This window comes from Elaeis guineensis, chromosome 10, assembly GCF_000442705.2.
Source record: "Elaeis guineensis isolate ETL-2024a chromosome 10, EG11, whole genome shotgun sequence".
NCBI lineage: Eukaryota > Viridiplantae > Streptophyta > Magnoliopsida > Arecales > Arecaceae > Elaeis > Elaeis guineensis.
In genome coordinates this window covers 34,503,431-34,571,499 of record NC_026002.2, presented here as the reverse complement: position 1 = coordinate 34,571,499, position 68,069 = coordinate 34,503,431, and the positions used below count along the sequence as shown (strand labels likewise).

The 68,069-nt window shown below is 37.5% G+C and overlaps 3 protein-coding genes across 7 annotated transcripts in view; all 3 read left to right on the top strand.

Annotated features, from left to right (window-relative positions):
* Window positions 1-30,734: 30,734 nt before the first annotated feature.
* LOC105052456 (calcium-binding protein CBP) lies at window positions 30,735-36,632 on the top strand. 2 transcript variants are annotated; one of them, XM_019853484.3, is made up of 5 exons: window positions 30,735-31,328; window positions 35,667-35,713; window positions 35,791-35,966; window positions 36,116-36,134; window positions 36,212-36,632. In XM_019853484.3, the coding sequence occupies exons 1-5, from the start codon at window positions 30,851-30,853 to the stop codon at window positions 36,368-36,370; spliced, it is 879 nt and encodes a 292-aa protein (XP_019709043.1). In that variant the 5' UTR covers window positions 30,735-30,850; the 3' UTR covers window positions 36,371-36,632. The 2 variants fall into 2 exon arrangements, with proteins under 2 accessions (XP_019709043.1, XP_073100968.1); XM_073244867.1 differs by having other exon boundaries at window positions 30,739-31,328; window positions 36,266-36,632.
* Window positions 36,633-37,779: 1,147 nt separating this feature from the next.
* Window positions 37,780-46,208, top strand: LOC105052457 (eukaryotic translation initiation factor 3 subunit E). The gene is made up of 8 exons (XM_010933274.4): window positions 37,780-38,067; window positions 38,183-38,337; window positions 38,564-38,791; window positions 38,932-39,053; window positions 41,401-41,620; window positions 43,817-43,959; window positions 45,401-45,538; window positions 45,845-46,208. The coding sequence occupies exons 1-8, from the start codon at window positions 37,860-37,862 to the stop codon at window positions 45,939-45,941; spliced, it is 1,311 nt and encodes a 436-aa protein (XP_010931576.1). The 5' UTR covers window positions 37,780-37,859; the 3' UTR covers window positions 45,942-46,208.
* Window positions 46,209-63,927: 17,719 nt separating this feature from the next.
* LOC105052458 (uncharacterized) overlaps window positions 63,928-68,069 on the top strand; it is a 10,240-nt gene continuing 6,098 nt past the window's right edge. For 3 of the 4 annotated variants that reach the window (XR_003801919.2, XR_003801918.2, XR_003801917.2), the window contains exons 1-2: window positions 63,928-64,281; window positions 67,289-68,069. The exon at window positions 67,289-68,069 is cut by the window's right edge and continues 131 nt beyond it. Coding sequence is in view for 1 of the 4 variants with exons in the window: in XM_010933276.2 (XP_010931578.1) it covers window positions 64,176-64,281; window positions 67,289-68,069 (887 nt within the window). In the remaining 3 variants the exon portion in view is untranslated. The remainder of the gene's footprint in view (window positions 64,282-67,288) is intronic. The other variant, XM_010933276.2, reaches the window with a different exon arrangement.

Below are 68,069 nucleotides of genomic sequence, written 5' to 3'. Positions count from 1 at the left end.
CAATAGCCAGTATTAGAAGTTAAGTATAGTTTTTGGACAAATTGATCAAGAAGTCTCAGGCTAACCCAAACAGGCTTAAAAGAGAAATCAATAAATGGTTGCTGGTCAAGATAGTTGTATAATAACTCTTTGAAGTTTTTCTATTGGTAATCCTACTATTAGGATATAGAATACCGACAGTTTAAGTCATATTTGCAAATAGTTATAAAAGATTTCAGGATAGTAAAAGATTTGAAAACAGTAAGAGAGTCTTGAATGCAAGACATGAAAGTCTGTTCCAGTCTTAACATTAGGAATCATCGAGCTTGTTCTCAATCCTGAAGATGTCATTTTAAGTGATTGTCACTATTATCCAATCTTATTGATAGTGTTAATAAGTATGATTGTTGTAATATCATTGTGAATGATACTATAATAATGAGTGGATAATTGAAAATAACATAAACTCAGTATCATAGTCTGTTAGTGTAGTGTACATATCTGACTAGCATCCTAAATTAGAAATATCACTAAAGCCTGCTTTTGGTATAGTTGACTTAGTCACTTTTTATTAGAAAGGGTGAATGAGCCAGCGATGTTCTGAGTTTAGTACATTATTGATGCATTTACACTCATGAATATTAGTGCCAAAAGAGGGCTTTGCTACTTCATTAAATCTCTGACGATCTATCTTGACATAGGTGCATCTTGCTTATGAAACATAAATCCGAGTCGATTGAAATATTCAAATAATTTCGTAATGAGGTAGGAAAACAAACTACAAAAAGTATTAGAATTCATCGGTTTGACTGATGAAGTGAATACCTTTATAGTAAATTTTGACATATTTTGGAGAAAAATAGATTCTCTCTTAATGGACCTCTCTTGGGACATCACTCTTTTTAAAAGGATGTCTGAAAGGAGGAATTGAACCTTATTAGATACGGTTCGATCTACTATGGGATTTGCTGATCTGATTGAGATTATGTTTTAGAGATTACTTGATATGTGCTCGAGAATATTCTGAGCAGATCGGTCACCAAACTCTATATGGGATATGGACTTGGATAATTTGATACTCTCTTACTTTGACGTTTGAGGTGTCAAGCTTATATAAAATATTCACAAACCGACTAGCTTAGATCTTGGTCTGATAAATATTATATTAGAGATATTTCTTCTACCTTCCTGATGAACATGAGATGTTCATGAATCTTAAGGCATTCTTTTTGAAAAAAAAGTTTCTTGATGAAAGAATTGATGTCGTTAAGAGCAAGCTTGGTGAAGTTTGATAGATAGAGGAACTGACTCTGACACAAACCAACAGAATCAGAGTTGATTAGATCAATTTCAGAGTCCGATGTAAAGGCATCTTTAAGTAGAGATGGTAGAGCACCGTATCAGCTGAATAGATACTTCGATTTCTAGATTCAGGATGAAGATTTGATCTCCCATACGGATGTAATATAGAGATCTTACATTGAGAAGTGGCTTGGAGCTATTAAATCTGAAATAAAGTCCATAATGAAGTCCATGAAGATCAACGATGTATGGATATTTATTGATTCACCTGAAAGGGTAAGACCCATAAGGTGTGAGTGGATTTTAGATGGATAAGAGATGTAGACGAAAAGGTAGAGACCTATTAATTTTGTCTGATTACAAAAGAATTCCATCAAAGTTATAGTGTTGACTATGATGAGAAGTTTTTCTTGTGGCAATCCTCAAGTCTATTCAGATTGAATCAAACTTCTTGAAGTTGGAATATATGTTTTGAATGTATGGTTTTGTTGAGAATGAAGTAGAATCCTGTATGTACAAATGGACTATTAATTCTATAAAAATATCCTTTATGTTGTTTGGATGAAATTCTCTTAATCAAAAATGACGTCCCTACATTATAGAGAGTAAAAGCTTGATTGTCATCTCCATTCTCCATAAAAGTTTGGAAGATTATAAGAATCATTCTTAAGTATTTATAAAATTTAAAGACCAATGGCTCATTTATGGAGAGTCTGACTAAAAATTTATAGAATATTGATTTCAGTTTTTAGTCGAATCGAAATGATAAAGTTATGTCAGATTGTATTTTTATCCTAAAAAGATGAGTGACATACTGAAAAGTTCTATGCAGTATTTAGTAGCCAATTTTATTTACGATACGAAATTCTTTATGGCATTTGATGCTGATAAAGAAGTTGTTTGGTTATGAAAGTTCATTAGCGAGCTTGGAGAGGCATCCTCCATTAATAGTCCAGTACTTCTGTATTGACAGCACTACTGGAGCCATAGCTCAAGCAAAAGAATTGATGTTCCATCTAGGAACCAAATACTTTCTGTATTGCAATCACGTTATTCGATAGGATCGAAATAAAGTCAACCTTAGGAAGATTGATCAAAAGGAGAACTTGATCGAAATATTGACTAGATCAATCAGATCTAAAGAGTTCAATGATTTAAAATAGAAGATGGATATTTGATACCGATCTGATTGGCTTTAGTCGAAGTGGGAGTTGTTGGAAAATATGTCATAAAGCCAATCATCTAGGTTGTAGATAATTGTGCTCTATACAAGTATATGAATTATAAAATGATAAATATTATCTAACAGATTCATCATAAGAATTATATCTTCCAAAATAGAACTCCCATCCTTCAGAGAACGACAACGGAAATGAAGGTCCAATATAGGCTCAAGATCATATGTTATGATGAAGTTTTAGAACGACTACTACCAAAATGATAAAGGAGGATTTATCGTGTGGTTCTTAAATTCTGCTCGTGACCAAATGATATAATTATTACAAAGACGATAATTATATCAAGTATACATTGTTGTATGCTATCTTAGTTTGTTGTCCTATTAACCAAGACGTGTGGTGATATGGATATGACATACAGGTGATATGTAGGAGTATATTTCATTGAGCGTGACCACTTTCAGGGCACTCTACTGTCAAGGACTGATCTGATGGGATATGGGTATATATGTCTCTTTGATCTGAGATTGCTTTGGTGACTTGCAAGCAACTCACTGTGCTTTGGTGCCGGCTATCTGAATTTTTAATTTGATGACGGAAGATTTTTGGATATAGTCAAGTACTTGTGAAGTCTGAGTGCGAGTCAAGATGGGATTGACCGCTCGAAGTAAAATTGAAGATGATGCATCATTATGTTTCAATTTAGCAAAATTTTGATTAAAGTAATCCTCGTAAGGAGTCACAGAATTTTTAAGATTGAGACACAATGTGGATCACTTTTTCTGGATTGACAGTTTAACCCTTAGTCATCCTTGAGCATCAAGTATCAAAGAAATGAATTATACGGTAACTATATCCACATGGGTTCTAGAGTGTTGTTGGACATACATTCGGCCTATTCGAATGTCGGATTTTATTGCTAGATGGTTATATCGATTATGATAGAAATTATTCTTATGCTACCGACTTAGGTTCGAACCTATGGGGTCACACACATAGAAGTACCTATCTGATCAAATGGCTGATCGACGATTATGAATCATTGAAGGGTTTAATTATCAATTTGATTGATAATAAATTTTATGCAAAGATTGTAATAAATTATTTACTAATGATTGATAAATTAAAAAAATAATTAATTAATAATATAATTATTAATTGGTTCAATTTGATTGAGCAATGGGGATTGGATTAAATCCAATTTGATTTTGGATTGATTGGATGCATCCCTATTAAATAACAGGACTTGTTTCAATTGATCTCAGGGATGCATGAATATGATTCAATTATTTTTATATAGACTTGGATTGGATCTAACCCTATTGGATAATAGGTTTGATTGGATCAAGCCCTATTATCAAATAGCTTTCCTAATATCCATCAAGAATCAATCTCTGGATCTATGGGGTTTTAATCTAATTAATTACAAATTCAATTGGAGCCTAATAATTAGACTAGGACCCAATTAGTTAGTTTGTTATAACTAATTCTTAAGTTAGTTAGGATTGGATCCAAAAATTAGTTAGAATTTGACTAAGATCTTGAATCCTATTTGGAATAGGACTAAACCCAAAACACCCCATGTGATATAAATCCTCCATGCCACACCTTCACCGTAAAAAATCTCTCCACACCCCAAAGGATGCTGCACCCTCTTCTCCTCTCTTCTATGTGTGAAGCATCCCTTCTTCTCTTTATTGTCGCCCAAAAGAAATAAAGGAAGAAGGGGGCATCCAAGAGTTGGACGCCCCATATCTCACGCACCTTGTCTCTCCTCTTCTCCTCCCTTCTTGAAAAGATTTTTGTAAGAGTTTGTTACTAATTTTTGGGCATCAAAGAGAGACTTCTCTGCTAGTTTTACAACAAAAAATTGGAGAAAAAAAGTTTTTTCCAAAGAGAAAAAGATCAAGGAAGAAGAAGGGTCTTTTTTCTTGTGCGCAGCCTTGAAGAAGAAAGAGTTTTTTTTTAATTTTTTTTAATTTTTTTAGAATAAAAATCAAATTAGATCTAATTTTTAATATAAAAATTTGAAAAAAAAATATTAAAAAAATTTGGTTGGGCATTTGGGGCTTCCTAAAGTTCTAGATCAAGGAAGAAGAAGGGTCTTCTTTCTAGTGTGCAGCCTTAAAGAAGAAGGAGTTCTTCTTTCAGATTTTTTTTTATTTTTTTTAAAATAAAAATTAGATTAGATCTAATTTTTAATATAAATATTTAAAAAAAAAATATTAAAAAAATCTAGTTGGACGTAAGGGACTTCCTGCAGTTTTAGATCAAGGAGAAAAAGGAAGAAGAAGAGAGAAGAACGGTTCTTCTCTTAGATCTCTCCTTTGGATTCTTCTAAGACTCAAGATCTCCTATGATTTTTAATATGAAAAATTAGATTAGATCTGATTTTCATCATAAAAAATTAGAGAAGAAAAGTTTTTCTTAAGGGCATGAAAAGAAGAGAGAAATATTCTCTTTTATGCGTAAAAAAATTGAGAAAAAAGGGTTCTTCTCTTGATCTCTATTATAGAGATCAGATGCATGGATCCAGAAAAAACAGAAAAGAATCTCCTTATTCTTCATCTTCATCATGTTCCTCTTAAATTAGTCAAAGGATGGTGTCTTCGCAAGCTAGCACTTTCGAGAAGATCGATCAGCATAAGAGCTTCGTGTGGATATCTGTAGAGATCGGATGCATGTGCAACTATCAAGCATCATGAAGAACTAAGTACCACAGACTTCGGATGTGGTGATCTGCTATCCACACTCAGATATGCAGTTTTAAATTTAATTAATATTTAGATATGATCTAAATATAAATTAGATATATTCTATACTTGTTGAATTTTAGTTTTTACATGTGTATACATGCATATTAGTTTATGTCACAGATTCTGTATGGTGATTTAGATTTGATCTATGCATACATTATAGATTAAATTATTTAATCTATGTATGTTCTGCTGTAAAATTTTTAAAAATGCATGCACATCACCCACCACGCTCCCCTTCAAAAGATCCATTCCTCTATCCTTGAGTAACATGCGCATCAGAAGACGGTTCTAAGCAATCTTCCAAAGAAAAAGCCACATCCTAGGATGAGCAGCAACCCTCCATATCCAAGCAGCCTCGATCCACCTATGAGGTGCCACCCTGTATATCTCGGAGAGGTCCCTTATAGGGGCCTTAAGGCAGCAAGAACAGCCCCACCACTTAAATATTAGGTTTGATGGATGGGTATCGGAATGGCGAGGATCAGATCAACTAGTGGACCACTAAATAGACAAATAACATTCTGTGCTCTCCAACTCCTATCATCAACATCAAGCAAGTTACTAATGCATAGGTGGGTCGTCTACCTCCATGTTAACATAGATCGGCTAGTGAGTGAGAGGCAAGCTGGAAATCCGAGCATCCAGGCTTACATCAACTGAAATCTCATCCCCAATTAGCCATCTGACCTGGGCTAGTGCTGCAGGAGCATGGGTACAGATCTCTTTTCAGATAAAAGAGTAGCAACGAACAATTCGAATCTAGGATCCCTAGCTCCAAACCCCATATTGAGTCTCGCATCATCCTACTCTATAAACAATCAGGTTGGAGAAGAAATGTAGCCACATGATTGGCAATCATAACCTCCCTCCTGACTAGAAAGGATTCAATCCCAAGATTTCCATCCTTCATAGGTTGGCAAACAATCTCCCAGGATGCCAAATGGATCCCTCGACTATCGTAACATAAGCCCGATAGAAAGTTTCAAAAAAGTTGCTCCAACCTTTTGAGATAAGAGTTCGACACAATCGTATTTCCAAGAGATAGATCGAAACGTATCTTTTTGTTAGATGTATGCCCTAGAAGCTAAGCTGGTCGATACTTATACCCTTTCTAATGGCATAGTTTTGTAATTGAATAAATAAATAGGATTATTTTCTCATTCATGTAGAGTCATGTGTCAATGAATCATCTATGGAATTAATAAGATGATGACATATATTCTCAAAAATTGAGAATTTGAGATTTGTGTCATTGGTGATTAATTTTTAAATATTTTTAATCGATGGATCATTATAAGGATGGTGATTGATCCGATTAGATTGATGCATAGATCATTTTTTTTGGATAGACGAGTCTCGAGTGTATAGTATGGAGATACTGGAGCTAGAGTATAGATGATTGTTAAAGAATAATGGTATCAAACGTGACCAACACGAGTAATCATATAGATGTCTATTCACTCGTCAGTGATATACTCGATGCTGCAGTGGTATGAGTAGTCTTCAGACCTGTAGTACCTCAACTGCTCACAGTGGAGTTACTATAGTTTGACGATATATAAATATAGTCCCTAGCCATATGGATCCTTATAGTGAATGTTGGCTACAGTAAGTTCACTGTAGGAGTAGGATGTGCACCTAGATGTGATCTATCGATTTTGATAGATAAGAAGTAGTCCTATGTTATTCACAAGACTAAGTTCATAAGATCACGATCATGACGGAGTGAATGATGGAAAAAAAATTTTATGAAATTTTACTTATGAACTCGAGTCAATTGAATATTATATATGACAAGCAATGATGTTTGATGAGTTATCCATGATCTCTATTTTATCGAAACTCATGATAGAATGATCGAATCATATGATAACTACACCTAGAGGTTCAATATTTCATTCTGCTGGATTGCCACTACATACTGCTAGGTGTTATTGGTGGATCGTAAGACTTATCAAGCATCATCTTGATGATCGATGATCTTTGATGGATAGAGTTGGAATCATTCCAATCCATCGAAAGAAGTTTTGATGATATTGTGATAGGGATCACGTATATCTCACTAGTAGACAGAAATGAACCTATGAGGTCATACACAAAAGAGATTTTTGTTTGATTAGATGGTTGATCTGTGATTATGAATCACAGAGGGATCTAATTATCAATATGATTGATGATTAATCTAATGTAATTATTGCAATTGTCAAACTTACTAAGTATTGGTGAGTTGTAAGAGTATTAATTAGCAATTGGATTGCTAATTGACTCAATTTGATGGAGCAATGGAGTTGAAATCAAGTCTAATTGAATTTAATTCTATTTAGATAAATTTGAATTTGATTAGATCAAGTCTGATTGGATTATGAGATAACCCAATCACGAGAGAGACTGATTCCTTGTTTGATTAGAATTTGGGTTTGACCTAGTTTCTAATTAAATTGGGATCTAATTAAGAGAGATTGGGTTCCTAGTTGGATTAGAATTTCTCCTCTCTTTGGGTGCACTAACTCCTAATTAGATTAGAGATTAAATTGAGTTTGACTTAAGCACTAAGAGGAATCCCAAATCACTGGGATTCTCTTTCTCCCTTGGCCCAAAACTCCTCCATGCCACCCCTTACCTACATGCGCCACTTCTCTTATGTTTGCGTGAGATTTCTCATGCAAAAACCCCCTTCACACGTAGCCTCCTTGCACCCTTTCTCCTTTTCTCTTGGATTTGGATAAGATCAATTCAAAAGGTGTTTGAATTGATTTAAATCCTTATGTGATAAGGATTGATCCTTATCTTTTTTGCACGCCTCCTTTGAGAAACAATTGGGCATGGAATTGATCAGATTTTTAGCTTGAAAAATTTGATGAGAGGGCATAGAACTTTAAAAAGGGCGTAGGGTCTTCTTCTTACACGCCAAGAAAATAGGGAGGCATCCAAGAGTTGGATGCCCCCCAAAACTTCTTAACCCTAATCCAACGCCACTTTAAAAGAGGGTCGTTTTGGGCATGGGTTAAGGAGGCTTTTCAATGTGAAAAATAAAGGAATGGTTCCTCTTGGACATGGGTTTTGGAGAGGGTTTTTGAGAGGCTTTCAACTTGAAAATTCAAAAGAGAAAGGGTTTCTCTTAGGCATTGAAAAACAAGAGGAAGAGTTTCTCTTAGGCATGGAAGAAAGAAAAGTTCTTTCTTGGGCTAACAGATCTCTAGCATAGAGATCTTATACTTGGATTCTAGGAAGAAAAGAAGAGAGTCTTCTTGTTCTTCATTATTCTATTCTTTTTCTTCTCCAAGAGAGTTTTAGAGAAAAGAAGAAAGATCTTCAACCATCAAGAGGCATCTTCTGCAAGAGAGCTAGCATCTCAATAAAAATGCAGGCCTCTGATCGGATTCGAGAGCCTCATGTGGATAGCCGTAGAGATCAGATGCGTGTGTGGCTAATTGAGGACCTCGGAGTATACCACGATCATCAGCTATGGAGATCATCAATCTGTGCAAAGGTATGAAGATCGGATCTCCTATTTATGTTTATGTTTCTTATAATCGGTATTTTCAGACTGAATGTTTCATATTCATAGATCCACGATAGATGGTTTACAGATTAAATCTGATGTATATCTAGATTGACATAGTTTTAATCTGAATTTTTATTTTACTATAATTAAATCTAAAAATTTTAAAATACATACATAAAATCATGCTAATCTAACACTTTCATTTAAAAAACAACAAGCATATTTTTTACCATCACCATTGTCAACACCACATCCATCGATATTGTTGCTATTGCCTTCACCACCATAATTATCCTAACATTGTCACTATCATTTCTACCATTATAATTGCTGTCATTGTTGCTACTATTATCTCCACCATAATCATTGCTGCCACTATTATTATAGCACTTTCGCTGCCACCTCTATCATCTCTACGATATTATTGCTGCTTCCATATCCTATGCCAATGTCTCCATCATGCCACCAGCACTATCATCGCCACCATTGCCCTACTGATAGTTTCTTTACTATACTACCACGGTCTCCCTTGTCAGCATGCTTATAGCTACATTAATGGCACTTTCATTGTCACAATTGCTACCATGATTACTATGTTTTTGTTGTCTCCAACACTATTACCACTAGATTTGCTATCATCAACGTGTTTATTTTTTTAAAATTAATTGAAGAACCAAACACTTATATTGTGAAAATTTAGAAATAAAATATAAAAGCCCAAATGTGCGAGCAAGAACTAGAAAGAAGCCCTATCTACCCCTAAAATTTTTTTTTTAATTTTTGAAAATAAAGTGAAAGTAGTGATAAACTAGCATGAGACCTGCACTGTGTTGCAAGCCTTAGCCAATAGAAAGCAAGACAAAAAAAAATTCAATCTTCAATGTGTTTGGAATGTTCGTCCGAACTGCATAAATATTATAGAAAATTATTGAAAGCATGATCAAATTATAAAAGTTTCATTATGAAAAAAATGAGAAATATAATGACAAAATATCTTGGATGTAATTTTTTCATCAGTAGTGTTGATGGCGACTCTCTGTATTGGTAATAAAATTTATTTATATTTTATTTTTTTAAAAAAAATTGAATAATTAAAATATATTTTCATTCTGTACTTGATGTTCTTCGTAAGGGAGTGATTTTCTAAAAAATTTATGCTGAACTTGTTTTTCAGGAATTGAAAAAGCAGCTTCCTCCAACATTTGGGACATAAAAGATCCAACTGCAGAACTTTCAAGCAAATTAATAGGTTCGGATTCATTCTTCAAAAAAATATTTGTCATCTTGAAAGTACAATCATTATCATCATAAGCCATATTGATTCCTCGATACTGATATCTATAATATTCTTTGTCCTCATAATTATGATCGTCAACTTCAAATCCAAAAATATCTTTTAAAAATTTTATTACTTTTTTCCATCGTATTTTCTTCGAATTTAATCCACACTATCCCTATTCATCCCCATATCATAGTAAGCTTCCTCGGATTATCCTTTCATTCTTCACCTGGTTCAAGAGCAATCTGAACATAAACTTTGAGCAAATCAGAATGCCGCAGTTTGAGACCATATTGCAGCAGCATAAACCCTAAATTAGCCATGATTTCTTGGCAATATGATTTTCAAAGAAATTTTAATTAAATTTATTTTTGTAATTATAATAAATTATTGAATTAGCATTAAAATAGCATATTACACATAATTTTATTAAAATAAAATTAAAATAAATTTTAAATATTGGTGTAAAAATCCACCGGTATCGGAGAAACTGGAGTCGAGGGAGTCGCGGTCGCCGCCGGGACCTGCGAAGAAAGTCTAAACCGGAGTTGAGGGTGCTCCGGCAAGACCCTCTGATGCTCAAATCAGTTTTCTGCTTCAACAAGAATGAAGTGCTCGAACAAAAATTTTAGCAGAGTTTTGAGATAGAAATTAGAGCTTAGAGAATAACGTATCTGGGATCTCCTTTTTATAGGCGGAGGGTGCAACAGACTGATAGCGATGTTTGTAACCACCTGGTAGTGGGCCGTTCGGGGCCAGGAGGAGTTTGTTATGAGGAATAGTGGAATGGAGTCGTGGCTATCACCGTGGCCTGTCACGTGGAGCCTGTTGCGGGGAGTGGAGCAGTGTCCGTTGTCGCGACTTGCCAGAGAGTGGTGGAGCTGTGCGGAATCCATCGCAGGAAGTGGAGCAGTGTCCATTGTCGTGACTTGCCAGAGAGTGGTGGAGCCGCACGGAATCCATCACGAAAAATGGGGCAGAGTCGTGGCCATTACTGTGGCCTGTCAGGGAGTCTAGGCATGTCGGTCAAAACTCGGTTGAGGTGTCTGACGGAGAGAGGTAGCTATCCATCTGAGAGGAGCTCGGATGTTGTTGGCGAGCCTTCTACCGTTGGGTGCCTTGGGCGTTAATACTGCAGGCGAGGGTCATTTACTGTAGGAGCTCGGTCAGAGGCTTTCCGTAGACGAAGTTCGATTTCATGCAGAATTCGACAGAGGGTCGACCGACAGTGGATGTCGGATGGCGCTGGAGAGGTTCATCCGCTGGAGGGGTCCGACTGCTGGAGTCTATGTGTCGTAAGAGTTCGTCCGAAATTTATCCGCTACAGAAGTTCGGTCGGAGTCCGATCTCCGTAGAAGCTCGGATGGGGATTATTTGTCGAGGAAGCTCGGCCGAAGCCTGCCTGCAATAGAAATTCGAAAGAAATTTATCCATAATGGAAGCTCGGGTGAAGGCTTACAGTGGAAGTCCGATGCGGACCGCTCGTAGTAGAGATTTAAAGTAGACCGCTTGTAGCAGAAGCTCGGAGTCCGACCCTTATAGGAGTTCGGATGAGGTCTACCTACAACAGGAGTTCAGGATGGAAGTCCGGCTCCCATTGGAGCTCGGACGGAGTCTACCTTTAGTCGGAGTTCGGGGATGAAGTTCGGCTCCCGTAGGAGCTCGGATGAAGTCTACCTGCAGTTAGAGTTCGGGGAAGAAGTCCGACTCCCGTAGGAGCCCGGACGAAGGTTACCTGCAGCCGAAGTTCGGGGAAGAAGTCCGGCTCTCGTAGGAGCCCGGATGAAGTCTACCTGCAGTTGGAGTTCGGGGAAGAAGTCTGACTCCCGTAGGAGCCCGGACAAAGGCTACCTGCAGTCGGAGTTCGGGGAAAAAGTCCAGCTTCCGTAGGAGCCCGGTCGGAGGCTACCTGCAGCCGGAGTTCGGAGAAGAAGTCCAGCTCCCGTAGGAGCCCGGACGGAGTCTAGAAGGTGGTCAACCACCGTAGAAACTTGGATGGAGTCCGTCCGTCGTGGAGAATCCGGTCGACACTGGTGGGGGTTTATCCGTCGACAGAACTCGAGAACGTTGTGGAGGCTCGACCGTCGGAGAGGTTTGAAAAGATATCGTCGAAGGTCGGACGTCGGTAGAATCCCTGGAGGGTCACTCCTGATACGAACTTCGACTGGGGGGTATTTTATATCCAACACCAGTCTCCCTACTTTCGAGTTCGAGTTTCGAATGAAGGAAGTACAGAGAAATTTTCATAGCCGAAGTTGCTCCCTTGAATCCTGCGCACGACCACCCTCGGAAATCCTGGCATTTAATGCGTGTGTGTTGGAGTCTTTTTCCAATTAGGGCGATCCGAAGAGTCCTTTCGGAGTTCCCGCTGGAGCGTAGTCCCAAGCACCACACCATAATGGTCCCGCCAGCAGTCAGCCCTACGCCATGGTGAGTGGGACACATGGCGGGCATTGGTTGACCTAGGGATATCCGCCACCATAACTGTGCCAGGCCCCGTCGTTTATTTAAATCCCCTCCTTCCCTCCAGGGACTTCATTTCGCTTGAGAGTCCAGACGACGCCTTTCTTCTGCCTGAAAGTTTAGCCACCCATCGGCGCCCTTTTCGACCCTAAGCCTTCTTCGCGCCAATCTTCGCCATCTCCGCCGGCTCCCCGCCGCCTTCAGTCTTCCGAGCCCTTTCGAGGAGTTCTCCCGCTGGGGCTTCTGCCCCGGAGGTCAATTTCGAGAGGATACTACGGATCGAGAGGAGTAGGAGGGGGGAACCAGTGGCCTGCAAGTTCAGCGGCTGCCGAACTGCCACCGAGGGTTCCCACAGCTTCGAAGGGGGCTTGAGGGAGAATTTCTTCAACAACAGGGATTTAATAACGGAACCAGCCGGTGAGCGCATCCTGCCTGAGAATTTCGAAGTAGTTGAACGGGGCAACACCGGTCAAGGGGGTAGAGTTGCCGTCATAAGCTGTGGCAGATTTTTTGACGTCGTCGGGGTCGAGGGATCAGAGGTGGTCTGTGCTGACGGCGGGACAGTAGAACTTATTGCGGAGACGGTGGAAGTAGAGCATGCCGACCTCGCAGAAGTACCTAGGATGGTGGTTGTCGGGGAGCACACGGTGGTGGTGCATGCCTCCGACGTCATCGCAGCCCCCGGGGTACTTCCGATTCTTTTCGATACAGGTCGTCGTTGCTGCCGCCCCTTGAATTCTATCCCCCCTTTCCCCCTAGGGTTGGGGTTTCGGCAATGGAGCGGAATGAGGCGGGGGGTGAGAGCCGATGGATTCATCACACGCACTGGAAAATACTACTGAGAAGGATGGAATCGGAAGGAGAAGTCGAAAGCTTGAAGCGGTCTCTAATGTATTTTTTTCAAGTCTTGTAGTAATATTCTTTTTTCCTCGGTCCTCAGGACTTTGTAACGTACACCTTGTTAATCGAGAATGAAAAGGAGATTTTTGTTACCTTGTCCGCACTTTGCGTCAAATTATCGCCTGCCGAACTTCTTTCATTCACTATTGTTATTATTGTATTCTCCCTTTTTTTTTGTTCGATGTCGATGTTGTCTGGAGGTTCCTGGTCGTCGCCACGTCGGCTTGCTTTTCTTGTCATCTTTCTTCTTCAGCCTCAAGGGCTCTGTAATGCATACTTAGTTAATGATATGAGAAGGAAATTTTTCGTTACCTCTTTTACTCACGTGTTGAATTGTCGTTTGCCGAGCTTCTTTCGACTTTTGCCTTGCTTGATATCGATGCCGTTCGAAGGTACCCGATCGCCGTCGCATTGACCCATCCTTTTGTTTATGGCCGTAGATTTGTCCGGGACCATTCGAGTTTGACGCCTCCTTTCAGAGTTCGAGCTCGGAGGTCTGAGCTTCTCATCGCCCCGAGGAAGCCATCTTATCCTAGGCCTGTGCTGAGAGCTCTCTTGGAGATCGGAGATTTTGATAAGAACCCCAATCCTCGCTGAGACGAGGTTCCCTGTATCTTTGATGTAATTTATTTTCCATTTGTCGCTGATGCAGTTCGTCGCTTTTCTTTTTAACCCCCCTCCCCTTTTTCTTTTTCTTTTCTCGAGTGACGGTTTTTCCTCTGCTCTTAGTGGGGTCGCGGGAGCGTGAAGGGGCCACTGAGAAGGTTTCTTTTTTCTTATCTGATCTTGAATGACCAGACCTTAATTGGTGTCAGGACGAGGTCCTTCCCCTATCTCTGATGTAATCGGTTTCAGCTCAGGTTAGGATGAGGTTCTCCTTCTGTTCCTAATTGGACTGCGGGGGCACATATGGGCATTGCAGGACCTCTCCCCCCATCCGGTCTAAAGGTAACCGGGCCTTCGCCTTTGCTCATGTTAGGGCGAGGTTCTCCTCCTGTCTCTAACAGGGCTGTGGGGGCACATATGGGCGTTGCAGGGCCTCTCCCCCCATCCGATCTAAGGATAACCGGGCCTTCGACTTTGCTCCTGTTAGGACGATGTTCTCCTCCTGTCCCTAACAGGGCTGTGGGGGCACATATGGGCGTTGCAGGGCCTCTCTCCCCATCCGATCTAAGGGTAACCGAGCCTTTGGCTTTGCTCATGTTAGGACGAGATTATCCGCCTGTCCCTAACAGGGCTGTGGGGGCACATATGGGCGTTGCAGGGCCTCTCCCCCCATCCGATCTAAGTGTAACCGGGCCTTCAACTTTGCTCCTGTTAGGGCGAGATTCTCCTCCTGTCCCTAACAGGGCTGTGGGGGCACATATGGGCGTTGCAGGGCCTCTCCCCCCATCCGATCTAAGTGTAACCGGGCCTTCGACTTTGCTCCTGTTAGGGCGAGGTTCTCCTCCTGTCCCTAACAGGGCTGTGGAGGCACATATGGGCGTTGCAGGACCTCTTCCCTCATCCGGTCTAAGGAGGACCGGGCCTTCGATTGTGTCGAGACGAGGTTCTCCTCCTGCTCCCGACATGGTTTGTTTCGATTGTCCTGTCGATATAGGCTCGTGCCAAGAGAGAAGACATGTGGATATAAAATTTTTATTTAAAGTAAAGTTATCGGTAATACATTCGTAAATTTTTCGAGCTCCATGGTCGTGGGAGGTCTGCTCCTCCGAGTTCCTTGAGGTAGTAAGTTCCGGGCCGGACTACCTCCTTGACTTCGTACGGGCCTTCCCAATTTGGGGCAAGCTTCCTTCGATCCTGAGGTTGCGAGACAGCGGCTCGTCGAAGCACCAGGTCTCCTGCTCTAAAGACTTTATTTTTGACCCGAGAGTTGTAATAGCGGACGACTTTCTGTCTGTAGGCTGCCATCCGAACTTGAGCTACCTCCCACTTTTCTTCTAACAAGTCGAGGTTGGCTTTAAGACCTTGCGAATTGTGATGTTCGTTGAATGCCACGACTCGTGCCGATGGGAGTTTGAGCTCAATTAGGATAACAGCCTCCGTTCCGAAGGCTAGAGCGAAGGGGGTTTCCCCCGTGGGCAATCTTTGGGTAGTTCGGTACGCCCACAATACATGATAAAGTTCGTCTGCCCAAGTTTTCTTCATTTTTTCGAGCCCTGTCTTGATTCCTTGCAGCAGAGTTCTGTTGGTCACTTCGGCTTCGTCGTTGGCTTGAGGATGGGCTACTGATGTGAAGTTGTGGGAGATGTTTAGGTCTTCACAAAATTCGACGAATCTTGCTCCCACAAATTGTCGTCCATTATCAGTAATTAGGGTTCTCGGCAGGCCGAACCTGCAAACGATGGACTTTCAGACGAAGTCTTGCACTTTAGCTTCTGTGATTTTCGCCAGCGGTTCGGCTTCAACCCACTTGGTGAAATAGTCAATTGCTACCAGGAGGAACTTCCTCTGCCCCGACGCCATGGGAAAGGGTCCAAGGATATCCATTCTCCATTGCGCAAATGGCCATGGGGCGCTCAAGGGTGTAAGCTCGGAGGTGGGCTGTCTCTGGATGTTGGCATATCTCTGACATCGGTCACACTTTCTGACGTATTCAATGGAGTCACGATACATTGTCGGCCAGTAATACCCTTGGCGGAGCAACTTGTGGGATAAGGATCTAGCCCCCAGATGGCTTCCGCAGATTCCTTCGTGCATCTCCCACAAGGCGTAATCAGCTTCCGAAGGCCGGAGATATTTTAAAAGGGGCAAAGAGTATGATCTCTTATACAACTTGTCCTCATAAAGGATGTATCGGGAGGCTTGATTTCTGAGCTTTCGAGCCTCTTTTGTATCATGAGGGAGAACCCTGTCTCTGAGATATGCCACCAGTGGGTTGATCCAACTGGGTTCATGGCCAATTTCCATCATGAAATCCGTCGCGGGAAGTGGAGCAGAGTCGTGGCCATTACTGTGGCCTGCCAGGGAGTCCAGGCCTGTTGGTCGAAGCTCGATTGAGGTGTCTGGCGGAGAGAGGTAGCTATCCATCTGAGAGGAGCTCGGATGTTGCTGGCGAGCCTTCTACCGTTGGGTGCCTTGGGCGTTAATACTGCAGGCGAGGGCCATTTGCTGTAGGAGCTCGGTCAGAGGCTTTCCATAGATGAAGTTCGGTTTCACGCAGAATTCGACAGAGAGTCGACCAGCAGTGGATGTCGGATGGCGCTGGAGAGGTTCATCTGCTGGAGGGGTTCGGCTGCTGGAGTCCATGTGTCGTAGGAGTTCGTCCGAAATCTGTCCGCTACAGAAGTTCGGTCGAAGTCCGATCTCCGTAGAAGCTCGGATGGGGATCATTTGTCGAGCAAGCTCGATCGAAGCCTGCTTGCAATAGAAATCCGGAAGGAATTCGTCCACAATGGAAGCTCAAGTGAAGGCTTACAGTGGAAGTCCGACGCGGACCGCTCGTAGTAGAGATTTAAATTAGACCGCTTGTAGCAGAAGCTCGGAGTCTGGCCCTTGTAGGAGTTCGGATGAGGTCTACCTGCAACAGGAGTTCAGGGCGGAAGTCCGGCTCCCGTAGGAGCTCGGACGGAGTCTACCTTCAGTCGGAGTTCGGGGATGAAGTCCGGCTCCCGTAGGAGCTCGGACGAAGTCTACCTGCAGTCAGAGTTCGGGGAAGAAGTCCGACTCCCGTAGGAGCCCGGACGAAGGCTACCTGCAGTCGGAGTTCGGGGAAGAAGTCCGGCTCCCGTAGGAGCCCGGATGAAGTCTACCTGCAGTTGGAGTTCGAGAAAGAAGTCCGACTCCCGTAGGAGCCCGGACAAAGGCTACCTGCAGCCGGAGTTCGGGGAAGAAGTCCGGTTTTCGTAGGAGCCCGGTCGGAGGCTACCTGCAGTCGGAGTTCAGGGAAGAAGTCCGGCTCCCGTAGGAGCCCGGACGGAGTCTAGAAGGTGGTCGACCACCGTAGAAACTTGGATGGAATCCGTCCGTCGCGGAGAATCCGATCGACACTGGTGAGGGTTTATCCGTCGGCAGAACTCGGGAACGTTGCCGAGGCTCGACCGCCGGAGAGGTTTGAAAAGATGTCGTCGAAAGTCGGACGTCGGTAGAATCCCTGGAGGGTCACTCCTGACATGAACTTTGGCTGGAGGTATTTTATACCCAACATTAAATAATAATAAAAAATATATAGACTATTAAATTCAATCAAATCCTATATATGTGTGTGTGCGCGCGTGCGCGCATATATATATATATACATGTATGTATGTATGTTTGTCTGTCTATGTATACATAAATATCTAACACAAAACCAAGCAAAAACCTCCCTCCTCCCAACCGCACCTCCAAGCACCCCTATCCTTCCAGCCGCACCTCCAAGTACCTCCATCCTCCCTTCTTCCAATTGCACCTCCAAACATCTTCTCCTTCTTCTCTCTCTTCCAAGGAAGCTCGATTTTTCTCCATCGATCTTCTCCAACCAAGATCCGACGAGGGTGCCCGATCTCTCTTCATCGGTCCTCTCCAACCAAAATCTACCGATGGCTTCTCCAACTTCCTGGATCCGAAGAGATCAATTTGAATCTAACCCTTTTCTCTTCAACCAAGATTCGGAGAGGGTACACAATCTCTCTTCACCGGTCCTCTTCAACTAAGATCCAGTGGGGGTGTTCGATCTATCTTCACTGGTCCTCTTCAACCAATATTCAACGATGGCTTCTCTATCTTTGTGGATCCGACAACTCCACTCGATGATCACCACCATCACGTCTGGCATCTATCGGTTCTCCGAGGTAAATTTCTTTCCTAACCATCCCGCTTTCCTTATCGACCATCATTGGACCTTCTCTTCATTGACAGTAATTGGTCCAACCCAAAGCCCACCATCCTCGGTTTGATTCTCGATCCATTCACACCTTTCAGGCCTAATCATGGGCCTCAGTTCAAGTTCGGCCCAAGCCACAGCCCAAGTCTTGAACTGAGGCCCAATTTTTATGGACAACCTATGCCAATCCCACTGGATTGGCTCTGGATGTTTTTGGGCTATTCCACTCCACAGATGCTTGGCGAAGACGAGTGATCTAGCGGACAACGGGCTTGGCTCAAGTCTTGAACGTTTGGCTCTGGTTGTTTTTGAGCTACTCCACTCCAAAGATGCTTGGCGAAGACGAGTGATCTAGCGGACAACGGGCTTGGCTCAAGTCTTGAGCGTTAATTTGCACATCAATTTGTTTGGGTTTGGGAAGGGGGGGGCGGGGGGAGGGGGGGCAAGTATTTACCAATGCATGCAGAGTCCAAGAACACTAATAAGTCAATCTGGCTTTTTTGACACGCTTCCCCATGATCACGGTTCATGATCTCCGTATTTGTCGATCATAGCAATTTCTTACCGTGGAATCGATGGCGTTGTCCGCTTTTCTACTACTCTCGAAATTGGAATCTTGTGTGTGGCTTCCATTTCTTTTCTTCAACTATACTCTCTAACTTCCTTCTTTGGTCGAGGTCGGTCCTCAAATAAAATGGGTGGAGCTTCTCCTACCCTTCGTACCCAAAAAAAAAAATAAAAATAAAAAAGGAAAAACCTCAGCTATTTTGCGAGCAGCTAGTTAAATTTGAACATGTTCGAGTTTGAATCTCGTGTCAAGTTTGAAGATGAGCAAATTGTCAAAAGCTAATTACGTACCGTGGGGATGAGCACCAAATCGTAGCTTACCGTTTAAGCTTCTCAGAGTCCTCGCCGCACGGGAACGCGTACTTGGCCGCTACCCGCACGCTTATTTTCCGCGTCACGACACGTGCGTATCAATCCCTACGGCTGTTTCGACGCGTCCCTTCCTCAATGGCTTTGACCCATGGCTCGTTCAGCGACTTCGAGGCGTTCAAAACTATTCGATATATCGCCTCAATAATATTTAAGCTACAGGTTTTGGTTCTCGGCTCCGAGCAGCGCATGCTGGCGCCCTATCCCAAGTTATTTTTACGGAGGGCTTGCTTCATGTATGGCATAATTCATGACCCGGTCTCAACGGGGGAAAGAATTGGAAACAATTTGAACACTGAATTATTTTATGATTTATATTTCAGAGTATACCTCATAATTTAGATTCTTTTATGCTCCTAAATTAAATATTAAATAGTAGAAGATTGGAAATGAATTTTTTTTTTTATGCATTTGTTCTCTATTGCATTGGCTTGAAAATAGAACAATATCCAATTCCTTGAAATCATGAAAAGATATCGAAAGATAAAAGTAACTTTTTTGAACTCATCTATAAAAAACTCTTAAAAAATAAAAAAGAAAAAAAAATCATTCTAAAAGGCTTTAAGCCAAAAAAAAGGGGTTATCAAACACATCATTCGAGTTATTTTTTGAGTTATCTTTTTTTTCTTTTTGCGGAAGAAAATATTATTTTTGAAGAATTAATAATGGGGTCGTCCCCCTCCAACTCTCATTTATTTTAATAATAATAATAATAATAATAATAATAATAATAATAATAATAATGGATGGAGATTTGAATAGTAAAAATAAAAAGTGATTGGGTTTCTTTCTCACGTTGCGTGGCTTTTGGTTTCATCGATCTCAAATAAAAATAAACAGTCGGCCTATTACTAACAAAGTTTCAATAGCAATATTATTCTACCATGAAGGGCTCTCGCTATTATCATCATAGAATGTGGCTGTTATTTATTTCATGATCTATAATGATTTTTTAATATTAAATAGTATGTTATATTATTTTGAAAATAATGGAAAAGACAGTATTGTGTTTTTTGATCAATTTTTATTTTAGTAAGATATTATTACTTTTTAGATGGACACGGACTTTTTAGAGAAAAATTGAAAAAAAATCTTTAAAAAAAATGATGTAAATGAAAATAGCATCCATGTGGCCATTATAGTTTTTTTTTTTTTTTGAGTAGAAGGCCGTTATAATATTAAAACATATGTTCATAATAGATATGCACCGTTTGTTAGATTTTAAGTAGAATCTAATTAGGTACAAGAAGGAATCTGACATCCGTGTTTAAAATCGTTAGATATGATACACTACTTTTAAATCAGTTGCCAACTAAAAATATATGATTTGAAGATTGTTAGTTTATTAAAAAAATATTATGTTGCATCATTTTAATTTATTTTTGAAAAATTTATTTCATTTTAAATTAAAAATATATTTTTTATAGTTAATTATTTAAAAATATAAACACTACGAAGATTATGATATTAATTTTGACAATAATGTTGATGATGAGAGATGATGGTGACATGTGAAGATGCTATTGCAAAGAAGATGGCAGGTATCCTAATGATAGAGTGATAGTGGTGATAATAACGATGGATATATGATAATAGTAACAACGATAATATGGTGAATATAATGAGAGCAGTGATAGTGGTAGTTGCGATGGCTATGGGTGCTGGTAGTATTGATAGTGGTAAAAATATGTATATTTTTTATTTTTGAACATGTTGAAAGTAAGGTTATTTTTTTATTTTTTTCAAAATAAATAAAATATTTTAAAATTAAAATTTTGAAAAATAGAATCAAAGAAAATTATTTTTTCATCTTTATTAAAAGATAATAAAATATCCAACAGTTAAATATTGGTTTTACTTGATTGAGCTTAAAATAAAACTAATGGGTTAAAATAAAATATCCAACCACTCCACTTATTCTCTCTTATATGATATAATTAATAATCTTCTTGTAACAAAGCTACCCCTTTTATCTCTCTTGACGCTAAAAGCCATTTTAGACTAAAAAATAGAGGAAAAAACTGACATGTATGGTTCCTTCAGTTGAATATGTATTTTATACCTAAGAAAAAAAAAATACCGTGAGGTAGAATTCTATTTATATATTCAAATTTAATTACAAATTCATATATTTATCATATTTTTTAAAATATTTTTCTAACAAAAATAAATTATCATATTTATCATAATACAAACCTTGATTAAAAAAGAATATTTTCTTAAAATTTAAAAGGAATGATGTTAGACACAAAATGTCAAAGTATTATATATCATAAATCTAAAATTTTAAAGAAAAAATAGGGACCAAATCACCATAATCCAAAACACTTTTTTTCATTTATTAGCACCACTTGTCGTAGCATGATTCTTATTAATGTTCTCTTTCTCTGAATACATAACAATATTATGACCAACACTCTTGCAAAATCTACAAGTTTTCACTTATTTTTCTAATTCTTTTTAATCTTTTAATTATTTTTGTTTAGTGTCATGCCCTCAATCTGAGATTGTGAGCCGGAGGACGTGGCGATCGTCGCATACTCATGAAAAACTCTCCCAATGAGTATATAAGATATTTAAAAAATAATATCAATATATCACATCAGAATTCATAATAAATTTTAGTTCAAAATTTAACTAACCAAAGTCAACTTTAGTCTCTTACAAAATTTTAATAATATTCGAAGATCTTATACCAATTACATCTCAAATAAAAATCCTATAAAAATATCATGATAAATCTATATTGTCGACTCTTACTTCTAAATCACTTTCAAAATAGTACTCTTATTTACAATTAAGAATCTAAATATGAAAAAAATAAAAAAAGAGATAATGAGCTTGACAGTCCAGTAAATAATGAATATCTCAACTAAATATTTTGGATATTATCATAAAATATAATGTTCAAAAATAAAATAAACATAGGAACATATTTTATGGTTACTTAAATAAGTCAAATAATTTTAATACTCATATGCATGCATAATCATAAATTCAATTCGAATCAAAACATATATAATTCAATAGCCTTTAATTATGATCAATATACAACCCCCATCAGCAGGATCCACTGAATACCAGCACACAACTCCTATTAACAGGATCCATTGAGCACCAATATATAATCATCATTGACAGGGCTTATTGATTACCAATATATAATCACTACTGGCAAGGTCCACTGATACATAGTTAGACTGAGAGCATAAATTCGATTCATTTCAAAGTACTTTTGTATCATAATATATCATAATTTTCACTGAACATATACATAATCAATAAACCATAGTATTTCAAAATCATTTTTTGTTCAAAATATAATTTCATAAATCATGTATAATTTCAAAGAATAATTAAATATTTTTAAAATAAATTATAAAATATCTTGAAAAAATAGTTCATTACTTACTTCTTGCAGAATACTGAACAAATAGATCGATTAATCTTGAGGTGATTCTTCAGAACCAATTATTCAAAATTATATTTTTATATTAATTTTAATTTAAAATTAAATTCAAAATAAATTTCAAATCAAAATCTCACTTAAGATCAAATCCTTCACTAAGCTCGATCAAAATCATCAAAAGGAAGTCCTTCACTAGGCTAATCTTAGAAGGATAACTTCAAGAGAGAGAAGTCCATTAAGAGAGAGTTTAAAGAGAGAAAATTTTAGAGAGAGAAAGTAGAGAGAAAAATTTAACTGTCTAGAGAGAAAAAGGCGGGATTCAGACCCAGAGCAGAAAAAGATGGAAGAGAGAGATACTCTCTCTTCTTTTTCTTTTTTTCTTTTTCTTCTCTTTTTCTTTCTTTTTCTTTTTCTCTTTTTTTTTTGCTTCATGGAACAGAGGACTTAGTGTCCTCTTTCTTTCTTTCCATTGAACAGAGAACTCCTTATTCCCTTGTTCTCGATGCTAAGGAGGTCCTCCTCTTGATCGACAATGCTTACGGCCAGAGGAGTAAAGGACGATGGCCACAGTTGGCCTAGTTCGATCATCGATGGTGGCAAATAGATAGCAAAAAATCAAGATTAAGCCACAAAAAAATAGGAGAATAAGAAACTCAAATTTTTCAAGAAGAAATCCGACGTGAGATTGGTCAGAAATCGAGCTTTAAAGGCTGAGGAAGATAACAAATTAAACCAACTCAAGATTGAAGAATTCTTACCTAGTCTTTAATGAACATTGCTCCAATCTTCATTGGCCAAATCAAGACTGAAAATACCAGCAATCAAGATGAAAAGAAGGGGAAGAATAGCATTAAGCCTTGGCTATTTTTCGATGAGGATGAATCAAAGGGTTGAGGCTTTTAAATAGAGCTTTATGGGCAAATTTCAATTCTATTAAAACATGAATTTCTAAGTGGTTTTGGATTTTCCAATTGGAAGAGAACTCCTTCGGGAGTTCTTTGTGTGTTCCAAGCTCTCCATGCAATCCAACTTTTCTAGCACGTGCAAACCACGTGCTAACCCATTTTTTTTGGAAAACTTACTTTAAGATGTGTGTGGGTGGGGTTAGGGTATCACATTCTTCCCTCCTAAAAAAAAAATTTCATCCTCAAAATTTTCTTATTCAAATTCTTAAAATTTCTTACTTAGGATTTATAATTTAAATCTCATTCTCGAACTTTTTCATATTCTAATTCTTGATGCAATTTTGTTATTAAATCATTTTATAAGGAAAAGATCAATACCTCAAAGATTGATCTGAATCAAAATCATTCATTTCTTATAATCAAAATTAACATCTTAATTCCAGGAAAAGATATCAACTTCTTCATCAAAACACATCTATACTTGCCTTAATTGATTTATCATAAGATCATAAAGAAACTTTACTGTCTCTCAATAGATAATCATTTAAGTATAAAATCTAAAATTAATAAACAATCTCATATTCTTTTTAACAGATAGAGAAGTATAAACTTTAATATTTCAAATTCAAGATCAATAATCAATAGTTCACTCATCCTAGACTTAAGATGCTAAACATTTCTTTAACATAATAGAGAGTAGACATACTTATGAAAATCACATAGTCACACTCAAAATAGTCCCGAATCAAAAATATTTAATCCTTTCCATATCAATGAAATTTTTTTATTAAGAAATATCAAATCATGACTTCTATTATAAACTTTTAACTCAAAGATTCAATATTGCTGACTATGTCAAAATAATTCAGATCATCATACTTCCACTATACACTCTAATTCATATCCATCAATATACTTATGTCAAATCTAGGATTTCTAAGTTATCGCAATCAATATCAATTATTATCCCAATGTCTCTAGTGTCTATCCATCTACACTCATGTCTGATTCTATGTATCATAATTTATCCATTTATGCTCTGATATCATATTAATTATCATACATTCAATCCAAAATTATAAATTGAAGGTCGTGGTAATTGCCACATACTCATGAAAAATTCTCTCCACAAGCATATAAGGCATTCTAAAAACGATATCAATGCATCACAGTAAAATTTATAATAAATTTATCCAAAATTTAACTAATCAATTTGTCTCCTACAAAATTTGTATAATATTCGAAGATCTTACATCAATGACACTTCAAATAAAAATTTTATAAAAACATCATGATAAACCTATTTATCAATTCTCACTTCTAGCTCACTTTCAAAATAGTATCCTTATCTATGATTAAGAATCTGAATCTAAAAAAAATAAAAGAGAGAGCTAATGAGCTTGATAGTCTAATAAATAATGAATATCTCAACTAGATATTTTAGATATTATCATAAAATATAATATTTAAAAATAAAATAAATATAAAAATATATTTCATATTTATTTAAATAAGTTAAATAATTTTAATACTCATATGCACACATAATCATAAATTCAATTCGAATCAAAACACATATAAATTAACAATCTTTAACTATAGCTAATATATAACCTCTATTGACAGGGTCCACCGAATACCAATGCACAACCCTCACTGATAGTGTCTATTGAGTACCAACATATAATTTTTATTGATGAGATCCATCGATTATCAATGTATAATCTTCGTTGATGGAGCTTATTGATACATAGTTAGGCTGAGAGTGCAAATTCGATCCATTTCAAAGTACTTTTGTATTATAGCATATCATAATTTTCAATGAACATATGCATAATTAATAAAATATAGTATTTCAGAATCACTTTTAATTCAAAATATAATTTCATAAATCATACATAATTTCAAAAGATAATTATTTACTTTCAAAATAAATTTTGAAATAGCTCGAAAAAATAGTTCATTACTTACTTCTTATAGAATATTGAATGAATAGATCGATTAATCTTGAAAAAAAAATTTAGAACCTATTATTTAAAATTATATTTTTATATTAATTTTAATTTAAAATTAGATTCAAAATAAATTTCAAATCAAAATTCTACTTAAGATCGGATCCTTCACTAAACTCGATCAAAATCATCAAAAAAAAGTCCTTCACTGGGCTAATCTTAGAAAGATAACTTTAAGAGAAAAAATTCCTTCAAGAGAGAGACGAGCTAGAAAGAGAAAATTCTAAAGAGAAAATTTGGCTGTCTAGAGAGAGAAAGATGGGATTCAGACTTAGAGTAGGGACAAATGGAAGAGAAAGAGACTCTCTCTTCTTTTTTTTTCTTTTTCTTCTCTTTTTTCTTTTTGTTTCTTTTTCTCTTCTTTTGCTTCATGGAATAGAGGACTTAGCGTCATTCTTCTTTCTTTTCACAGAACAGGGAACTCCTTGTTCCCTTATTCTCGATGCCAAGGAGGTCCTCCTCCTAGCTGACAATGCTCGCGATTGGAGGGGCAAATGACAACAGCCATAGTTGGCTTGGTTTGGTCACCAGCGGTGGCAAATCGACAGCGAAAAATCAAGGTTAAGCCCTGAAAAAATAGAGGAACCAGAAACTCAAATTTTTCAAGTAGAAATCTAACAAGAGATGTGCCGAAACTCAGGCTTTAAAAGCTGAGGAAGATAGCAAACTAAACCAACTCAAGATTGAAGGATTCTTACCTGTTATTTGATGAACATTGTTCCAATCTTCATTGGCCAAGTCAAGATCGAAACTACCGGCAATCAAGATGAAAAGAAGGGGAAGAATAGCAATGAGCCTTGACGATTTTTCAGAGAGGATGAATCAAAGGGTTGAGGCTTTTAAATAGAGTTTTATCGGTGAATTTCAATTCGATTAAAACTTGAATTTTCGAGTGATTTTGGATTTTCCAATCAGAAGAGAACTCCTTTGGGAGTTCTCCACGTATTCCAAGCTCTCCGCGCAATCCAACTTTTCCAGCACGTGCAGAGCACATGCTAGCCCTTTTTTTTTGAAAACCTACTTTCAAATGTGCGTGGGTGGGGTTGGGGTTTCACACTTAGGTTGTCTCTTTATTTTTGATGCCGGTGGATAGTGAATAAAGTTAGATATATCAATCATAGGATTACTATCATGTGATGCTTCAATGTCTATTAACACTTCATCATTAGGCACTAAAAATTCTTGTGTATTTGAAATTCTTCATGATACCAAGGTGATAGCAAGTGGTTAGAAAGGGCTTCAAAACAGTCTTTATGGAGGAAAAAACTTAGTATATAATGACAAAGAATCCCTTAGGATTTAAGCTCTATAACATGCATAATTTGCCAACCGAAAGACCTCCTTCTTTCTACAAGAGAATGCATTATTTATCTTCTTTACTAATATGAGGTAAGATGAAAGAAAATATATTTTTTTAAAAAATAATAAATTATGATTATGAGATGCAACAAACTCAGTGATATGCTATTCCTCAGAAAAAATATCAAATAAATTTTTTAATATGATTCGTAAATGTGCTTTGCATTCACATCTAGGTGATTCTCTATTTCGTTATTTCTTAGACAAATCAATAATTTTTAACTTCGACTTTCTTTCATGATGACACAAAAAATCATGTCTTTTCTTTTGTCCTTTCTTATTGACAAACGTACCACTTCGAATTGCAAAACCATTTCTTTTGGCATAATTTTCATAGAAAATAAAAGCTCCTTCTTCACTAAGAAAGCATTGATCATGAATAGCTCATATATATTTTCTATTGAATTTTTGTCTTTCAAATCAATTGGTATCTCCTTAAAATTTTTGCAATTGTCATCATTTAAAGGTTCATTCAAATCACAAAAAACTTCTCCCAACACTTTGAAAAAATTCTTCATCCATCTTGTATTGTTTGCATTTATAAACATATTAAAATAAACAAATAAATATATAACATAAAAAATTAAAAAAATGATAAAGAATAAAAATATTTTCAATATTAAGGTAATGAAAATAAAATACATGCAGTGTAAATTATTCATGAATTTGAGTCTAGAAATTATAATTTTGCATTGGAGAAGAATTATCCAACCTTTTGCAGTTGGTGTTGATCTAACTTTCATGAATGGAGAACTATAGCTATTTTGAAACTTTTCAAAATAATGGCCAAATCGTAGCAACCAAATCAATAAAGAAAGGATAAAATAAGAAGAAGGATTTAAGATGTGAAAAAGAACTAAGACTGAGGTTGAATAGAAAAATATGTCTCGATGAAAAGTCACATTCTCCCTCTATTTTTTTAGCCCAAAATGGCTTTTAACACCAAGGGAGATAAAAAGGATAGTTTTGTCATAAAAAAATTATTAATTATCTTTTTGTCATTTGGATAAAACTTATCTAGTTAGATAGATAATTAATGCTTTTTATCTTGTGTCTTTTGGGCATAGGTTACAATTTACAATAGTCATCGATTTCTCCATTATTATTTATATAATATTAGCTGAGAGGTGTGAAACCATATCATCAGTTGTATTAAAATGCTATAATTGTTATTCTTTTAAATCTGGAATAGCTCATAGATATTTTTTATTGAATTTTCTTCTCTCAAATCAATTGCCACTTCCTCAAAATTTTTACAACTATCATCATCGAGAAGTTCATTCAAATCAAAAAAACTTCTCCCATTACTTTGATTAAGATGACTTTGAAGAAATTTTTCATTCATCTTGTACTCTTTATATTATGTGCATATTAAAATAAATAAATAAATAAATAATGTAAAAATTAAAAAAATGAGAAAGAATAAAAATACTTCCAGTATTAAGGTAATGAAAATCAAATATATGCAATGCAGATTATTCATGAATTTTAATCTAGGAAATATGATTTTGCAAAGGAGAAGAATTATCCAATTTTTTGCAATTAGTGTTGATCAAGAACTATAGCTATTTTGAAACTTCTTCAAAATAATGGCCAAATTATAGCAACCAAATCAACAAAAAAATAATAAAATAAGAAAAAAATTTTAGGATAAATTATAGGAATATCCCTTCGACTTTAATCTAATTTCACTTGTATCCCTTTCGATTTAAAAACATATCAAATTAGTCCTTCAAATTTTTGAGATATTCTAATATGATCCAATTGTCTATCTTCGTTAATAGAATGATACTATTATTTTATAAAATAACTAAATTACTCTTATCCCCATCTCTTTTCTTCTTCTTTCTCTTCAATTGCTCTCCTTCTCCACCTCTAGCATCGACGTCTCTCTTTCCACCTTCCCCATCCTCCTCACATCGTTCTCCTCATTGTCCTCTTCTAAGCTCGTCTATGAGTCTTTTTCTTCTATAATGACTCCTATCTCTGTCCATTCCTCATCGATAATCTCTCATTTTTTATCCTCTTTCTCCTCACCTACTTCTCCTCCTTCTCTTTCTTCAAGTTCGCTTGTAAGCCCTCTCCCTCTATGCTGGCTCTCTCTACCTCCGCTCACCTCGCTGGCCAATCCTCTTTCTCCCTCTCCACTTCTTTCTTCTCTCCCACTTCTCCTCCACCTCCTCCAAGCTCAACCATGTCCCTCTCCATGGTGGCTCCCACCATCTCCACGCCTTCCTCACCTACGATTTCTCCTTCTTCTTTTTCTCCTTCCTCCTCTTCCACTTCTCCTCCTTTTCTAAGCTTGCCTATATCCCTCTCAATGGTAGCTCCCACCACCTTTGTCCCTTCCTCACAATGACCTCTCCTTTCCTTCTTGCCCTTCCTCCTCATCCATGTTTCTTCTTTTTCTCCTCCTCCTCCAAGCTCACCTATAACTACACCTTCCCTCTCCTCTCTTTCTTATCCCACTTCTCCTCATCTTCTTCCTTCAAACCCACCCATAATCTCTCTCCTCCATAGTAGCTCCCTCTACCTCCGCCCTTTTTTGCCGGAAGTCCCTCTTTCTCCTTTATCTTATTCCTCCTCATCCATTTTTTTTATCATCTTTCTCCTCCTATAAGCTCAACCATGAGTGTTTTTCCTCCTTCCCCCTTTGATCTCCCCCTCCTCTTCCAATCCTGCCTATGAGGCTTTTGACGTCACCCTCTCTTTCCACACTGACCTCTACAATCCCATCCTCCTCCATGATAACTCCCTCCATCTTCATCTCTTTTTTGCTGATGATCCATTTAATATGAGTAAAAGATATTTTTATCTATTGAAATAGAAAACTAATACCGTTTGTTGATAAGTAAATGGTAGGATTATATGAAATATTTTACAAACTTAAAGGACTAGTTTGACACATTTTAAAATCAAAAGGGTGTAAGTAAAATTGGATTAAAATTGAAAAGGTGTTCCTGTAATTTATCCAAAAATTTAAGATGTGAAGAAAAATTAAGACTAGACTGAATAGAAAAAGATATCCAGATGAAAAGTCACGATCTTCCTCTATTTTTTTAGCCCAAAATGACTTTTAGTACTAAGAGAGATAAAAAGGATATTTTTATCATAAAAATTATTAATTATTTTTTTGTCATTTAAATAAAGCTTATCTAGTTGGATAGTTAATTCTTCTTATCCTGTGCCTTTTGGATAGTTATAATTTATAATAATTATTGATTTTTCTATTATTGTTCATATAATATTAGCTCAAAGGTGTGAAACCGCTGTCGATTGTATTAAAACGCTACAACAGTCATTCTTTTAAATCTGGAATAGCTTATATATATTTTTTATTAAATTTTTATCTCTCAAATTAATCGATACCTCCTAAAAATAGGTAATGAAAATAAAATATATGTAATATAAATTATTCATAAATTTTAGTCTAGAAATTATAATTTTGTAATGGAAGAGAATTATCCAACCTTTTGCAATTGGTGTTGATCCAATCTTCAGAGATGAAGAACTATAGCTATTTTAAAACTTCTTCAAAATAATGACTAAACCGTATTAATCAAATTAATAAGAAAATGATAAAATAAGATGAAAATTTAAGATGTGGAGAAGAGCTAAGTCAAATTGAATAGAGAAAGATGATCAGAAGAAAAGTCACGTTCTTCTTTTATTTTTTAGTCCAAAATAATTTTTAGCATCGTGAGAGTAAAAAAATATAGTGTTACTATAAAAAAATATTAATTATTTTCTTGTTATTTAAATAAGATTTATCTAGTTAGATGAATAGTTAATGATTTATTTTTGAATACAGTGATAATTTATAATAATCACCAATTTTTTCATTATTATTTACATAATATTAGCAGGGGGTGTGAAGCCATTCCATCCGCTGCATTAGAACGCGACAACGGCCGTTCTTTTAAATCTGGGTCGACGCTGCTGTGTGACGAGGATAACTTAGTGTCTTCGTCTTTTTAAGCAACCGTGACACCGCTTACCCGGGCGCATCTATCCGCAATTCTCTCTCTCCCCATTCCCCAAGAAAAACTCGCGATTCGAGATGGCAGGCTATCCGCCTCCGGGCTCCGGCTACCCCTACGGCGCGCCGCCGGGGCACCCCTACGGCGCGCCGCCCTACGGTGCCCCGCCGAACCCCTACGGCGCCGGCGCTCCGCCGCCGCCCTACGGTGCTGGCCCTCCGCCGTCAGCGCCATACGCCCCGGCAGGGGAGAAGCCCCCCAAGGAAGGCAAGGCGCAGGGTGCCCACGGGAGCGGGGGCAGCTACTACCAGTATCAGACTCCGCCGCCACCGGCGGGGGCGTACGGGAGCCCGTTCGCGTCGCTAGTGCCGTCGGCGTTCCCGCCGGGGACGGACCCGAACGTGGTGGCGTGTTTCCAGGCGGCGGACCGGGACGGGAGCGGCTTCATCGACGATAAGGAGCTCCAGCAGGCGCTCTCCTCCTACAATCAGAGCTTCAGCATCCGGACCGTCCACCTTCTCATGTACCACTTCACCAACAGTAACGTCCGCAAAATCGGTGTGCCCTAATTTCCCCTTCCTCCCCTTTTCCCCGTTCCGGAACCGTAAAAATCTTGATCGAATTCTCTGGTATTGCCGAGTTGGAGCCCTAGGCGCACCGTAGCGTCGCTGGCTGGTTGGGCGCTATCGTGCGCGCGCCGTTGGTTTGCGTTTTTGTGTCTGGGTTCGTGACGATTTAAGGGTGGGTGATTTCGGGAGGACAGGTGACGCACGGTTTCGAAGGGGGGAAAAAAAAGCTCTAGACTTTTTATACTTAGGCAACAGAACCTTTACTTTTGATAAAGAAATCAATCTAACAGCACTAGTGCGAGAAAAACAACCAACGCAGAGATGGTGAGAAGGATAAGTTTTCGCATATCAGGTGGCTTTAACTTTCATGGGGCTGGTATAAGTCGCTGTCAAGTGGGTATCAATGGACCGGTTGAGGGCCAATGTTTTTTTTCCCTCCATTTATACTCAAGAGATATGTTTTTCTTTTAAAGGTGAACATGAATTGGATAATATCTGTTTGGATCTGTTTTTGTATCTAAATCTGTCCGGATATATAGAAATTTGAGCATCCAATTAATATCCATATCTATATCCGTCAAGCATCCAATTAATATCCATATCTATATCCGTCAAAGCAAAATAGATGTTGATATGGATAGACAACTATCCGATTTATATCCGAATATCTAATTCTATCTGTGACCCTAAATAATTTTATATAGCACTCATGAACTTTTGAGAAAAGTATATATCCACATTAACACAGATTTACCATCCACTTAGTAATATTTTTGATTTTGTGGTCATAAAGTTTAATTATCCAACTGGTATCCATACCTCCAGTATACGACTTGTATTTGTATCTGTCTAAAATAAATATGGATATGAATTTTTGCATCTGACTAATATCTATATCTTATTTGTATTTATTGAACTAAACAAATATGAATATGGATATACTGATGTCCTATTCGGTTTCGGCCCCACTTATTTTTCATTTGTGCTCTTGAACTTATGGCTTGCCGAAGTATACTTCTGTGAGTTAATCTTTTGTGTAGTCATGCCCCTTTGCTTGAATGTTGTTAATGAACTTAGAAAAAAATGACCTTAGGTGCAAAAGGACATACAATTATTTAATGCAACTAAAGCCCTTCTAAATTCACATGCATAGAGGTAATTTTGCTGGTTGGATTATATGTCTTTATCTAGCCAAATTATAGTTGATTGAATGTGTGTAGATTGGTGTAGAAGGTAGAGAGGTATACTAGCACAAAGATTGTGATAAACATGTCAGTTGCAAGTGTTCAAGGGTATGCAACAAAAAGGCATATTTTTTTTAGTGCTATGTGAATCGTAGCAGGACTAAATTATCTACTGAGACAAGTCCATAACTTTCTGAAGTACCACTGAACTTTATTTTGGATTATACTACCCCTTGCCACTTAAGACAAGGGGTGGAGGTTTGATTCCAGAGGGTGACTCCCTCCTTTTGGACCCCATTACTCAGTATCCCAATTTCGCAAGCATCAGACTCAATTTGCCTGGGGACCCAGCTTTCAGCTTAAGTGGAGGGGGGTGTGGATATAGGGTAGAGGTGGGGTTCGAACCCCTCCCCATTCATTAAAAGAAAAAGGAGAAAAAATGACCCTTGAAAATGGGCTCCACATTTTCTAATTGTGAAAATTGTGTTTCTACCATAATTACCATTTTAGTAGTGAGAGCGCACTCAGTAAGAATGAATATATGACACCCACTATAAAAACCAAGTGCTTTTCCTCTCACAGGAAGAAGCATTATATGTCTACGGTATTCTTATTCTTCAGATTATTGAGAAGTTGAGTGACTTTTTTCATAACTAATGATTCCCTAAAGGATTCTTGAATGATCAGGCTTTTAGGCTTATTTAGTGAAATATGCAACTCTTTTTTTTGGTGCTGGTGTCTATGTTTTATTTTGCATGAGGCATGCATAGATCTATCTGCAATTCTTCATATCTGCATCGGATCAATCATAATCTATTTCAAATTTCAATTATCATACACCTTTTTTAATGTATGGATACTTCTCTTTGTTTCTTTTGAAGAGTAGTCCCACAACCACATAAAATTTCAATGAATGGAATAATAAAATTGTATTTAGCACATACGTGATCCATAATTGGGATGTGCAGCTCAGCTCCCCCATTTGAAGAGCAAAAGACTTCTTTGGAATTACTTTATTTTTAGATGAGATTTGCTAAACTATAGCTTTAGTTGTTAACTTGCCATAGCATTCTCAGCTCTTTATTTGAACTTTTGATTCTGTCCCTAGATAGGAATTATTAGCAAATGATGATGCATAAAGCTGACTCGATACATACATACATATATGTATATGTATACACACACACAACACACACAACACACACACACATACATGTAGAGCCAGTCTAGAATCGGGTCGATCGGATTTGGACTCAGATCTGGTCAGATCAAAACTCTATAATAGGGATCCTACATCAATGATCCAAGCTGTTGAATATGATTTACTACCTCAAACTATTTGCATATAAAAAATCATATGATTTGGAAACCTCTAGCCTATGAATTAAGTAGTCAAAACTTGGACAGCTTAAATAAAATTAAATTAGATGTATTTTTTAATCACTTGATGCATAGGCTAGGGGTCTTCAAATCATATAATTTTTGGTGTGTAAGTAATTTTGAGGTAGTAGATTACATCCAACGGCTTGGATTATCGATATAGGACCTCCATTATTTAATTTTGACTTGATCAAATTTGAGCCCAAATCCGATCGACTTTATCTAAGTCTGCCTCTATATATATATATGTGTGCGCGCGCGCGCGCGCATGCGTGTGTATCTTGTCCCACTATGGATTATTTGTGGACATTGAACATGTTATTGTAGCGTTCCCATTGTCCCAAGCGGACTGTTGTTCTATGCCAACATAAAAAGTAGACTGGAGATCAAGCTGGTCAAGTTGCCAGTTCCTGGTTCAACTGTTAGCTCATTAGGTCGGACAAGAGACATATTAAATAGAATTATAAAATACATAGAAAAATTAGATATTTTGTAGGGAAATATGTAAAATTAAGCATAGGTCATATCAATGTCTGGTGAAATTGGTGAAAATATAACAGACTAAATGGGAATATAGCAGATTAGAATAGCCTAAAAACAGAGAATATCATGTACGTGCATGACTAAATGTTATTAATTAATTAGTAGCATAGCAGATATGAAATTCTCTCTTGGTGTTAGCACTGATTGTATGGGGTGTGTATGCTCCAGATCTGTGTAGCCTCTTCTGTTTACCAAAAAAAAGGAGGGGAAAAGAACTTTATCACCATTTTATTTAAGAGGGGTAAAAGCTCAATTTTTTTAATTCTTAAATGCTCAGTAGAGGACTTGTGGGAGGAGGAGAGCCTCAATGGCCCTGGCCAAGGCAGGGCTGAGTGCAGGGCTCCGGGGGATGTTGAGGGTTTGAGATTATTTTAGTGTTTTTGGTGGGCTGGGGAAGCTCATCTTAGATGGAGTAGGTAATTGCACGTGGTGGAGTGGCCTCAGGGCCAGATAAAAGGATGTTGTTTAATCTATCTTTTGCTTTCAAAGAGCACAAGATAAGAGAAAGGGATTCGATTCTGTCTCTTTATGGTTTTTCTCCTCCATTTTTGATATGAATGCACAAAAATGCCCTTGAATTTTAAGTTGATGGCAAACTAGTGACCTGCTGCTGGTTTAAGAACCTGCCTGTTGTTTCAGAACCAGAATTTGATAGTTCACAGAAAAGAGCACTGGATTACATGGTATTTTCTGGTTTGGTTTCATATCTGATCTTCTGAGGGAAGCACAATTGCGTGGCTGCTGGTTCATGGTTTTTTCCTTCCAACTGGCCACGGTGGTTCAGTTCTGATAATATTTGTCTGTGCAACTATTCTTTCCTCTCTCCTACTTTCCATGTGTGTGTTTGTCTCCCTCTAACTCTTCTTTGCAAATGCCTTTGTCTCCCTCTAACTCTTCTTTGCAAATGCCGAAAGTGGGATGTTATCGATTAGAATGTTTGATTGTCAAAGCTTTGCTCTATTTGTACTTCAAGTGCCTGAGGTCCCACAGGTTCCTTTTCTGTCAAAGGCAGAATGGCGGTGCCATCTTCTCTGTTTAGGTCTTAAAATTTTCAGAAATGAGATTATTGTGCCTTTTTTTTCTTGTAAGGATGGGGCCCTGTCTTTAAGATTTCAAGCGACATCCAAATCCTGCTTTCTGTTGTTCTAATTAATTGGTTTTGCACTTGAATCTAGCAACTCCATGGTAAAGTCTAATTGTGTGACTTTGGTACTTTGCAGGGCCAAAGGAATTCTGCTCGCTGTTCTACAGCCTTCAGAACTGGAGGGTATAAGATCGACAAATCTTTGTTGCATGAAGCTAGCCCTTTATTTTAATTGGTTGCTAACAATTTTGCATTTCTAGACCATCTTTGAGAGGTTTGATCGGGATCACAGTGGTAAGATTGATGCTCCTGAGCTACGAGAAGCTCTTCTGAGTCTTGGGTTTTCTGTTTCTCCGGTGGTCTTGGACCTGCTCGTGTCCAAGTTTGATAAATCTGGAGGCAAAAACAAAGCCATTGAATATGATAACTTCATTGAGTAAGTTTTCTTCCTTCCCGAATCCATTTTTGCTTTGGGTAGGGCAATTTATTGAAATATTGCTGGGAGGTAGTTTGGGTCATATGTTAACTTTCATATTAGTTATTTACACCTTTTGACTTATTTGTGTATCTTTGAATGCCTTGCAGATGTTGCCTTACTGTTAAGGTAATTCATTAATTCATTCACTAGTTTCTGACATACAATTTTCTTTGAGGATTGTGATTTTCTGTTGTCCTCTATAGTTTGGAGCTAGAACTGAAATGGCATATTTTCTATTTGGATCGTTGGGATGGCAGGGGCTGACAGAAAAGTTCAAGGAGAAGGACACCACGTACACGGGGTCGGCCACATTCACTTATGAATCTTTCATGCTCATTGTCTTGCCCTTCCTCATCGCATGAAGAAAGCTGCGTGTACCAGCCTTGTTCTTGTTCGGGCATATTACCTAGTGTTGCACTCTCTCTGCCTTGTTGTCCTCGGGTCATGTTGCTTGTGATGCTACTCAATGTTGATTCGTGGTGACAAGATCTTTTCCTTAGTATGTTATTTTGGATGGTTTGCATTGTATGTGATCTCTTTGTAGACGTGAGATGAGTCACATGAAATGCTTTGTTTTTATAGTCTAATTAAACATCAGGCAAATGGCATCTGGTTTTTCTCAAACCCTGTTATGGGATTTGCTGAGATTTTTCTGTTAGCTCAGAGCTTTGCATGCTCTACATTCTGGGTGCTGAGAGTATCCATCAAAATGAATGACAAATTGCGGTGAAATGTACGCAGTTTCAGATTCCAACGGAAGACGAGGAAAGGAATCTCGCAGTAAATGTGGGCTCTATTGAGAAATGCACTTGGAGACATGAGGTCCAGGGTTATATCTGAGTTGATATGCAATTCTTGTAAGGAGGCACAAATTTAATAAGTGACTTTAGGTATTCCTCATCCTGTTCATGAAGAGCTCAATTTTAATCCAAAGAAATTATCCTAGCAATATAGGTTCTAGCATTTGCCAAGGAAAAACCATATGCTTTATGAGAAGAATTAGGAGTTTATGTGCATGGCTACCTGTTTAAAATGGTCGCTGGGCTCTGATCTATTACAAGATATTTTAAATGATAGATAGCTAAATATGGATGTTGGAAGTGCATGTTAATGAGCTATTCGCAAGGAACGTCAGAGGCTGCCGCTCCTGGATTCACTATTAGAGACCATTCGGGCCGGTCTCTGCGTGTCGATGGAACAACGTACAGTGGCATCAGCTGCCTCTCCTGACCCTGCTGCTGCTTGAAGGATCTCCTGTTGGATCTCTGGGTTTTTGGTACGAAGAGCGTTTGTCTGGAAGGGCACTCGAAGATGGAAATATTTTTTAGATTGGCAAAAGAACGGACGGAACTCTTGCATGCCACTCCCTATACATGATATGAGTTCAAGATGGCCAGCTTGGACTTCTTTGAGGCCTCACACATTTGAAGGAGGTTCAGATTTTCTGTGGACATTTACCAACAACCTTGAGCTGGCTTGTTCAAGCTGATGCCATGGATGTAGTTATTTACGATCGAATCAAGTTAGAGAAATACCCAAAACACATTGAAAAGGAGTCAGTAACGCAATCTATATATTTTATACTTTACAGACTATTTAATTTACGTTCTCACGGTGGACATGGTGTCCAGGAGCCCTTTTGGGCTTGGCCCACGACCAATCACGTAGACGTAGAAGCAGGCCCAAGTCCTGTCTGATCCTTCTCCAGGAGCCGTTGGATCGACCATCCAAAAGCATCATATCTCTTTCTTATACTTCTCGCAGGCTAGCTCTTTTCTCTTCTTCCGGTGGCGGGACCGAAGGAGCCCCCGAGAAACTCTAACCCTAGCTAGCTCCGCTTCAGCTCTAGCCATGGCGAACTACGACCTCACCTCCCGGATCGCTCCTCATCTCGACCGCCACCTCGTCTTTCCCCTCCTGGAGTTCCTCCAGGAGCGCCAGCTCTACGCTGAGGACGAGATCCTCAAGGCCAAGATCGAGCTCCTCAGCCAGACCAATATGGTCGACTACGCCATGGACATCCATAAGACCCTCTACCACACCGAAGAGGTCCCCCAAGGTCGTACATCCTCTCCCCTGTCCCCTTAGGATTTTGATCTGATGGAATTTCTTCTCTCTCTCTTTCTCTCTCTGTTTTTGAGGATATGAATTTTGTGCTGGATTTGTGTTGGCAGAGATGGTGGATAGGAGGGTCCAGGTTGTCGCGAGGTTGAAGTCTCTTGAGGAGTCGGTGGCGCCGCTGATCTCTTTTCTTCAGAATGCTACCTTGGTTCAGGAGCTGAGGCCTGATAAACAATACAACATCCAGATGCTCAATGATCGGTTTCAGGTTTCCTCTGCTTTGATTTCCTTGGTTTTGCTTCTGTTTTTATTTGAAAAATTTTGATCTTTAAGCTTTCATGACGCAGTCTGTTGCTCAGATTATGCAAAATTACCTTTTGTTTTAAAGATAATTAATGAATTCAGTTGGTATCGGTAATGGCTTGCAAATTTATCGATTAAAAGAAGCAGAGAGGAAGAAAAAGGGTAATTTTCTTATTTTGGTTGTTGAACAGATTGGTGTGGATCAGATAGAGGCTTTATATCAATATGCTAAGTTTCAATTTGAGTGTGGGAACTACTCTGGTGCTGCTGACTACTTGTATCAATATCGCGCTTTGTGCACGAACAGTGACAGAAGTTTGAGTGCTTTGTGGGGCAAGCTAGCGGCAGAGATTTTAATGCAGAATTGGGATATTGCACTCGAGGAACTTAATCGACTCAAGGAGATTATAGATTCAAAGGTTCTATTTTTGGCACTTTGCTGGGCATGCTGTGTAGTGTCTGCATGTGGTTTCTTTATGGTTTGGTTGTTTCTTTTATGCTATTTTTTAGTGCTTTCCAACTTTCTTTAACATTATTGCCTCTTTTTTTTGCGGGGCAGAATTTTGCTTCACCTTTAAATCAGCTGCAGAATAGGATATGGCTGATGCACTGGAGCCTTTTCATCTTCTTTAATCATGAAAATGGGAGAAATGGGATCATTGATCTTTTCTTCCAAGACAGGTTTGGTTCTTCTGATAAAATTTGAAATATCAAATATTGAACTGTCTTTTAGTCTTCATGAGTCGCAACCATTCTGCGCTTACACTCATCCAAGACTGCTTAAATTTGCTTTTGTGTGTCCAATATGGTCCACATTAATCCTTTTTGAAGCATGTTCTTTAGTCGGATATTATATTTCTCTTTTTTATGCAAAATTTACTGAAAAATAAATAACATTTAGTGTTGTAGAGGAGCGCTATATTATAAAGGTAGAGTGTTTTAGGTTTCTTTCAATTTGTATTCACAAAACTGATTATGCTGGAAGCCTATTTGTCTACATTCATCTTGGTTAGATTGTTGTAGCTTTTGTGGGTTTTCATTATTGTTAATTTTGGTAGCAACAAAATTTTAGAAACAAAGCTAGCAAAATGGAGATTTACATGGAAGTCACTCCAAGTTCTTGAACAAGAGGATAATCAGAACATGGATATGCTAGAGAAGAAATTACTCAATAACATTATTGTGGAAAATTTCCTCATGAGCCACTCTCCATGTGGGAAAACATAAAATCTGGACAATATACATATATTTATCTTCATAAACATCCAGATATGCCCGTTGTTTCCATGCTGTTGTTGGAAACCAACAAATTTGTTCTTTTTCAAACTGCTCACCATATTTCATGCAATTCAATTCTCAACACTGTTTAAACATAAGTGCAGTTAAAGGTAGGGCTCTGGGTTGAGAGTCTGAAAGGAACATTGCTAGATAGTGGTTCCAAAATTTCAACCTTCTTACATCAATACCACTAAAAAGATTAAGCTAACTCACAATGTAGAAGCAAGAGACTCATCATCTGATCACCACGAGTCATGAAGAACACTTGCAGTCTAGCTCAGTTGCTTTATTTTGTGTGTTTATAGATTTGCCCTGTAATTGGTCCAACTCTAGATTGTTGTCCAATACAAGCTTGTATCCCATACGGAAAAGAGTATTCAAACCCTTCTTTTAGCAACTACTAAACTGAAATTAGAAAGTTAATGGTTTCACCCATGAGAAATATGCGGGCCTATTTGGCCTCTTTTGTCTCCCAATCTTAACATCTGCACAATGTATTAAGAACTTGAACATGCAAGGTTGGATAAAATGCAGTTAGGCTCTTTAATGCCCTGTTGATATATTTATCAAGAATTTCCTCATCATTTAAACTCTCCTAAAGTGTCAATAACTCTGTTTGCTAACCAAGGCATTTTGATTAGAGGCTTTAAGAAATGGTCTAGGGAATGAAGATGTTAGAATTAATTTTTTACATGAACAAGATAGTTGAAACATTAATTTAATTGATGATGTTCATTTTTTGAAAAATTTCTAAAATGTTTAGTTCCATGTTGCTATTAGTTTTACTGGCAATTTTTTTTGAAAACTTAAAGAAGCAAGGCCTACTAGAGCTACTAGATAAGTGTTTAATTCATTCAAATTTGCATCCTAACCAATAGCTTTCCATCCATACCTTGGTTTGAAATAGAATAACATGCTGCTGCTTGAGCTTTGTTACAAACACCCAAGAAATCCTTAAGGACTTATCTGTCCATCAAGTTGAGGAAAATTGTCTCGCTGGCTTGCTAAATTGGTGACATTTTCCCTGCGCCCCACATTTTGAAGCTAAAACTTGTTTTTGATCTCCATCAAATCCATTGTGCAGTGTCTGTTGTCTACTTTTGTTTTTTATTTGGTGTCTTTTTGTGCTTTTCTTATTGTTTCTGCTGAATTCCTTTTTGTTATTGTAGCTTGTAACCTTAATATGCTATAATCAGTCAAATTAACTTCCAAATTAAATGATCTAATTGTTATCATTAGATTTGCTAGAAATTTATTTTACGTCTGTAATGTATCTTAGATTTTAAATAGAATAAGATAAAGGCAATAAAGAAAGGTGTTGGATAGCATGAAATCATGCTGCAGGATTGATAATATGAATTATGAAATTAAGGCAACCTGGAGCCTTTCCCTCTATTTATTGAAAGAGGAAAAATAATTGTATTCTGATTTATTCTTCTAAAACTAGTGCAAAACTGAACCTACTCCCTATTCACTATCGTCCACCTCTCTTATTCGTACACACTGTGAAAATATTAAGTTGCTTTATTGTGTCTTCGTGAGTTAATCAGGTCCTATTTTAGACCTCCCTTAAAACATCTCATTCATGGCCAAGAATATCATAATCTAGGTATCCTTATCAACTATGACATTTATAATTATGTAGTTATGATCTTGATGACCTTAATTTGTCTGAAATAACCTTCTAGTGTATTTTGCCAAGGAAGTTATCATTCAGACCCTTTAATTGAGTCATTATGCTTTTATGCAGGTACTTGAATGCTATTCAAACAAATGCACATCACCTCCTACGTTATGTTGCAACTGCAGTCATTATCAATAAAAGGAGAAGAAATATGCTAAAGGAGTTGATCAAAGTCATCCAACAGGAACAGCACTGTTACAAGGATCCTATTACAGAATTTTTAGAATACTTATATGTCAATTACGATTTTGAAGGTGCGCAGAGGAAGCTTAGGGAGTGTGAGCAAGTAAGTTACTTGATACTTCAATTAAGTTTGCTGATGATCTGTATCTTTTAAATAGGAATTTCTTGTATTGTATGCTTCATTTCAGCATCTTAGTTAGGAATTCAGGTTAATTTATGTCATGTAGTAAAGATGGATGGCTTATATGGAGATTGTGGATTATATAGCCTAGTTTGAGAATATTACTGCTCTCTTTAACTCCCTATCACTTTTGCTTCCTCCCCCCCACCCCCCCCCCCCCCTCTTTTTTTTTTGTGGGGGGGTAGATGTGAACGTAAGCTCACTTTTAAGATGTTTTAAGTTCTTTTTTTGCCTATTTGGAATCTGTAGAAATTGTCAAAAAGGCACCAGCATATGTTACAGACTGGGAGTATGATGTAGGTTTAGGTATTTGTGCATGTCTAAGTGCCAGATCCTTCAAATTATTAAGAAATTTCTTCTTTTGGACTTGTACCTAGTTGGCATACCCATTACCTTGTTCCCTCATTTGACATAGGTGTTATGGGCGATATGCACCAACCACTTCTGATATGACAATTTCCTATGCTTGTTGATATGATTTCTTGGGATCTCATGTGCTTATGATTTTTCTAGTGCTTTTATACATGCCCCCTTGCAATTCTCTCCCATATTTTCCTACTTTATGCAGCCATAGGAGGCAGCAACCATGGTACTGTCGAGGTTCTGTTTGTTATAATCAGAGGTAGGCAGCCCACAAGTAAAGATTAGAGCCTACCTAGTGGCCGACATAAGGAAAAAGAAAATAAAAGGCTACAACATATACAAGTATTCATCTCACAACGTATATAATACTCATATAACAGGATTGCTATTTTGTGGGCAACAATTCTTAATATCTTGATAAATATGGTGCAAGCCATATGGATTAGTCTACTTGGGAGACTTTGATATCAATTTTTGATTTCTCTTGATGATAGCTGGGGTCCAAGCATCAAAATGCATATTCAGTAATGTGGAAAAAGATGTTATAAACCATGCCGTCTCTCAATATTTCTTATGCATCAAAGAAATTTCTATTTGTTGCCTTCTTATTTTATTTTGGTATCCCTTAGTTGATTTTGCTGATGAAGATCGAGTTTCTACTATGATGAGAACTTTGTAAAAAAAATCATCTCAAAGCTCATTAGATTTTAGCACCAGTGTTAAGACAGGCATTTGTTACTTTTTTTTTTTTTTTTTTGATAAGGAGGGGGGTATTTGTAACTCAAGTACATGGTTCTGGCACAAAAGTTCGTTTCGGCTTCAAAAATACTAAAAAGGAATCACAGGACATTATTCTACATATTCATGTAAAAGCCACTTCTGCTTTCATACAAAGAATAATACTATGATGGTATAAATTGGAAATTATTAGTTATTTCTCAAGCTCTGAGCTCCAATGAAGATCATCATGTTAGTTGGAAATGATGATTCTCATCCATATATGTAGTAGATCAATGCCAATCAATCAAACATGCAACATCTTGTTAAAAGAAAATAAGCAAGCACATTTTGGCATTTTAATTGTCAAGCAAAGTGATGGATGTCTTCAAGCTTGGCATACTTAGAGCAAAATGACTTCATATGAATAATAGGAACAAGATGAATAATTTGTAATACATGGTCATTGCAGACTTCGGTTATTCTTGGTATGGTAAGCATCAAAGAATAATTTCATAAATGTGTAAGAAAAACTCTGTTCTATGTACAATGATGGATAAATTAGTGTTGTCATCATCATCATCCAAGCCTTTCTCTGACTGATACGCGGTTGGCTAATTTTGAAAAGGGTTCCATTGAAGGATGCGTGGATTATATCTGATTGTAAATCCAGTGCTAACCCTCTAGAAACAAGTGCTGAATTCCTGACATAGGCAAAGTTTGGTAATATGACGTCAGAATTATTTCTGCTTCAGATTGTAGTATAACACTATATGTATTGCTATTTCTTGGCATATAAGTATTTCTTTTGTTGAACTCGGTTAGTAATTTTAGTTTATTGCATTAGAAAACTGGTAAATACATCACATTTTGAATCTCCTTCCAACTTGGTTGACTTTGCATTTTCCTTTCTATCTCTGTCATGGTGTATGTGATTATCTTAATTGGACTTATTTTATTTATTTATTTTGCTTTGCTGTGATTTATTATTTCCTTATTTTATATGATGCTTACAAATATTATATGCCTCTTATTAAGGTAATACTGAATGATCCCTTTCTTGGAAAACATGTTGAAGATGGTAACCTTACCACTGTACCTTTAAGGGATGAGTTTCTTGAAAATGCCCGCCTCTTCATTTTTGAAAGTTACTGTCGCATTCATCAGTGCATTGACATCAGGTAGGTAACTTCCATTCTAAGAATATTACTAATGTATCTGAAGTTTTTCAATTAATTAGATGTATGGACTTCTTAAGATTATCCGCAATTTATTTTGCATATACATTTTTTTGGGCGGCCTCACTTTTTCATCCCTTGTGTCCATGCTGTATACGCTCGTAAGCTGTCCAGTGATTGCATGAGATTTATTCTTTACGGAAGCAAATCAAGTAGAAGAAATGCCTACTAGTCACTCTATTTGGATAACCAGCACATCAGTTAATCCAACGAAATGGAAAATATACACGATTATTAAATGTTCTGAGGGATAACTATGGGAATTATCTCTCATCCTGAAAGACATGTTCGGTTAGTGGGTTTTTGTCTTCCAAATTGAATGAGAAAAAGAAGCTGTGGTTTTGATGGCAAGTTTGAACAATTAGAGAAGTTCAATATTTATGCATCACTGAAACAACAATCAGTTAGTGGTGCAGTGAGGCTTACAGTGCAGAATGGTCAAAATTCTTTGGTTTTTTTAGGGGACTATCTTAGTCCAATCCTTAGACATCTTGGCCTTTACTCACTTTCGTGGATGGCATAACAACTTGTCTAGATTTAACTTTTCTAGACCACTGATCTTAGAGCGGAGAACATGCAAAGTGCTCCAACTGTGGAGCCACTATTGAGAGGCTGCGGACTGTATCTTGGTTAGGGAAATCACAAGGTCAATTATCAGGAGAGGACGTCTGTCCCTCCTAACTGGCTTGCAAGTTGTATTCTGATTTGACCGATGATTATATGCAGGGCTGTGATTTTCTCATGAAATTACGTTCATCAAGATGACCAGGCTATGTTATATTGCTGGGTTTCAGCAGCACCTCAGGTTGGTGATGTACAACCAAGAGAGAAACAAAAATTGTATTCCTATAGAATTTTTGCATATGACGATCAAATTTGCTATTCCGGTTGATAAATCATTGTTTTTATCAAGTTATAATGATTAATTTGGTGATCTACAGATAACAATTAAGAAAATATTTAGACTGTAATTTTATAAGTTGTGAAGTAATGCAGAATTGAATCTTTCATTTGCTGTTTAATTTTACGAATACTAAAGTCTATTTCTTGTAAATATACTTGCCCATCAACAAAGGATGGATCCACAATTGCTCAACCTTGCTGGGTCATATGATGAAACTTTTGGTAGGCTTACGAGTGATATGCTCCTGTCTAGAACGGGGGATTTCTGTTATCTTCCCATTAAGCAGCATTTGTTTGCAATTACTTGCAGTAAATGGCTTGTAGTTTTTCTTGCTTGTATGATGGTTTTCTTGCTACGTATCCCTTGTTTAGAATACCCTTTTCTTTTCCTACATATAATGGTAATAGCTACAGTTGTTTTGTTTCAACAAGCTGATGCTTGCAATTAATTGATGATACTTGATTCAATGTCTGGTAACAGCATGCTTGCTGAGAAGTTGAACATGAGTTATGATGAGGCAGAAATGTGGATAATGAATCTTGTTCGAAACTCAAAGCTTGAGGCGAAGATTGATTCAGTATCAGGGACTGTTATCATGAGAACCAATCATCTTAATGTGTAAGTTTTTCTGCATGTCTAAGATTTCCTAGATTTCTAGTTATGCCCATGCAGGATCTTCTATATACATTGATCCTCATCTCAATCACAATTTTGATGATGAATATAAGGAGGTTATTCGTCCATCTGCTAAATTACTGGGGATCTACTCGGTGGTTCTGATTGATATTGGATGGTGGATATCGTGGTTAAATATCTGCCATTTTTGTTCCTCTATTTTATTGTAATTTGCAGCCATATTTTTGTGATTGTTATTATATTTACATGATTTTTCTTCTTTGGTGTTATTTTTTCCCTCTTTACCAGATACGAACAGATCATTGAAAACATGAAGAACCTTAACATGCGGACACATGTTTTGGCAAAGAACATTCTAGAACCTGCACAAGCTGCTACTCGCTAGAAGCAAAAGAATTTTACCACATGAGGAGCGAGATTCATGCTGTTAGCGTAGCATTTAGATTGGAGCTTTTTTTTTTTTTTTTTTGTGATTTTGCTACAGAGCGAGAGCTTTGGTTCTACGAGAAGATTTTTGACTTGCTGGGGTTTTCTATATATTGAGATTGTATCCATACCTTACAACCTAACGTTACTTTTATTTGCTTTCCTTTGTCTAGCGAATTGTATGAGCATCTGTTTTGCTTAATTAACTGAGACATGCCCTTCATCATTTCTAGCCCTTTCATGATTTTGAAATCAGATGATTTAAAGAGCAGATAAAATAACAGAATTCATCAGATGACATCAAATCAATAAAAGATGAGTGCATTAAGAATTCGATGATTACTTAACAGGTGAATGTTGTGTCATCTGATGCAATACTTCTATATTCTCAAGTACAAGCACTACAATATGATCGAATGATATACTGAAGATGATGAAAGAAGCTGCAGATCTCTTAGCCAGATCAAGTACCCACTACAGCATGTTGCATGTTTGGAACTGTCACAAGTTTAGGTGACAGGATTGATGATGCTTGATCTTTTGGAGCTATTGGGTAGGCACTGCAATTCATTTGATAAAATTCCATGCAGATTATAACAGCTGAATTTTCTTGTGTTTGTTTCAGAATTCAAATTAAATGATCTCTGCATGTTGTTTCAGAATTCAATGTATTTTCTTGTGAATATAACAGCGGAGGCCGTGCAGATTATAGATCGTTAGGAATAGTGTTAAAGGAGAGCCATTGGTAAGATGTAGGAAGTTAAGCCAAAAATACTCAAAATCCTCCGAGGTTCTTGATAGCACCCCTCATCAATTGGCCTCTCCGTCCTACTCTAACTATAACAGAGAATTATATTACACCTTTTGGTGACAGCAAGATCAAACTTAATTCCTAGTGATTCCAGAACCAACGCAACTGAAATGCTCCACAGCCATGACAACATGTTATCTGGATTGGCAAACACAACATACCTGGCAAAAAACAAAAAAAAAAAAGAAAAAAGAAAAAAGAAAAAGAGAAAAAAAAAAAAAGAAAAAAGAGGAAAGAAGTGCCGTATTAGCAGATGTGCTTTTGGACCTATTGTAAGACTAAATTCAAACAAAGCTGGTCTTAGTGGACTGAAAGGATGGTCTATGCAAGATGCTCTCAGTAGCTGCTTGAAATGGATGATTTATGCATGTAAAATCTTCAGTAAATCCTATATGATACTTGAAGAAAAAAAAAAGCCAGACAATTTTAGTATTTGGTTGTCGCATCCATTTTAATAGCTAGATTACCACTGTAGTAACAGGAAACAACCAATCCAGTAGGGCACAAACACTGCCACCCAGTAAAATCGCCCTGCTGCAAAAGCAACCATATCATAAGCATTCAAGTTTACCACGACGATAAAGAAAGCTTCTTCAACTGCTGCTTGCATCAAAGAGATAAAGTGTCCTGTTGATATTAGCAAAAATTAATAGGAGATACAGTTCCACATAGTGATTCGTTTGTCAGCAGGGTTGGGTTATCAACCAACTCAGGTGTCAGCCAAACACAACCAAGCTAACCGAAATCCCATTTCCCATACTCTAAAGCAACTCAACTTTGTAATGTTCCATAAATATAACTAAAGTCATGTTCTGTGGAGTTGTGTTGGATCACACTAAGTCTGCAATTCTTGATGCTCTGATGGTGCTATTATTTAGCTGAGCCACTAACACAACATCCACTGAAGTAAATAAAATAAAGGGATGACATAAAACTATGCATAAATTGAAATGTATCACAAAGGAGACCATGTATTCATAATCACAGTGCTATATCAATACAAAATGAGCTCAGTTTGCATTGGTGTAAGGGTGTGTATAAATTCCCCTTTTCATCCTGACCCAGCTACAAACTATTTTTAGAAGCTTGCACCAGGATCACAATAACATTTCCTGGCCGGTTTTCTATAGCTTAACATTTTGCAGTGATGTAATAATCGTCGAAAACAGCTACCCTGAAGAGAGCACGTATTCATGCTTACTATGTGCCCCAAGGATTCTGGAAGGCAGCGTTACCTAGATACTACAAATTTTAGGTGTCTTTTGATGCGTTGGATACTTGGATACCAGGGGTACTCCATTGCACTCCTTGTCGAATTTGGTTCCGTCAAAATGAGTAAATTTTAAACTTGCATTCAAAATCAATCAATAATCAGATTTGAAATCGAACTTGTGTTTTTTGAGAATTAACTAGCACATGATGTTAAAAGGGTCCTTATCATAGTATTTCTCTATATATATTAAACCTACTGCATATTAAGAGAAAATGAGCGTGATATGGAAGGGAATGATTAAAGCATAGATTTAAGTTTCATATTTATATTTGGTTTAGTTCAATTCAAAGTAATCAAAATCTAAGTATTGACTGGGGTTTTGAAACTAAAATAGAAGCAGATGAGAGTCAAGGACAACATATATTAGTAAAGATTTAAATCCAAAAATGAAGAAAAGGAATTCATACAATTCATGAGACCAATTCTGACTGTATTCCTATGTTTATGTGTATGATGTGTTCGAATTTTTAGGTTTTTGTGTTTGAATATAGCTACATCCAAGTTCAATCTGATGAGAAATCAGATTGTATATATAGAATGCACCTTTGGTCTGATAAGTTTATCAAAATGTTAACGTAGATCCATGCCTAATTATTATGAAATAATTGGATCAGTTTGTCGAGTTTTAAGGTATCATCTATATTCCTAGCTATTGGTCCCGCAGTTGAACGAGCCAAGCATGATCATCAACAGATTACCCATGAGACTAGCACTACAAAAAAATTAATTTTTTACGTCGAAATTTTTTTATCGTTAAAAATTATATTTTCGTCGCTAAACGTATTTGCGATGAAATATATCGTCGCTAAAAATTTGTAGAGGAAGGCTCGTAGCAAAAGACCTTAGCGACGAAAAGATTTTATTTCATCGCAAAAAATAGTCAATCTAGATGACGAAGTATTCGCTGTATTAGCGATGAAACAATTTTGTCGCAAGAGCTTAAATTTTCATCGCTAAAATTACAATGAAAAATAATTTCATCGTAAAAAATAATTTTTTATCTTAACGATGAAAATTGAATTTCATCACAAATATTAGCGACGAAAATAATTTCATCGCTAAATATAGTGATTAAAAAAAAATATCCTCTTATTTTTTGTGACGAAACTTTTCTTTCGTCGTAATATTTTACGACGAAAAAAAATTCGTCATAAAAAATGGCGACAAAATTCGTCGTAAAAATTCGTCGCAAAAAATTTCGTCGCGATAATTGCGACGAAATAAAAATTTCGTCACTATAATTGTGATGAAATAAAAATTTTGCCTCGATAATGACGACGAAATAAAATTTTTGTCGTGATAATGGAGACAAAATAAAAATTTCGTCGCAAAAAATTGATACTTTTAGCGACGAAATTATTTTTTTGTTGCAAAATTAACAACGAAATAAAAAATTTCATCGCAATGTATAATAAAAATTTTATTTTTTTGGGTTCACAATTTTTTTTTGCGACGAAATTAATATTTCATCACTAAATTAAATTTTGGATAAAAAATTAATTTTTATTTTTTTATTAAAAAAAATCTGCTCAAATACAAATTCTCAGATGAAACATATTTTACATAACAATATATTAACTCAATAGAAATATTTTAATTCAAAATACCAATTCCAAGTAACAAAAAGTTTCATAACCATCGTTGTCATATACAAAAATATAAGTCCATACATCATTTTAAATTAAAAAAAACTACAAACTAGGTATGATTTGACTCGTTGGCCTCGTTCCCTTCTTCAGGCGTCGATCCTTGACCCGATATGTGTCGCGATGGTGGTGCAGAGGCGGCATCATGTGACTGTAGAGGTGCTAACTCAGAAGCATCAATATCGAGCCGTCCCGCCATCGCAGCCACTATCCTCTCGAGCGTATGACTACGATTCATCCAGTAACTAATCTGATCTTGCATCATGCTCATGGATGTCCTAACTATCTCTGGCACCGATGCATCATCAGATTGGCCGGATGACGAACTGTGTGATTTTTTGGACCGCATGCTATGATCATATCCTAGCTGCCGCCCGAGGACGGTATCCAAAATCGTATTATCTGTCATCAAACAATCCTGCTGCGATCCAGTATCACTATCAGATCCAACCTCCTTCGTCGCCTGCTCTCTCAATTGTAATATTTTTTCCTTCACAATAAACCAAATAAAATCATAATTTTTTTTCAAACTCTTTAAAAGTATTCAAAATGTAGAGTAATGATACTTACATGACGCTGTCTCGCCTCCTCGGTCATGAACTCACCACTCTTGTTTTGATAGAATTTAGCATAGGCGTCGACTCCGGATAGTCCCTATTCAAACAAAAAAAAAATATCAAAATAATATAAATATTTAATAAGAAGTTACAAAGTATGATTGCAAATGTAGTTACGTACCATCCTCTTCATTTTCTGTGCAAAAGAGGCACTTCCTTGCGTGTAAATAGAATCAATCTTACTCCTATTCACCTTATTCACCTCCAATCGTCGCTACAAAATACATACAATTATAACCAATAAAAGACATAACAAAATTAAAATAACTTGAAACACTAGACATACCTGAAATGCCTCACTTTCAAAATGCTCACATAACCACCGCCAATCGTCACTAGACCCAGCCCAATTTCTGTATGGCTGGGTCACAGGATCAATCCCCTTCGCCTGCAGCTCATTGTAGTATTTATGAAGCCTACATCGTCGATCTCTGTATCTATTTGCAGCCATTTTGAGAATACATGCCGTCACTTCTTCGTCGGTGCAATCCTCGAAGTCAATATTATCCTACACAGTCATTATACCAAAAAGCAAATACATAAAATTATTCATATAATAAAAAATTTATTTATATAACCAAAAATAATATGGATCATATAATGATATGCAAGACATCCAAATTTAATTCTTACCTTGATGTGAGAGACTAGAGCATCACGGTATCGAGGAGCTACATGCTTGAAACTTTCACCAGTCCACGAAAAATAATTCTACATATACAAATTGATCTCATTTGCGATGATACTAGCCTCTGTGCCAACCGGATGATCTCGAAATATCTGTACCTTCGATTTTTCATTGTGCGTATGCACATATTTTTCCAAAATAAGACCCCTACTAGGACCACGCACTGCACGTCGATGCTGTATTCCAACATGTAAAAATTGGTGAAATGAACATATATCATGTATCACTAAATGCATATAACAAAAATATATATATGGTTTATAAATTGATAGAGATGTACCTGTAAGGAGATGATGCTGCGGTGCCATGACCTCCGGTTGGGCAAGCTCTGGCTGAGCACTAGTCTGCTCTGTGGACTCGGACAATTGAGTCTCATCTAAATCCTCTGACTCATCATGCAAAATGCTAAAGTAAGGATGTGTATCATCAAGCGGAGCATGCTGCCTATCCCGTGAACGTCTACGTCTAGGACCAGTCATGATGTTGCAATGATTAAAATAATTTAAATCAGCATGTAATCAAAAAAACTCAAGTATTACATGATGTAACAAAAAAAAGAAATTGAATTACTTATTCATATTAATTATTATTCTCAGATTCTGAACTTGTGTCTATATAGTCATCTTCGACGGGAGTCATAGAAGACTTCGACCCTGAAGTGCTATGTTCATCGTCGTTAATGAAGTCATTATTGGATCGTGCTCGTGCCCGTACCCTTATCGATGATCCAACAATAGAAACATCCTCAGGTTCATAGTCGTCTCTTTGTAATTATCCTATATCAATCATGTCATCTGGCACTAATATGTTATCTGGTGCTTGCATTTGATATGCTTCATTTTTAATAATTGCACGGACTTCATTCTCTAGATCTTCATCGTTCGGGCATGTGAAAAGTGCGGGATCAAACAAATGCCTATACTGAGCCCTTATTGCAACTCGCTAAGGCTCTTTCATTTTGTTATCATCAATATACTACACTAGTCTCGCTTGCTTTGCAAAAATATAAGGATCACTTTCGTACCATACATGACCAGTGTGGACACTGACGAGTTGAGGATCTATAACAATTGGCCTATGTCGTCCTAAGTTATACCATCGACACTTGAATAACATAATCCATCGAAGACCACTATATCTCAACTTTATAACCTCATGTAGAACACCAAAAAAATATATTATTTCACCTTTGTGCTCGCCCTCCACGCTTATTCCACAATTCTGTGTGGTTCGATCGCGATCGCGATTTTTCGTTAAGAACCGCACACCATTGACTATGCATGCTGAATATACTGATACACGTCTGTCAGATTTTCGTGCAAGTACGGCTAAGTCATTACTGATACAGTTAGGATTGTTTATACGTAGCTGAGCTATCTACAATTAAAAGAACAATAAGCAGGTTAAATTCGACAAAATAAATACTATATAAACAAACTTTTAATCATGGATGAATATTAACATAACTTACCCGTTCGTCAAACCATGATGCGAATTGATTCCTATGTCGTGCCACTGCTAATGTAGGATTGATTCTTCTGAGCTCACTTTCGTGCTCACTGAAGTGATATAGTAATATCATGTATATTTTAATTTAGAGTCCACGTACATTCATTGATATATCAACAAATAAAAATTAAATATATATATTCACATCATGTACGCTTCTACCTCCTCGCAATTGTTTAGCACATACCAATGCATGTCATCCGTTTCTTGTGGTGTCAACATTCAAAATTTTTTTTACCATATGGTCAGGCAATATTGGAGAACACGGATAATCCATCGGTCAGAATCTCGTCAACATCGATATTTCATTGTGGCCTTATAAATTTGGTCTCCACTCTTCGAAGGTACATAGAGCAGAATGTCAGACATTCATTCATAACATGTGCCTCTGCTATTGAACCTTCAGGCCGTGCTTTGTTAGTGACGGCACTCTTGTATTCTCGCATCTCCCTATTCAATAAATTATTAATTTATATCACATATAATAATAATATAATAATAAATAATAAATATTACAATATCATGTAATTATCTTTCAATTGGGTACATCCATCTTGTATGTACTGGCCCACCCAATCTAGCCTCATGTGGAAGATGAACAGAAAGATGCACCATGATATCAAAGAAGACAGGAGGAAATATCATCTCGAGCTTACAGAGAGTAATGATAATCTTCTTCTCCAATATATCGATCTGACTTCGTCTCAATGTCTTCACACATAAGTCTCGAAAATAAGTTCCCAGATCAAGTAACGCATCACACACAGTATCCGGCAACAATCTGTGCAAACCAACTGGAAGCACATATTGTAGAAGCACATAACAATCATGACTTTTCATCTCGACGACCTTCCCATCTTTCGACTTGATGCACTATTTCAAGTTTGAGGCGTATCCATTAAAAAATCTCACTGATCTCAAATATGAAAGAAATTGATTTCTCTCTCTTCGGTTCAGTATATAACATGCCAATGGCTTCACCAGCCTATCCCCCCGTCGAATCAAATGTAATTCCTTTCTAATCCGCATATCCTCTAAGTCAAGACGAGCCTTCACGGTATCCTTCGTTCTTCCTTCGATATTGAGAATGGTATAAAATATATTATTAAATATGTTCTTTTCAATATGCATGACGTCAAGATTATATCAAAGAAGAAGTATTTTTCAATATAGAAGATCAAACAACTTGCTCCTTTTTCTCCAATTTTCGATACTTGTTCGCACCCCTACTTGGCTGGCCAGACCCTTACCAAATATGACATCCTGTGGGTTGGATAACTGATTTAAAATATTATCCGTAGACCAGAATCTTAACTGCGTATGTCATTCATGCTTGCCGTTGAACTTAAGACTTCTCCTCCATTTATGATCATCTGGCAAGAAACGTCGATGGCCGGTAAAATAAATCTTTCCGCGAATACGGTCCGATGTAATATCATCGTTACAAGTTAGGCATGCTTTATACCCTTTTGTACACCATCCAGAAATATCACCATATGCAGAAAAATCATTAACTGTCTAAAGCAGTGCTGCATGCATGCAAAAGATGCCTCCTGCAATATAATCATACGTTTCACATCCTTCTTCCCACAAATATTGTAACTCTTCGATCAACGGCTCTAAAAATATGTCTATGTCTCTTTCAGGGGCACGGGGATCCGGGATCAACAAGGCCAGTAGATTAGAAGGTGATTTCATGCACTTTCATGGCGATAAATTATAAGGAAATACCATAACAGGCTACATTCTATAAGTAGTACTAAGATTACCATATGGATTAAATCCGTTTGTTGCCAACCCTAGCCTGACATTTCGTGAATCAGCTGCAAACCATGGATGTTCACGATCAAAATATTTTCATGCATCTCCATCTGATAGATGTCTCATAACATCATCGTCGATATTATTTTTCTCCTTATGCCATTGTATGTCACAAGCAGTATGCCTTGACATGAACAATCGACGCAATCATGGTGTAATCGAAAAGTACCGTAAAATCTTGCATAGTATTTTTTTTTCTTCTTATCCTTACCACGACTTTCTTTCCATCTGCTTGAATGACAAATCGGACATGCTTGTAGATCTTTTTTATCCTTTCGAAACAGAACACAATCATTCGGACATGCATGTATCTTTTCACAGCGTAGGCCCAAGTCATCGACTCCCAAACCGAGTCCTTTCAATAATTTTTTGGCTTCATAATGACTTGACGGAAGTAACTCTCCCTCTGGCAGTAGGTTCTTCAAAAATTTGAGCAACCAATTAAATGAGTTGTTTGACCACTTACTAAGTATCTTCATGTGTAATAACTTTATTACGGCGGACAACAGAGAGTACTTCTTACAACCAGGATAAACATCACTTTGTGCATCTCTTAATAGACACACGAATCTATCATTTATAGATATGTTACTGTCCTCTTCAGCTTCTTGTCTCGGAATGGGATGCTGATGTTCTGCTCTTGCTTCTACATTTACTTCAAATAATTTCGGATGGAGATCCTCTAAAATTTCTCTATCTTCTGCACCGAGTATTTGTCTTTCACGACTGCATGATCCACCGACTGACGACGGATTTATGGGACTCCTGGACAACATGCTCGAGCTAGTCGGCAAATCTTCACCATGACAAGTCCATCTCTTGCAAGTCACATCTATACCATGTTTGTATAAATGATTCTGAATGTCTGATAAGGTACACCAAAATAAATTCCTACATCGACGACATGGACAACGAGCTTTTCCATCTTCTCTAGTATGATTGGACACCATATTCATAAAGACGTCACACCTGTAATGTGACGGCCCAACCCATGTCAGAATCCCAGCCAGCCCAACAAAAAAAAAAAAAAAAAGAAAGAAAAACAGGGGAGAAGACTCTCGAAGGGAGTCTTCTTCCTCCTCTCGCCGGCTCCCAATCGGAGTCTGAGACGAGCTCCCTCCGGTATTATTTAAGGAGGAGATCCCTCCTCTCTCCCTTCCACCAAAGATCACAAGCTCAGTCGGCGGCAATCGCCAGAAAATTCTCACGGAAGATCCGTCCCTGTGCCGTCCAATTGCTCGCCGAAAAAGTCTCACCGACGTCGGAGGTAAGCCTCCTCCCCTTCCTCTCTTCTCCCCCTTCCTTTTCATGCCAGTGTGCATGCTCGCCGGCGACCGGAGTCGCCGAATTTTGTTACGGAAGAACCTCTATATTTTGCTCGTTTTTCTTTGATTTCCGACGCTGGTGGTCGCCGCCGACCACCGATTTTGGCCCTCTTCTTATCGGCGAGTCATCCCCTCCTGCCGATGGCCGCCCCACGCCGGCTGCGCCGCCGGTCGGCCACCCAACGAGGGGACCTTAAGGTCCCCTGTTTCAGCCCAAAAGGAACCCAGCGGGAGAAAAAAAAACAAAAGAAGAAGAAGAAGGAAAAGAAAAAGAAAAAGAAAAGAAGAAGGAAAAGAAAAGAAAAAGAAAAGAAAAAGAAGAAAAAGAAAAGAGAAAGAAAAAGGAAAAAGAAAAAAAAGAAAAAAAATAAAATATGATAATAATATAAAAATAATAAATAGGATTTTCTCCTCTCTCTTCCGTGAAGAAAAAAAAAAGAGAGAGAAAAGAAAAGAAAAAAAAATTATTAAATTAATTAATAAATAATGATATAAATAATAAAATATGAGAAAGAGAGTTTCTCTCTCTCTTCAGCCTGAATTAGTATTTTCTCTCTCTAGAATTGAACTTTCTCTCTCTAGATTATTTCTCTCTCTAGAATTCTCTCTCTAGATTATTTCTCTCTCCTAAGATTTTTAATTTTGAGAAGAATGATGATGAATTTAAATGATTCTCGTAATGGATTTTTGATCTGTGATCGTCGGACGATACACCGACATCCACTTTGATCAGATCAGGTATTTTTAGATTTTATTTCTCATGATCTTATTGAATTATCCACATGATAATTTTAGCATGATTTGATCTGATCGATCAGAATTTGTTGAATCATATTGTCTGAAAAATTCAAGATGACTTTTCTCTCTCTAGAATTTTCTCTCTCCAGAATTTTCTCTCTCTAAAATATTCTCTCTCTTGATTGATTCTCTCTCTAAAAAAAGATTAGTGAATGAAGAAATTTCTTTTAATAAGTCTGATCTGATTCTAATGAAGAACTCTGATCCATGATTGTCAGGCAGCGTACTGGCACCCACCTTGATTAGACCATGAATCTTTAGATTTGATCATCCATGATCCCGATCTAGTTATGACTTGATTTGATCATGTTGATTTCACCAATCAAGATATTGGATCAATCGTAATGTTGGATTGTGTCCCCTGATCAATTCGAATTATACCTCATGAATTCTCTCTCCTCTGATTGTCTCTCTCTACTTGATTTTATGAAATCGATGAAGAAACCTCGGTCCTATCACTTCGAATCCGATTTGATCTGATAGTCAAACTTTGGATCATTTAGGTCCTAATTAGATTTTGATTAGATAAAATTAGATGATCGGATCCAATCTAAACCGTTGAAATATGGTATTCGTATTCTTTCTAATTATTGAAATTGATTCTATATAGGATTGTGGATGTTTGATCATGGGATATCGCGATATGATCTACGAACAGAATTTTTGGAAGAAATTTATAGAATTATATAGATTTATTTGAAATACGTTCGAGATAAGTAATGTATCACTTTTTTAGATTTATCGATAAATTATAATGTATTTTTCTGACATGATTTGTGAAACGATGCATGAATTGGATGAATGGTATTTTGCTATGAAAATATCTTATTTGAAATGTTATGATGAAGCATGATTGAATATATTGATTTCATGATGCATTATATTGATTTATTTCGATACTACATGATTATATGTTTTATTATCGAAATTAGAATATGAAACATGATTTATGAAGAATTATGATATAAGAAATAATAAGAATTGACAACCTGACTATGTAAAGGACCCTGCCAATGGGGGCATATACGTTGGCAATTGATTGTCTTGAGGGTTTATGTCGCCAGCGAGACCAGCGACATATCGCCAGAGAGACCAGCGACAAACCACCAGAGAGACCAGCGGTTCCAAAGGACATGGCTGTCAGATGATTCGCAGCCTATCGCAAGCAGATACGCGGTATTATGACCCTGCCACAGGAAAAATATGGTCATAGCTCATGGTTGACGAAAAGAATTGAAGAACAAAAGAAATTAAAATTTGGAAAGAAACTTAAATTTTCGAAAAAGAAATGAATTTGGCATGAATTATATTGCGTAATTGAAATTGACTTCGAATTTATGAACTCTATATGCTTATTTTCTATAAATGATTATTTACTTATATGCCTGATGAAATCTGTTGAGAAGTGATCATTGCTTACTGGGCTGTCTAGCTCATTATCTTTTATTTTACTATTTTTACAGATGTTGAAGAATTAAGATGATACAAGATATAAATGGAAGAGTGATCAGAAGCAGAATCTTCATACTTTTATTTTAGGTTGAAAGGCTTATTGAATTTGATGCAAAGCCTTTGAATCGTTGTTGAATTTATTGAGATATTAAAGAAAAAGTTTAGGTCGTTATATTTTAGATTTAAATTGTTGACTAATTATTCCGCTGTTGTTTTAGGATAGTATGATAAGATGCCTTGCATGCTTATGGGAAGAGTTTTCTATGAGTATGCGGTGGTTGCCATGACCCTCGATTCAAAATCTCGGGTCGGGGGCGTGACATGTAATATACTCGGGACAGAATTTATCACACAATGACATTCAACCACGATCCATACCTACATATTTATGATGCAAACTATACAATCAATTTTATGCAATAATAGTTGACTAACGCCTTATATCTCCTACCTATAGGGTGATGGTCCTATCCCATTCAAGAACGTAAGAATTTAATATTGCAATACATGTCGTCTATACTAAAAAAATTTCGGCAGTATTTCGATGCAGTTCTCTAGATACACAAGCATTAAAGTTGTACTATGTATCCAGAGAACATGATTAAAAATACCGACAAAACTCTGCGATGTAGAAGCACATGTGTTGCAATATTAAATTCATTCACGTGCCTAAACTGTCCACGAGGATAATTCGAGAATAGTGTGTAAAGCATCAATATTTTTTTTATAAAAAAAAATATTGGTTTATGCACGCTATCCTCGAACGAAAATTCTAAGGCTTATAAATTTGTTATGCTACAATTAATATATTATAATTATAATTATTTTTATTTTTAAAATATTTTTAAATCATGAATAAAATTAATTATATCAAATAAATAATTATATCTAACATTATATCTAATTACTAAAATAAAAAATAATTACTTCTAATGGCTAAAATTAATTGAAAAAAAATAAAAAATAAAAAATATATAAATTAAAAAAATTGTTCTCACCTTCAACTCTTCCGTGAATCCGACAGCTATGCAATGACGGTGACGACAACCGGCAATGGTGGTGGCAGCCCGGCGGCGGCGGTGGTGGCGGCCCTACAAAACTAGACAAGTCAGGTGTAAGAGAGGGAGACAGGGAGAGTGACAGAGAAAGTAAGGGAGGGAGACTGAGAAAGAAAATGAGGGAGGGAGACAGGGGAGGGTGGGCTCGATCGGCGGCAGGGAGGGAGGGCTCGATCGACGACGGGGAGGGAGGAAGTGTGAGAAAGAGAGGGAGGGGGAGTGAGATATCAAGGAACCTCCCTTCTGAATCCACCAACCCCTGGGTGATCACCGACCCCCCTTTCAACTCTCCCTTAACAGAGAACCGAGCGAAGCCACCGAGGATGGGGAGAGATGCTGGAGGAGGAGGTAGAAAGAAGGCTTGGACATGCGAAAAACTTCGATCCAGCGAGGATCAAAGCCATGGGAGGAGGAGGAGGAGAGGAAGCGAAGGAACCAAGAAGAAGAGAAGGAAGAAGATGAAGGAGAGGGCTCTAGGGTTAGGGTTTCGAGGGATTGGAGGGAACTGGAGGGAAGGAGGGAGAGTAGGCGAGAGAGGGAGAAGGAGGCGGAGAAGAGGGAGGATTCGAGGGACAGGGTTTGGGAGGGGAGGAGGAGGAGGTCGGAGTCGGAGAGGAAGCGGAGGGAGAGGGAGACGGCGGAGGCGAGGAGGGAGAGGACAGGCGTGAGGTCCTCTACGGTGAAGGGGGGACTGGGAGAGGGCCTACTCTTCTTCCCGGAGGTGGAGGCGGCGGAGGAGTGATGCTTTCCACCGCCCATGGGGAAGGGAGGCCTCGACCGGCGATGGTGGCGGGGAGGGAGGACTCGACCGGCGGTGACACAGTGGAGACCAAGAGGGATAGAAAGAAACAAAACGGTACGCGGAGGAGAGGGTGGCGAGGCGGGAGGGAGACGGCGCGCTGGGGGGTGGGCTCGATCGACGATGGGGGGCGGGCTCGATCGGCGATGGGGGGCGGGGAGGGAGGGCTCGACGGTGGCAGGGAGGGAGAGAGAGCGGATGGTGGCCGGGAGGGGGAGAGAGAGAGGATGGTGGCATGGAGGGAGAGCACTTACCGGGAAGGATGACCGGCGATCGGGGAGGGAGGACTGTCGTCGGAGATTGGGGAGGGAGAAAGAGCTTTGACGATCACGGCGGCGTGGGCAAATTTTTGATTAGGGCAAATTTTTGCCTTATTTCAAAGTGTTTTTTTTTAAATTAAAAAATATTTAGCGACGAAATAAATTCATTGTGAAAAGTAAATATTTTATCACAAAAAAATATATTTTTGACAACAAAAATTTTTTCATCACAAATGATTAATTTTTTACAACAAAAATTTAATTTCATCGCAAATATAAAAAAATTATCATAAAAATCAAGTTTTTTGCAACGAAAAAATATTTCATCGTAAAAAATCAAATTTTTTGTGACGCAATTATTTTCATCATAAAAAAAAAATTTAGCAACGAAAAATTTTTTCATCGTCAAAAAAATAATTTTTTGCGATGAAAAAAGTTTCATCGCTAAAGATCAATTTCTAGCAACGAAAATTAAAATTTCATCGTAAAATATTTAAATTTTGTCAACAAAATAAATTTTAGCGACGAAATAGTTTCGTCGCTAAATATAAATAAAATTGATCGGAAAAGCTCTTATTTTTTGCAACGAAATATCAATTTCGTCACAAACAATGTAATTTTTTTGCGATAAATTTTTTTTTCATCGTAGAAAAATATTTTTTTGCTATAAAAAAATATTTCATCGTAAAAAATATTATGTTTGATAACGAAAAAAAATTTCGTTGCTAAAGATCAACTTCTAGCAATAAAAATGAAAATTTTGTTGCAAAAGATATAACTTTTTGCAACGAAATTTTTTTCATTGCAAATACTTGATTTTTGAGATGAAATTTAAATTTCGTTACAAAAATTTAATTATTTATGATGAAATAAATTTTATCGTTAAAATTTTATCGTTAAAAATTAAATTTTTTGTAATGTAATGGTCGAATCCAATTTATTTTTACAGAAACTTTTATGATGCTTTATGATTAAGTTGATCGAGCTAAACAAAGTTGGTTCATGAGCCGTTTGAAATAGAAAGATGACATGGACTGACTTGACATGAAACCCATTCTGAATCGGTCTTATTTGGGTTGGATTTGAGTCATCGAATTTTACCTAGGGTCGATCATGGATCGAGTTTTGAACTGAGCTTTAAATGGATTTGGTTTGTTAAATCTTTGACCCAGCTTGAGTAATAGAGAGAATTACAAATAAATATTAAGTGTCTCATCAAATTATACACAGGAATTCTACAACGATGCAATCACAATTTACGTAATAGTAATTTTGAAATTCATGAGAGAGAACCATTTCTTGTGAATCAAGTGAGACAATGCGCAAATGCACGAATGCATAATCTAACCATTCTCACTAGGGAGAAGGAAAGATGTTGAAATAGAAAGATGAGATTAACAACATAAATATATGCAAGAAACTTCATAAAGTTTTTAGTGATCTATATGTGGCAAAAAAAGGTTTCTTAACCCAAAAGCTAGAATTTCACTGAGAATTGTTTCTATTTATATTTTATTTATGTTGGTCTATTATCCATGATACCAGGATCTTCAATTGAAAATTGCAATTGATGCCATTCGATTAGTCCCAAAGCAACTGTCCACAACATCAATTATTATTTTTTAGCCCCCCACTGAAGTTCTGCCTAACTAATTGTAGACCTCATTAAACACCTGCCACTTAATAATCACATGATTATAGAAGATGACAAAAATCTCATCTTTTAAATATAGAATTTAAGTAATTAACACAAACTATGTCTTTCATCATCTTTAATTAGTGACAATTGATGGATTTCCCTCTATGAACATCATGCATGATCTAATCATCAAATCTTAGCATTCCATCTTCCTTATCTCAATAGTTCTTGATCAATTCCAAGTGTGGACCTGGGTCCACCATATCATTTAGTAAAAGATTGACACCTAGCTTCATGATTTTTAAGAGAGCATTATATTGTAATTTAAGAGGAGTTTAATACATGCAACTCAATTACTAGTGCCATAGAGCTTAGTTGATAACACATCCACTTTAAGTTGAGAAGATAGAACTAATAATTATAGTTTAAGGGACAAGTGTGACACCTAAAGATAATTGCATGGCCCAAAACCATAAAGGGTAGTATCGTTATGCTTCTTGGGAAAAAATGGGCAACGCCCACTAATTATGGAAAAGGTAAGCGTCAAACCTAGATCATTAATATGCAAATTCCAAGTGCCTTTCTCAACAGGTGCCCACTAACATCATAATATTATGGTATTCCATCTGAATTTAACCCTTCCACGTTACTATGGTATCTTTTTTATATTTTTTTTATTATAAATGGTATTTAAGACATTACACTATTATTTTTATATTTTATTTTTTAAAAAAAAAAATATTTTATTATTTTTATCTTCTGCCATTTTCTTCGTTTCTTTCCGCCCATCTCCCCGCCTCCCACCCCCTCCTCGGTGGTCTTTCCCCTCTCCCCGACGTTCGTGCTGCCCCATTCCGCTTTTCCCTCTCCTCTCTCCGACACCTCTCCTTTCCCACTGGCGCTTGTGCCTCCACACCCCCTCGGGTCCTCGTGCTGCCCCCACCTCCCCATCTTCTTTTTCTCCGCCACAAACCTCCCCTCTTCTTCTCTGCTGCAGACTGTCATCCCCACAGAGCCGGTCCTGACATTTTTTAGACCTAGGGCTAAATGAAAAAATGAGACCTTCTCTATTAAAAATTAACATACTTTAAATATTAATTATCATTGAAAAATTAATCTACGTGCAATAATTTTCTATAGATATATTCGTTAAGCAGTGTATAAAACCCATCATTAACCTATTTAATTATTTTTTTTGTTATAATATTATAGAAAATCATCCTTGCACCCTATTGGAACATCAATACAAGGTCTAGGCCTGGGGCGGTCGTCCAGTTTGACCTGCTCCAGGGCCGGCTCTGCATCCCCACTATTATGATTGCACCGCTTCCTCTTTTTTCTTCGCCGCAAGCTGTCTCCCCTCCCGTGACCGTGCCACTCCCCTTTTTTTTTTTCTCCACTGCACGCACCCCTATCCTTTTCTTCTTCTCCACCATAGAACCCCCTCCCTATCTCTTCTTCTCCACCCCCCACCTCCCTCCTCTTCTTCTCCACCGCAGGTCACCCCGCTTCCTCTTTTTTTCTACCACAAATCACCACCTCATCCTCCCTTCCTCATCTCCTTAAGTCTTTTTTTTCCTCCTCCATAAACCACCGTCTCCTATTCAAACTGTCCGACTAGAAGGCTTTTGGGGATAAAAAAAAAAAAATTAATTTTAATCTTTAAAATATTTATCGTACCAATTATGCATATACAGTGTTACAATTGATTGATAATAAAAAAATTCAAACGATTTATTTTTTATCTGATAATTAAAAATAAATTAATAATAAAAAAATTAAATCATCCTTTGAAGCACTGTTGTAAAAAAAGAAGAAGAAGAAGAAGAAGAAGAAGGAAGTTACACTTGCCCATGGTCAAATTTGGAATTTATCAATAAAAGGATAAACACACGAGAAAGGCCTAACCCGGTCCATGTCGGACCGGACATGCTCCAAAGCAGCCCAGGAGCTTCCGTAGTCAGCACAACGACAAGAAGAAATGGAAAAGTAATGGCAGAAACGTGATAAATAACAACATCGAGGTCACTTTCCAAGCACCCTGGCAAAACCTACGACACGAATCCACGCCGCCACAAGGAGACCGCTCTTTCTAGATTGCCATCCACCCCACTCTCCGAAATAGAAAATAAGAAAAATAAAAAATAAACCTAAAAAAGGAAGGATAACATTAAAATTTAACAAAGTAAGCGAAATAATCAATAAAAAATAAAAATATCCCCGCCACGTAAGCGAACGAATCCTTCCCCCTACTCTGCCTCGTGTTTTTTTTCCCCACTTCTCCTCGCATTTTTCTCAGTTTTTTTATCTTTATATACCCATCGTTGGCTTCCTGACTCCCCGTCTCTGGATTATTTCTTCTTGCCCGATCTGCTTGCGTTCTCCACTGCTTCGATTCAGTCTTTTTCTTCCATTTCTTTCCACGTTTGGTTCTATTGGGGTTTTCCTTCGGTATTTGGGGGAAAGGATCCGACCTCTATATTTGTTTCGGTGTTCGATGATGGTAGGGGAGTGGAGGGGGTCGTGGAATAGGGAGCAGGGCTACCGTTACAAGGAAGGAGGGGGTAGAACGCCTAAATCTTGGAGGCCGCCCCATCCCCCTGGTAAATTTTTTGATTCATGTCTTTGTTTCTTGTAATCCCGAACGATGTAGATATTGCTTCTTTGGCTTTGATATCTGGTTTCTTGCTGGATTTTTCCTTGGTTGGTGCTTATTCTGGAGAGAATAGCAGTTTCTTTTTTGATATTCTTGGCTTCTTCTTTGTTTCTTGTTTGATTTTGGTTGAGCTGTCTCGTGGTGTTTAGATCTTTATGATCATGTTCTTTTTGTTGATTTCTTGTGTTGTTGTTTCGGGTATGTGGAAGTGGGATAAGGTTATTTGGTTGGGGATGGGGACTGCTTTAATTGCTTCTATTTTCTAGGGGATGAGGATGAGGTATAATCTTAGGGATAATTTAATCCTAAATTGAATGTCAGATTCGGTCGTATTTTTTTATTGGGTTTTGATTTTACTGATGATTAAGTGGACATGTACTTGGTGGGGATGTCTATTTAGGAAATTGGGATGCAACCGACTCTGAAGTTTTAAATTAAGTGATTGTGACCTGTGTGTCAAGATTCAAAACATGGAAACAGCATCTCAGAGCGCGGGGCTAAGGATGCGTATATTTAACTCTTCTCTTTGCACTGGGCTGCCCTTTTTATTATCAAGATCATCAATGAATTATTTGGTGTGTCTTGGGAAGGAGTTGCATGGCCTTTATGAGGAAATACAAAAACATCATTTTTATTTATTTTTCTTTTTTTCTTTTTTCAACATTTGATGGTATTGTTTTTAGGACTTTTTGGTTTGTTCGGTTTTTTAATTGTTTTAGCTTCATCATGTGTATTCAAACCTACGCTCCTTTTGAAGTTCTCTGGGATGTTTGTTCTTTTGTGAACTGGAATTAGAGATCATTAATATATATTTTTTCCTAATAAGTGTGTAATCATAAGGCTGAGAGCCGGGCATGTGATCTGAGGGCTCTGCCTCCAACCTAAATGGTGTTTTTCGAACAATAGACCTTTGATTGCAATAAGTTTTTCTTTTAGAATAAATGGACTTCTTCACTTGTTCATCTCGACTTTAATCTTGATATGGGAGTCCTATTATTTTCCAGAGATCTTCTTTCATTTATAAGATTAGCATGGTATTTCATGTTGACAATCATTGTATTTTCTGGTCTGCGTGTTAATCGTTTCCATTCTCAGTTGGTACTTTTCCATAGTATGTTGTTGTTGATTGTTGTTATTTTCCACATATAGATTTGAAATATAAAATATTAGTTTTCTTTAGGTGTTCTGCACCAGTTGTTTTATCACTATTGGAGTTCCATGATAGTTATTGGAATTGTTACTTTTTACAGGATTGAATATTTGAGATTGTAAAATGGAGTGTTCACTTTGGTTATACATAAGGTAAATGAAAAAAAGAAATGTAAAATGTTTGAGATCAGGCATTTGGATATTTTTAATATTCATTAAATTCTGTATACCTAGGGCTGCAAATGATATCCAATAGTCTGTTAATTTGATCCAATTGTCAGTTAATGAGCAAGAATTGGATTTGAGAAAGTCGATCTAGATCCTGATTTGAGTTGGGGATGTAACCTGCGGGCAGAAATGCAATGCAATTATGGTTAGATTTGGTTTTAGTCAGAATTTCTCTAGAAAACCCAAAACAAACTTCGAACCCGCCCACTTCATTTTCTCAGAGTTTTCAAGAAACCCTGTATCAACTATTCTGCAACCCCACCATGTCACCTTCTATTCTTCTGCTGCTTGCAAGCTGCCCTCACCACCCCAGTCCACCTGACCTAGCCTCTAAACCCATTGCTTTTGTTGCTTCTCTCCCTCTGTGACTAAACAATCAACTTCAAGCATCAACATAGTTTATCCATCAACCTAGTTCAACTAGGTTTATCAACCTGCTTCAAACATCAACTTACGTACATCAACCTAGTTTATCCACCTTGATAATACAATTGTCTAAACAATCCTTGAACATAAATTATACCTGCTATGAGGTAAGTAAATGCATGCTTCAAGTTCAAATGAATGGATTTATTACAGTTTTCATCCAAGACATGAATCACCATATGTTTAAAATTGGATCACATGGTATTTGGAGCAACTAGATAAAACTGGGAGGACCTGTTAGACTCAACGAGTATTAGACCCAAAAAACTGGGTGTAGCCCTATTAAACTTAAAGTTGTCACAAAATCAACCTGAAGGGAACCTGACCTACTCAGTCAATTGAATGAGTGAGATCTTGGTATAAATCTCAGATCCTGAGTTATATTATGTCAAATAAGAGTGAAGTTCCTTCAGACCTAAATTGATCTGCTTGCAGCCTTGTGCTGCTCCTCCATCGCTGTTAGTAATCTGCTACCCTTACATCACTTCTCCATCTGCAACTGTTAAAAATCTTCATCCTGAACTATTCCAACTTGAAACCATCACATTAATAATCTCCTATAACCAATCTTGACAACCATTTGCAGCTTGCCTCAAAGACTGCCGCTTGCTGCACTTTCTTGTCCCCCTTCCACGAACACCATCCCATTATTATTTGATGGGGAACAAAGGTTGAGGGGTAAAGTGAATGGGTGCCAGCAAATGCTTGCTTCTGACAATATGGAAGAGGGAGAAGAATTAACACAAAACACATGACTATTACCAGAATGAGTTCTCATCATGATCCTGATCCTATGATCCTGAATAGGTTTGATTCCTGGTTCTAGTATTGCCTTCTTAATTGAGATTAAATATAATTTGGAGATACATTCATACATAGGTATATATTTCTAGAATTTTGTGGTTGATGCATGTGCTTTAAGAAGGTACAAATCTTCAATCCTTGTCTCCCTTCTCTAGTTCCTTGTTTTTCAAAAACATTTCTATCTGTCATAGGAAAGGAAGTGCGTGTTCATGATTTGTCTCCTTTATTTATAATTATTTGGATGACCTACTGGTAAGGTATGCCTCTTTTTTTTTTTTTTTGTTAGTTATACTCTTTACCATTTTTCACTTTTCAGTAAGTGTATGTTCTTTTATTTTGTCTTTTAGGTTCTGATGTTCCATCAGTTCCTTTGTGGGAGAAGAAATTCTGCACACGTGTGGGTGCAATTCCATGGAAGAGGTTTTGTGAAAACAAGAAATTTATGGGCATGTATAAAAATGTGTTACAGTGGGATGATTCAGCAGCTTTAGAGGCTTTCCAGGATGCAAAGGCCCGGTTCTATGCAGAGTATAATGGTCTCCCTTGTGACATCCCTTTGCCTGACCCAGACATGTATATCGATGAGGTTGACCAAGATGCTGTTGTTGATCCTGAAATGGTGGCAGATTTAGAAAAACCACCTCCGGCCCATGCTGATGTGGATAATACTGTAACTAATGGCTGGGATTCCTTTATTTTTACAAACAAACCAGTTCCAGCTTCTGGATGGGGTGATACAGAAGACCCTGTCCCGTCAAATGAGAAAACTGGTGAGTGTGGCTCTGCAAATTGGGATGCTTATGTGGAACAAATTAAACCCAGTGGATGGGGGGATGCAGCTGAGCCCTACTCCTCAAGTTGGGATGTAAAGAATGATTCTAGCAATGCATGGGGTTACAGTGGTGGAGGTTGGGGAAAGGGAGTTGCACAGGACAATCCATTGGTTGGTGGGAGTTATAATTACTGGGATAATGGGAGGAGAAGTTCTTGGGAAACTTGGGAGAACAGAAATAGCGAGCCTAGTAGAAGAAATAGAAGAAAGAGAGATGGAGGAGGCCGGTTTGGCTCAAGATTTACTAAACCCAAGTACCAGGTTGATGGTTATCAATCGAATAGCAGCTGGGGTGA

Excerpts from the sequence above, each read along its gene's own strand:
- LOC105052456 (XM_019853484.3), top strand. The coding sequence starts at position 30,851 with ATGGCAGGCTATCCGCCTCCGGGCTCCGGCTACCCCTACGGCGCGCCG. Across the intron at positions 31,329-35,666 it reads CAGTAACGTCCGCAAAATCG|GGCCAAAGGAATTCTGCTCG; the intron begins GTGTGCCCTAAT and ends GGTACTTTGCAG. Across the intron at positions 35,714-35,790 it reads ACAGCCTTCAGAACTGGAGG|ACCATCTTTGAGAGGTTTGA; the intron begins GTATAAGATCGA and ends TTGCATTTCTAG.
- LOC105052457 (XM_010933274.4), top strand. The coding sequence starts at position 37,860 with ATGGCGAACTACGACCTCACCTCCCGGATCGCTCCTCATCTCGACCGC. Across the intron at positions 38,068-38,182 it reads CACCGAAGAGGTCCCCCAAG|AGATGGTGGATAGGAGGGTC; the intron begins GTCGTACATCCT and ends TTGTGTTGGCAG. Across the intron at positions 43,960-45,400 it reads CATCAGTGCATTGACATCAG|CATGCTTGCTGAGAAGTTGA; the intron begins GTAGGTAACTTC and ends GTCTGGTAACAG.